The sequence below is a fragment of the Medicago sativa genome, chromosome 7 (genome assembly GCF_051527215.1).
Source record: "Medicago sativa cultivar Bolivia chromosome 7, Bolivia_mono, whole genome shotgun sequence".
Lineage (NCBI taxonomy): Eukaryota > Viridiplantae > Streptophyta > Magnoliopsida > Fabales > Fabaceae > Medicago > Medicago sativa.
In genome coordinates this window covers 86,672,467-86,744,555 of record NC_140755.1, presented here as the reverse complement: position 1 = coordinate 86,744,555, position 72,089 = coordinate 86,672,467, and the positions used below count along the sequence as shown (strand labels likewise).

The 72,089-nt window shown below is 33.0% G+C and overlaps 3 protein-coding genes, 2 long non-coding RNA genes and 1 pseudogene across 10 annotated transcripts; 2 read left to right on the top strand and 4 right to left on the bottom strand.

Annotated features, from left to right (window-relative positions):
* Nucleotides 1-2,579: 2,579 nt before the first annotated feature.
* Nucleotides 2,580-3,894, bottom strand: LOC146909692 (uncharacterized). The gene is made up of 2 exons (XM_085729372.1): nt 3,481-3,894; nt 2,580-2,609 (listed from the first exon to the last, which is right to left on the bottom strand). The coding sequence occupies exons 1-2, from the start codon at nt 3,892-3,894 to the stop codon at nt 2,580-2,582; spliced, it is 444 nt and encodes a 147-aa protein (XP_085585498.1).
* Nucleotides 3,895-5,939: 2,045 nt separating this feature from the next.
* LOC146909691 (protein STRICTOSIDINE SYNTHASE-LIKE 10-like) lies at nt 5,940-8,863 on the bottom strand. Its single transcript, XM_085725740.1, has 3 exons — nt 8,518-8,863; nt 7,173-7,436; nt 5,940-6,709 (listed from the first exon to the last, which is right to left on the bottom strand). Exons 1-3 carry the CDS (start codon nt 8,799-8,801, stop codon nt 6,148-6,150), a joined length of 1,110 nt encoding a protein of 369 aa, XP_085581866.1. The 5' UTR covers nt 8,802-8,863; the 3' UTR covers nt 5,940-6,147.
* An 18,072-nt stretch (nt 8,864-26,935) lies between these two features.
* LOC146909690 (uncharacterized) lies at nt 26,936-30,232 on the top strand. 5 transcript variants are annotated; one of them, XR_015018646.1, is made up of 5 exons: nt 26,936-27,080; nt 27,216-27,692; nt 27,793-27,937; nt 29,225-29,339; nt 29,644-30,232. It is a non-coding gene; the product is annotated as an uncharacterized LOC146909690 (long non-coding RNA). The 5 variants fall into 5 exon arrangements; XR_015018644.1 differs by having other exon boundaries at nt 27,212-27,692; XR_015018645.1 differs by having other exon boundaries at nt 27,212-27,692; nt 29,540-30,232.
* Nucleotides 30,233-34,141: 3,909 nt separating this feature from the next.
* Nucleotides 34,142-38,760, bottom strand: LOC146909689 (protein STRICTOSIDINE SYNTHASE-LIKE 10-like). Its single transcript, XM_085725738.1, has 3 exons — nt 37,853-38,760; nt 35,420-35,683; nt 34,142-34,829 (listed from the first exon to the last, which is right to left on the bottom strand). The coding sequence occupies exons 1-3, from the start codon at nt 38,137-38,139 to the stop codon at nt 34,376-34,378; spliced, it is 1,005 nt and encodes a 334-aa protein (XP_085581864.1). The 5' UTR covers nt 38,140-38,760; the 3' UTR covers nt 34,142-34,375.
* A 1,176-nt stretch (nt 38,761-39,936) lies between these two features.
* LOC146909688 (uncharacterized) lies at nt 39,937-41,402 on the top strand. The gene is made up of 4 exons (XR_015019592.1): nt 39,937-40,073; nt 40,166-40,267; nt 40,537-40,702; nt 41,039-41,402. It is a non-coding gene; the product is annotated as an uncharacterized LOC146909688 (long non-coding RNA).
* Nucleotides 41,403-43,217: 1,815 nt separating this feature from the next.
* Nucleotides 43,218-43,979, bottom strand: LOC146909687 (large ribosomal subunit protein eL14-like; annotated as a pseudogene). The gene is made up of 3 exons (XR_015020237.1): nt 43,953-43,979; nt 43,706-43,834; nt 43,218-43,625 (listed from the first exon to the last, which is right to left on the bottom strand). The product of XR_015020237.1 is annotated as a large ribosomal subunit protein eL14-like (transcript).
* Between the last annotated feature and the right edge of the window lie 28,110 nt (nt 43,980-72,089).

The window sequence follows — 72,089 nt, the reverse complement described above, 5'->3', positions numbered from 1 at the left end:
TGAATATGAGATATCTGAGTAATAGTTAATTTATTGATTTTTTTGTAAATGTCTTTGTACACTTCTTCATGTAGGTGTATACACCTTTAAACTATGATAAAGAAAGAGAACAAACGATGATGTCATAGTTTAATAATGTGATAGGAACATAAATATATAAGAAAAATGGAGTGTTAAATTGCTGTAGAGCAACAATGGAGCGTTCAAAAAGCGTTGAGAGCAGCAATGGGCTAAAGTTCATGACCACCAAGAGACTTTGACACTATATTTTCATCCAAAACCTTGAGACATTAGATATATGATTCTCCTCTCTTATATATCTAAGATTTCCTCTATTTCTAATCAATATAGAACTTAATTACTCACACTTGAATTCTAGCAATTTTTTTATCAGCAAAAGATTTTACGGAATGGAGTATAACTCGCAAGGAGTACACCCTTACAACAAAAGTAATTTGAACCCAACATCATAATAGGGAAAATTTACACACCTTCTACCAAAGTTGATCACATAATCAATACAACATATCCTTACAAATGTAAGACTTTAAGCCACAAAGAAAATCTTTTAAACCTATCGGACCTGCCTACTTAAATAAACATGGATAATTTATTTTTTGTAACTATTCTTATTAAATTATATTTGTACTTTGTGTTAAAACATTTTTATCTTTCTTTATGGAAACCATTTTCAATTTATAAACATGGATTATATTTTGAAAATATCTTTTACATGAAAAATATTAATTGTTTCCATTTTTGAATCCTTAACAAATTTCCTTAAAATACTTGTTAGCAAAACCCGTAAAATATTTAGCTACGGTTGAATTGTGCATAAGTACACTTCATACTTTAAAATCCGAACGAAGTATTTTTGGGAGACCAAAGGGTGCAAGAGGAGGGGGAGGAGAGAATTTCATAATTCTGTCCTAATGTGTAATTTTGTATCCAAAAAGCATAGTGTGGACCAATAAATATAGACAAAGAAGGAATTAATAAAAAACTATTACTTTTTCCACCCTACTGCCTTCTCGCGCGCCCTGCAAAAATTCCAAAAATACCCTTGGTTCGGATTTCGTTTTCCGAACGAGATTGTTATTGTTTCTGAAAAATAAAATCCGGACATATACGCTATGAATATATGTGTCTTTCTTTGATGTCAAGGGTCTCTGTTGACCGTTATACGACCCCCGCATAAGCTGCAATGCAATTGCAGGGGTCGTATGAGCGGTCAAAAATGACCATGACACCACAAACACTCCTAAAAGCTACCTGAAAAACTTAAATTTTTTGAAGAAAATGTAAGAAAGGAGGTGAAGAAGAATGAAGGAAAATGTTGAAGATCCAAGCCTTTTTATAGCCTAAAACAAGTCCTAGGTCATTTGGAAGTCAAAGAAAACGTGTTTTTCATTCAAAACCGTCCAAAAACGCGTTAAAACTCCACTAACCGGCCAAACCTTAGGTGAACGTCACCGACCAAAATGTTACTGAGGGTTTTCGGATTTTATAATCCGGAATGCATGAAGTATTTCCAGATTATAAAATCCGAACTGCACCAAACCCTTTATTTGGATCGTTTTCGTTGCGAATGCCTTGGAAAAAAATAGATCAAAGATACGTAACATAAATAGAAGCAACATAAGACAAATAAACAGTTAAAAAAACCATAATAACATAAATGATGAATCTTTTGGGAAGGTGTTCGAAGAGGAGCTTTTGAACTCGATCTTGCCGGCCTGCCAACTGACATGTTACGATCGGCAGGCCGACATTATCGAGTTCATAAGAACATGTTCTTTGGAGTTAGATCTGCAACATAATGAAGAAGGGCAAGGTGTTTCAAGAGGGTTTCTTTGAGTTAGATCATGTTGCCTTGCCAAATGACATATTCATCTAGCAGGCAGCAAGATCTAACTCATAGCAACCTCTTGATATTTTTGACTTATCTATGTATCAAAGAGGCATGAAGGAGTATCTATATATTTTTGACAGCATGCTGAAGATCTTCCTCATGCCGTCAAATAGAGAGTTAACTCATCCATTTGCGACAGCATGAGAAAGATCATCAGCTTAATGACAAAAATTTGCATGGTTTTCTTTGGTGTGTTTGTATGTTTTAATGGTATTGAAGGTGAAAATCGGAGAGGATGTATTTATAGAGGTCCTTGGATGTTGTGGACCACATAAACTCTTGGTGCAATGTGGTCCATACAAAAGAATCCTATGCTGAGGCATTCCGGATTTCGTTTTCCGGAATACACTTATGCCCTATGTTATTCTGGATTTCGTAATCCGAAAATCATATCTTTGGTTATTTTATCGATTAAATGAACATCTTTGACGCATAGTTTTAAAAACCGGACCGGACCGGTTGGACCGTGAACTGGTGGTGTGTCCGGTCTGGTTAACATAATGGATCAGTTATGTAATTGGACCGGTGCAAACCGGAATAGCTCGGTTAAAATCGGCCAAAACCGGTGACTCGGCCGATTTACAGAACCGCCGGTCCAATGCTTGGTTTGAAAAAAAAACAGAAATAGAAGAAAAGTCTAGAAGCAGATCGCCCCTGCATAATTCATTCAGCTCTCTCTCTCATGGGTTGAATCCAACTGTTAAAGGGATTTTAAAAGAAAAAAAGTGGAAATAGAAAAGCTGCTAGTTTTATTTCTTAAGGTTAAGATTGCAAAAGAATGAATAGCAGGAGAAGAACTAACAGAGAAAGAAAAAGAAAAACTGAATGCGGCGGCTGTAGTTTGTGATCATGTTGTTATAACTATTAGATAATTAGGGTTTTCACTTTTGGTTGATGGGCTTGTGAAATAAGCCCAATTCAAATGTTTCATGAACGAGCAATTACAAAGCATCTTTTAAAACTAAAATAAAATTATAAAGCATGGTTTTTTGAAGAAAAAATTATAAAATAACTTTTTTGGTAACACAATTATAAAATAACTTGTTATTTCTTATTGAATAATTGTTATTTCTTGATATTCTATGGCTTTAAAAAATAAATCTAGTTTGCTATATACTTTTTTTTTTGTTGAAGGATGCTATATACTTTTAATATGTAAGTTTTTTAGTTTTTAAGTGGCTGAGTCATCGGTTTTATCCGATTTAATATCTATAAAAATTTAATTGTATGACCGAGCCATCTAACCGAGTTATTCGGTTTAATCCGGCTCAGTCATGCGGTTCAACCAGTGACTCAGTGGTTCGACCATTAATTCAGTGACCCAGTACCCTTGCCGAGTCGATGACCGAGCCGAGTTTTAAAACTATGCTTTGACGTAAATTAAAACATAATGAAAGTTTAAATAATATATATATATATATATATATATATATATATATATATATATATTATTCAAAACATAATGCAACAACTTAATTCAACAACACATAACTAACACGCAATTAAAACAACATAAAACACGCGATTAATTAAAACATAACACATTATCACGGATCATCTAAACTAACTTCTTCCTCCTCTGGTCCCTCCAGTAAAGCCCTGATCTCTTCGTAGTTCTTGGGCCGGTGCAAACGTTTTAGAATTTGTTCATCATATCTAACCAACAAAGCGTCCAACTTGATCGGTCTTTTAGTGTTGTGCTGACCAAAGACAGAGAACATGGTTCTCACATCATCGCCGTTTGTGAGTTTCATCCGGCTGAAGCGAAGAGATCCGGCTGAGTCGGACAATGGACATCGACATTCGACACCGACCACCCTCCTCGTGTCTCTGCGGTTGAGTTGACGGTTGATTTGATCCAGCTCATCCTTCAGCCCGGAGAGGGTGACATCGTCGCGAATCCTAAACAGATGGGGTGGTGTTCCACCGTTGTAGTAGACTGCCGCTAGCTTGGTGTTCGGATCAAAGCCAGGGAATTCCATGTTGCAGAGGTATCTCGGCGTTGTAGTTTACTTGTAATGAAAACAGGGACCCCTATTTATAGAGGTATATGGGCGTCGTGGACCACAAAAATTGTCGGTGCAATGTGGGACACACAAAAGAATCCAATGCTGAAGCAATCCGGATTTTAAAATCTGAACCAAACATCACCATACACAAAGTCCCAAGTTCTCCTTTGATTCACGCCATGATCGTATCTTTCCGGAATACATATTCCGGAATATATATTCCGGAGTGCACCAGAAGCTTTTGGCCGGTGGTCTGCACCACAAAGAAAACGTTTTTCAAACGTTTTGGGCGGTGGTCAAGTTGAAAAACGTGTTTCTACACGTTTTTTGACCGGATTTTACCCCTTCCCCACCTTCTTTTCATCCCCCTCCCCTATAAATAGGCTACATTTCCTGAAAAAATTTCACACCTTCTTCTTTCTCCTCTTCTCCTCTACAACGATGTGTTTCCATCGTTGGCCATTCATAGAAAGAGGCCTCTTTGGAAATCCATCAGGGGTCATATGATCGGTCAATAGGGAAGGGGTCAGTCTAGGTGTGAGGTTGGTTTGCTTGGGTGTCATGTTGACCATCATGGTCTCTTGTTCCCTAGAGGCCCCTGTGCCCCCTCTGTCTCCCCACCAACACCAAAGCTACTGGTATGTCCCATCAGGAAGCATTTGTTTCTTCTTCCCCGCCATCTTCTTTCCTCCCACCCTCTTTCCTCTCCACCAGTGGTTGGAGCCACTGGTATAGCTTATGTAATAAGATAAGATTAGAAATAGTTTTAGGATGTAATAAGCTTAAAAAGCTTGAAAATTAATGTAATGTATTGTTCATATATTAATAAAATGAGTTTTTTTTATTCTTGTGTATTTTTATTTCTGTTTTTAATTTTATTCACATTTTATTCCGGATTAAAATTGCAAAAGTTCTGGTAAAACATTATTCCGGATTGTAAAATCCGGAAAAATCTGCAAAATTCTAACAATGTAATCTGGAAAACGAAATCCGGACCAGGGGTAAAATTGGAAAAAAAATAGGGCGCGCGAGGAAAGACATAGGGTGGGAAAAGTAATAGTCTTAAGAAAAATGTTCTTCTCCCAACAAGTTTTGCTCACTTTCAACCAAACTTTTAAAAATGCTCCCGCGTGAATTAACTCACGCAAGTGTTAAACTCAACTTACTTAAGTTACACTTGAATATAACTTACGTGACTTAACGTGACTTAAGTCACGTTAAAAACTCACACTGAATCCCAGCGTGAGTTAACTCATGTCAGTTTTGTTTCTCACTTTTCACATGAAAATCTTGCTCCTCTTGTAAGATGCTTATTTAATTATTGGGAAATGTTAAAGAGTGTCTCCGAGGCACTCTTTAAGCACTCTAAATGATAAATTTTTAATGAAAAGTTGTATTGAATGCATTGAAAATTGTAATAATTGACTTTTTAAAAGAATAATTACTAAATTTGGGATGCTTAAAGAGTGCCCCTGAAACACTCGTTAACAAGACCCTTAATTATTTAATATATTTAATATATTGCTGCTGATATGATTGTGTGTACCTGCGACCAGTGTAATGCAAAGTAGAAGGTATCCAGCATGCTAGAACATTCCTTGAAATATTTTGACTGGTTTTGAATGCAACCATGCTAGAACACACCATTAAGTTAACGCACCACCAATAGTTGATGGTAGAAGATTACCAAGAATTCTCCACAAGTGTATGTTTACCTATCTTTTAAGTGGAACAGGCTATAATTTCAGAATTAAGACACCTTTCATATAAAATTAGTCTTATCAATCACTCCAGCAATTAACATTCATACACAGCCTGCAATGCATGTTCGACTAAAAAAAGTCTAAATTAATTTTTTGTGAAATATTTATAGAAATAGTAATATTAGAATAATTTTACAATTTTTCCTTTTGTAACAAAAAAAAATTAGGATGACTAATTTTTCAAACAATTATTTCCTTATAACTTTTTAAGTTAAAATTAATTTCTAAATCTCAATTACATCCGTATGCCTCTCATTTAACTCTCCCATAAACATCAATAAACTTTATTAGAACTTTTTTTCGTAAGACAAGAACTAGAAACTTGTAATAAAGAAAGAAAAAAAAAAACTAGAAACTTAATTAACTCTGCTAAGTTAAAACTTAATCCAAACTAAGTTTAAAGATAATTCAAAGATGAGTGCTAGCAACACCAGTATAAACACTAATATAGTATATTGCATTCTCATAAACTATAAACACCAATATAAGGCATTAACACTGATGCCATCCAAAGTTTTCCATCTTTCTCTTCAATTTCACTGATAAACTTCAAGGTCTTCCCTTCACAATCTTCCAAGACTTCTAATATTTCCCCTTCATCACTCAGCTTTATAGCTGCAGCATGAGGCTTCATCGCCAACGACGCATGCAACCACTTGAAGTTTCCAAGCTTTGACAATGCTTTACCAGCCCACAGATTGGAAGACATCCACTTTGCAAAAGGAGTTTCTTTGGCATGTAAAGCAACCCAAAATTGCCCTTCTGAATTTCTCCTTACATTGTCCGGAAAGCCTGGAAGAACAGCAAAAGTATCGACTTGGCCAGCTTTTGGTCCACGAAGCCAGAGCCTCAGAATCCTGCACGTCGAAGTTTCAGCTACCAGAAGAAATGAACCATCTTTGTTTAAAGCAACACCGTTGGGAAAAGCAAGGCCACTTAATAAGACCTTCACTTCTTTTGTTGACTTATCATATTTCATTAACCTCCCAGTCTTGTCTCCACTAAGAAGTACAAGCATAAATTGCCTGCAAATAAAAGTAACCAACATATAGATCAAAATTTCTCAACAAATAGAACAGCAAACGATATCTACAATGGTCCAAGAGAAAAACAAAGTTTTCACATAAACAAGTGATTAAGTTTTGATTTTGACTTAAAATTTCACTCTCACCACATGGTTGATCATTCAAAAAACGGAAAAACCAGAATGATCTTAACAAAGGAATATCAACTTCAGTGAACTAACATGCAAGAATCAATTTTTAAATTCAATTCATACTCTGAGTCTGAAGTGACAGTGTAACATCATAAGGATTGTTTATTTAGGAAAAATGCTGAAGTCTACAAATCACACTTTGCACAAAAGCAACAAATGATGTCCTGAAGCGTATTTTGTCCAAAAATTTCGTGCACAATAGCAATGTTGTTTTACAGAATGTAGACACACATGACTATTGAAAGGGACGTAAATTTTAGTGGTGAGGTTACCTTCTCCGGTAGACTCTGCTTGAATCAGTGAAGTAAATCACATCTTCATCTTCACTGATGTCCATGTCATTGGTGAAATGAAAGGGCTGGCCTTCAGCTTCTGTTGCTACCTGGGTGGCCAAACCCCCTGCAGGTCCTACTACGTTGAGGCCAAGGTAGGCATCGGCAATGTACAGATCTCCACTTTTTTTATCAAACTTCAGTCCTAGCGGCCTCCCACAAACATGCTCCAATTCTGGTGCAAATGGATGCACACAGTTTGACCTTGAAAATCGTACAACTAAACTTATAAAATTAATAGAAAAAAATCCTACTATTGTTTGAGTAATGTCATGACATTCAAACAAGTTACTCAACATAAGACATAGTTGCACATTTCCTAAGGACAGTCTCATGCCCCCCAATTTGTCCAGTTCCAAGAAGAGTTTTAAAATCAAATACAGTACAACCGGAGTTGTCTGTCCAGTACCTTACTTTCTAGGAGATCAGACGGACCCCAAGTCTTTATACTGTCATCATGCCAAACTTGCCAGGTAGAGTTTCAATCAAAGCATTTGGGATTAACATAATGATCAGTTTGTCAGAGAAAGTCTCCAGTTCTTACAATTGAGAATCAGAAGGTTTGCAATGTAAATAATTTTGTGTAAGGAAAATATTATTCTCGATGCTCCCCATGTTCAAATTAGTTGAAATAAATCTTGTAGTTGCTGCAACTACAACCCAGTGTGCTTAATTCATACTTCATAAACTGCAGATTTCTTAGTTAAACACTCAAAATAAATTAATAATGCTGTAAATTACCTTTCTTCAAGGGAATAATTAGTTCACAATATTGGTCCTAATTCTTTCGTCTCCTAAAAATATGTGCTCTTAACATGTGGACGATATGTGAAACATGAAGTAAAAGGTAAAATTAAGCGCGAACCCAGATATCCACGACTTGCTATTAGAGAGTAATTCTTCGAGGTACTATAGGGGTTGACATTCCCCAATATATGCTCTTCTATTCCTAGGACCAATCCCCTGGCCACATGCTTAAGAGACTCGGTTACCTACCCTACCAAAAATCAAGTATGCAAAATTAAATATCAAAAACTATAAAACCTTTTTTTTTTTTTTTAATAGTCTAGCCACAAAACTCACATACCAAGTATTGAGAAGTGAAGAAATACGGGTTCGAACTCGAGTCACCAACTTATCAAATGTCAATATGTAGTCTTTTACCTTCTAAATAACAACTACAAACACAATTTAAGACTCACTAATAAGCTTAAGCTAAATTAAAAGTAAATAACAAAAGATAAATTGTGAAACTTGGAAAACACCAAATAGGTAATACTGTTACCTATTGGAACTGGTGACAGCAAATTGAGTCCAACCACGTTCTTCTCCTTCCCACTTCAAAATCCGACCATCTGCCACACCGGTGTAAGGACCTTCACCATGACTATCAAAAACAAGACTCTCCGGCCCGACGGCTCCGGTGACGTGGAGTAACTTAGCAGCATGGAGGTTATTCTTCGATCCAGGAATGGGAAGTGGTGAAAAAGGGTTTTGTGAGTTGAATGAGGTGAAGATGATGGCGAAGAGTGCGAGAAAAATTGCAGAAACAATTATGTTGGAGTTCATGTTTATGTTTCAAGAAGATAAGCGGAGGAAAAAATGGAAGTGGTGAAGTGAAGTCAGCGAATGAAAAGTGTCGTTTGTTTCTGTTTTCTATTTGGAAAACATGCCTGCACAAGTGTGCTCCACGCACGAGGGTCTACCTACCTAGAACAAAATTTAACTAGAGGTTGGTTTTCATGACTTTAACATTTTAAATAAATAAATAAACTTTTATATTTTTTTTTTAAGGAACTTTTATATAGTATTATTTATAAGTTTGTCATAGAACTTATAAATTAAGTTATTTATTTGTGTAAATTATTTTTTCATGAATTCAAAATCAAAAAATTCAAACATAACTTGGATCAAATTTTAAAAGTTAAATATGTTTTTTTAATCGGTGTGAATATTCAAAAAAAAAAAATTAATCTTTATAAAAAAATTCTTTGATTTTTAATTTTTTAAAATTTTTCTATCACCGTAATAGAAAAAACGATGAAGAGAAAGAGAAAGATGGAAAACTTTGGATTGCATTGATATTAACGCCTTACATCGGTGTTTATAGTGCATGAGAATGCAATGAGGGTGTTCTTTAATTAATGCTTTTTTTTTAATGGAAAGATTGTTATAATATTTAAAATATTTTTGCAAAAACTTACAAAAATATGAAGAGTACATGTGATCTAACTTAAAAGCAAGGATCAAAGTGCGCACCGAAAACTTTTGGGGTATTGAAAGCCAATGAAATTTTTTAAAGGGACTAAACGAAAAAGTTGATATTTTTTTTTGTACAAAAGAAGTTGATATATTAATAGAGACCAAAAACATATTTAACCCATATTTTAGAAACAAAATATTCTTTTTTTCTTTATAGCTAAATGAAATGTCAATAATTATTGAAAACTCTCACACATAAATGGAAGCGTTGAATTTTGATCTCAATGTCAAACGTAGTAATTTCAGCATATTTATCGGTTTAGATAGAACTTGTTGACTAAACGAAAAATTCTTTGATGCCCGTGAAAAGGTGTGTTCTTTTTTGGTTACATATAAAAAAAGTTTAAGTTTGTGAAATGTTAAAGAGTGTTTTGGGATACTGGTTAAGAAAACTAATAAAAAAATGTTGTATTATGAACCTTTTGAAAGTAAAACAATTGTTATTATCAATAAAAAGTTTATATATTTTACGTTCTTTTTTTTGACCAAAATATATTTTACGTTCTAAGGAGTTCATTGACATGACACAATAAGATTTTAGTTCCTAGCTATAAGTATATTAAATTTTGTTTTTAGTCCAAAAAAATGTGACATGCATAACTTTTATATCACACATTTTAAGTGTTAGTTCAATATCAAAAGCTTAGTCTTATAATATCAAGTTACATAGTTCAAATTTAAATCCGCCGAGAGACAATTGTAAAATAGCTACCAATATCACTTCAATTAATACAAAAACTTATATATCTCGATTATTTACGTAATTCTATCATTTAACTTCTCAACAAACAGCAGTGAAGTTTTTTTTTTTTGACAAAAACATAACGATATTCATTCATTCAAATCGATAGAGTACATCAGATACAAACATCGCTAAAAACGTAAAGGGTGAATCTGCGAACAAACTCACAGCACCCAAGTTAATAGCATAAAACGGCAAAATGCCTACAAAAAATATGATAAAACCTAAGTCACCGAAATTCACATGCTTCCGGATCTGCAACGTTGACGCCCAAATCATTTGTTGAATTTGTAATTGACTGATGCCGATCTTTCAATAGGAACTAAACGAACACCGCGACAAGACGCGAAATCAAACGCCGCATAAGACGACGAACAACACAACGCCGCAATTAGACGACGAAATCACAAAAAAACACAAAAGAAGAAACTTGATCTATGTGAAAACCACTTATTTAGATTGAAAGAAAAGAGAAAAAAGATGTAGAGGGGGTGATTCTTGGTCAAAAAATGACCTAAAACCACCCCCTCAATCAATGAACAAAGGGGAAAGAAAGTTTAGAGAGAAGTTGAAGTTTCTCTCACTAGAAAGTTTAGAGAGAAGTTTTAACAGCAACGAAGTTATAAGCACTTTTCTCGTAATCTTTTTAGGTCATTTATTTTAAAGAAAGAAGACATTGTATTAATTAACCTTATTTCTAAATATCTCAATTAAATTGAAGTTCATCTTAAACATAATATAAAACTTACGAATAAAAATTATGTTCTCTTATGGAATAGAGACATGAGCGAAAAATCCCAAGTGGTGTAGAACGATGATTGGAAATATTTTGAGAGGTTGGGAAGAGAAAATCATAATTTTGGATAAATTATATATGCGGTTCAGTTTGATTTTGGATGATTAATTTTAAAAAACTGATATGATCTGATCCAATTTAATGCAGTTTAATTTAGATAGGTTTTTGGATATCCAAATTACAAATTGTAACTTTTTTTTATTAATAATAATCCTATAAAAATATAATAAAATAATAGGTTTGATACAAAATATATCATATGATTTATAAAAAAATTAATGGTGCGAAATAAAAATTTAATGGTACGAAATAAAAATGATTGATTATCTTTGAAACATATGAAATAGAAACAAATCGATTAAATTAAATTAAAGAATGAGTGGGGGCTCCGAAAGCACATGCGGGATCATACACAGTATTAAAAGAATTAAAAAGAAAAATAATAATAGCTTTATATAATATATTATAATATATATTAAAATATATATATGCGATTCGGTTCGATTTGGTTCCGTTTTGAAAAATCAATCTAAAATCCGATCCAATTTGAATGGTTTTCATAAAATGTCATCCAAACACATCGAATATTATTCATTTTTGTGCGGTTTTCGATTTTGTTGGATTGGTTTGTAGTTTTAATTTGAATCACTTTAGATTTGAACACGCCTACATTAATTGAAGCCATAAAAAATGTGTGGTCTAAACTAAAAAAATGTTTGGGTTAAATATGTTTTTAGTCCCTACATTTTGCACCCCTTTGTAAAATAGTCCCTTCATTTCATTAAATGTTTTTAAATGTTCATCCGATCATCAAACGGAATGCTGATGTGACATTTTTTTATCCTTTTAAATGGATTGGGCCAAACGAAATGGGTAAAATAACCCGACCCGGATCCAACCCATTTCAGTTTTGTTTCCAATCCCTAAATTTATGCCATTTCTTCTTCTTCTTCTTCCTCCATTTGCTATCTCTCCAACCCAAATCTAAGCTTATCCTATTTCCTTTTCTTCCCCTTGTCATCTCGCCTCTCTCTAGAACCTAAGCTACCCTAAACCTTTTCTTGTCTTTCCTCCCAAATTAAATCAACATTAACTTGGCCAAATCTAAGCTTATGGAAAATGATTTTGATGCTGATAGATTTCTGGCAAGTGTACCAAAACGCTATCGAAGTAGTAAATAAAGATCGAATCCATAGGGACCATGCGTATTTTCAAATCGTATCTACGTTATATTTTTAGGATGAAGAAAGGGTATTTAAATATTTGATTTGTCTATTTTGCATAAAAAGATAAAATATTTGTTACGGAAAGACTTGTTTAGAAAATAAGAGAGATGAGATCAGATCCTTCGAATCCTCTAAGTTCCCCTAATTGGTATACCGCACCTATTTGTTATGAATCTTCTTCTAATTTATGATGATTAACAAAATAGCTCTAATCAATCCCTTGAATTAGAACCCTCTTCTCAAACTACAGCCCCCAATCCCTTGGGTGGTCTAATAATTCTTTAAGGTTTTACCGAACGTTAACCTATTATCACTAACAAACGATTATCTATTCCTAGACTAACCCTGTTTATTAGAACAATTCAATTAGGTCTAAGTCGAACGCCATGGTCAGTGGTCATTCGTTCTCACAAAATCAGGTTATATGTGATCAAGATATAAAAAGCATTAAGAACAATTGAATTGAATAAACTAGAATTGAATTCATACACAAAATAGAGTTTCACAGCAACATGTGTCAATTAGGGTTACAAAGATTCATCTCGGATCTAATCTCTAAGAGATTTAGCTACTCATAATCGAGTTTACACATAGCATAATCAATGATTGAAATAAAACATACATGAATTGGTAAAAGGTTGAAGAAATCGCCCTTCTAGCCGTCTCCGATGTCTCAAAATCGCACCTTGCTCTCCAAAATCGTAACTCCTGGTCTTCAGTTTGAGTGCAGTATTTATAGAAGTTTTTGGGCCTGACCCAGCAAAATCGCGCCGCGCCTTGTTAATTGGCGTGCCGCGATTTCATTCAAACAGAGATGTTGTAATTTCCTTTCCAAAATCGCAGCACGGCTTAATGAATGGCGCAACACGATTTGGCCTGGCATAACTTCAGTTTTTCAGCTTTTTGTACTCCAGAACAGTATAAATTGCATGAGAACTCTATCAAAATGTCACAATAAGTCCTAAAAATTACATAATGACAGGATGTCATCAGATGCCTTATTATTAAATGAAGAAAATCTCCAAGAAGAAAAGAGTTACCTTCCATTCAAGTCCTTACGAAGAGTAGTTCTATTATTGTTTGTGGATAAATCATAACCAAACCCTTTGGTTGTATAAGATGTAGATGAAGAAGAGGGTGTGCCAAAATGAAGGAATTTCGAATCCCTAATTTATGAAAAATTGAAAAATGATGGAAGAGAGATGATGACGATGATGTTGGATGGTGTTATTGTTATAGTGAGAACGTCGAAGAAGAAGAGGGATTGATTTACTTTTTAATTTTAATTTTTTAAGTGTGATAAATAATAAATTAATTTTTTTTATTTAAATTAGGATTTTAATATGTGGCATGACATGTCATTAATGAGGCCATGTGGCTTCCTAGTGGTGTCTATGTGGCATGTTCCGTTTGCCCGGTCAGCAAAAATAGACGTCAGGGACCAATTTTGTTAACGATGGAAAAATCTAGGAATTTTAAAAGCATTTAATGAAATGCAGGGACTATTATTCAAAGGAGGGTAAAATGTAAGGACTAAAAACATATTTAACCCAAAATGTTTTAGTCATTACTATAAGCATGTGGAAAATATGCATAAAATATGTAAGGTCCGGGGTTCAAACCCTGACCACCACAAAAAAAAAAACATATGGAAAATAAAAAATTAGTAAAATCTACATCATATAATTGCCAATAATATATTTATTCAAAAAATAATATTTGCCAATAACATATAGCATGGCATTAGTGCACACTAGTATATTTCATAAAATACTTTAATAAAAACATATAAATAAGTATTAACCTATAGGGAACAGATCATCTCCCGTTAAGTTTTTCTCCTGTTATCTCCTGTGCAATCTCAGCCTTTCATTCTTTATAAAGACAGATCAACGGCTATGAGTAAACCAATTAAATTAGATAGATTTTGTTTAACACATTTCTCTTCTTCCTACACAGTGGTGGTCCCTTTTCCTTTTCCTTTTCCTTTTCCTTCCTTCCTCTCCCATTCTCTATGTATATTTTCTGTTATTGTTCTTTTTAATCAGATTTCTGTATTGTTTAAGATGGCTTTCCATTTGTTATTATTCGAATTAACCTAATTTGAAATTTACTTGATGAAAAATGGTTTAGTTGATTGTCAACTGAATTTTAGATATTCAATAAAGGGAAGCAACAAGAAAGAAATCAATTAATCAAATTAATAAGAAAGGGGAAGCAAACTGAAGTTTAACACAGAAGAAATTATACACAAAGTATGGGAGAATGACATTCCCAACTCGACAATTCTCCACCGCCGCACTACTCCACCATTGCACTTCCCCCCACATGTTTCGTTTGGATCTGGGCAAGGGTTGCCGCTGCTTCAACCACAAATTCCCTCTCCGGTCGCGAATCACGGTTGCTAACAGTGCTGGGTGTTACTTTATTGATAGAGACGCCCATGAATGACCCATTAAAAACAAAGAAACAATGATAAAAAAGGTAGTTACTTTATGGGTCTGTGCTGAAGGTAGATGTTGATTTTGTTGAAGTTTTGTGGTAGCCAAAACGAAATGACATAGACAGAACAGGAAATAGCCAAAATGACGTCTCATCTATGTGTTTTATTTCTATCCATTGATTTGTTATTTAAATAAATGAAGGGTTGGGATCTGTTCACAGGAGGAAACTGGAGAGAAAACACACTGGAGACAATCCATTCCCCTATAAACACCAATATAAGGCGTTACTATCGATGCAATCCAAAGTTTTCCATCCTTCTCTTCCACTTCACTAATGTTCTTTTTGGTCTTCCTTTCCAAATCTTTCAAGTTTCAAGGTTTCTAATATTTCCCCTTCATCACTCAGCTTTACAGCTGATGAATACATCAACCCAAAACTGGCCATATGAATTTCTCCTTATATTGTCGGGAAAACCTGGAAGATCAACAAAAGTATTGACTTTACCAGCTTTTGGTCCATGAAGCCAAAGCCGAAGAATCCTGCAATTTGAGGTTTCAGCTACGAGAAGAAATGAACCATCTTTACTTAATGCAACACCATTTGGAAATGCAAGCCCTCTTAATAAGACCTTCACTTCTTTCGTTGACTTATCATATTTCATTAACCTCCCAGACTTGTCTCCACTAACAAATAAAAGTGTATATTGCCTGCAAATTAAAGTGACCAACATATAGATTATTCCATTACTATTTTTGTTGTTGTTGAAAAAGCCAAACTATGTCACCCAAATTGACACCGTTGAAAGAATCAAATTTGAGACATTGAGACACTGTAATGTCCCAAGCCAACACCACAATCCAACTCAAACAGTTTCATTAAATTTTTTTATATGACATGTATTTACATTGATTTCTCAAACATTATTGACGTGTAATATTCTAGAAAAAACCTTAGCTTTATAAAAGAGATACTAGTTGATACACAACTTTAATGTAGATGTCGACTAAAAACATGGTTGAATATTTATTTATTTGATCCGGGCTTAACAAGGAAATATTATTCAGTGAACTGACGTACAAGAATAAATTCTAAAATTCATTTCATACTCTAAAGTGACAGGTCAACATTATAATTACTATATGAAAATGTTAACGAGTGTCTCCGGGACACTCTATAAGACCCTTAAATGTTAATTTTTTTTATAAAAATATGTATAATCAATGCATTGAAAATCAATATATTTGACTTTTTTATAAAAAAGTTTATTCTTTTAGAATTTTTAAAGAGTATTCTAGAGACACTCGTTAATAAGACCCTTACAATATTAAGGGTATGCATGGGTCTAGGAGGGCATGGTAGGCAAGGACTTCAGAAAAAAAAAAAAGGAATATGTAAATGAAATGAATTTGAAGGGGAAGACTTTTGAAGGGTTTATTCTTTTTAATATATTTTTTTTGAAGAAGTATTCTTTTTAATATATAATAATACACAATTCCTCTAATTTGGAAACTAAAAAATTGTATTGGAGGAGAATTTTGAATGATTTTAAATGACTCAGATAACTTCTTCAAATCCAACCTATAATGTTATAATACTTAAAAAAATAAAAATATATTAATGGTAAGCATTCATTTATCTTTATCTACTAAAGCACTCTTAAAAATGGCTATGATTTCTCTCTTTCTTACTATCTTTATCTTTATCTACTAAATCGAAAAGTTTAGAGATGTAAATGTGAAATTGGAGAAATTCCAAGTCGGAACCAAGGAAGGGAAATGGAGTCATTACTCATCAATGGTGAATTGAATTTACAGATATAACACGTCAAATTAAAAAAGAGTCATGCTAACATGTGTTTTTAGGGCATATGTTAAATATTTATTACAAAACATCAACTTTTAATCTCTAGAAGAATGAATTTGCACAATTTTCTAGATAAATTTTTTATTTTAGCTTCTTTAACATATGCTCTAAGAATATAAGTTAACATTTCTCATTAAAAAAATACAAAGTGTCATTTTTTTATGTGAGGAGAGCCTTTTTTTTATTCTTTCAACAAGACTTTTTTTCTTTTTTGTTGAGGCCTTTTTTTATGGAGGCTTTTTTTCTCTCAGTATATTTTTATTTATTCTTTAGACTTAAAATCCTTGCTTGGATCAATTGGGTCTTGAGCTGACTCTAGTATCGAGGCTATCAAGACACGAGAAATACACAACATAGATGACTCAGGCATTTGATATTCTTTTATAGATGAAAGAAGCAATAAAACAAGTATATCGAAGAAGGGTTAAATATGTTTTTGGTCCCTATAAATATACCAATTTTTCGTTTTAGTCCCTCTAAAATTTTCCTTCAACTTTTAGTCCTCAAAAATTTTTCCATCTTCACTTTTGTTCCCTCTTTTAAAGTAAACTCATATGTAGAATTCATATTTTTTAATCAAATTTTGCAGAAAAATTTATAATATTATAAAGATCTCTCCCAAAAAAAATTAGAATTTTTTACTAAAACATGAATTAAATACGAATTTTTACATGTTTGGTGGTAAAAAAATCATATTTAATTTATGTTTTGTTAAAAAAATCTAATTTTTTTTGGGAGTGATTTTTACAATATTCTCCACATTTCTGCAAAATTTCATTGAAAAATACAAAAATTTACTTAAAAATAGGGACCAAAAGTAGCGATTGAAAATTTTATAAGGACTAAAAGTTGAAGGAAAATTTTAGAGGGACTAAAACAAAAAGTTGATATATTTATAGGGACCAAAAACATATTTAACCCATCGAAGAATGGTACATAACTCACATAATGAAAATTTGTTTTTATAAAGGTACTGTGTAGAGAAAACATTAAGCACGTTTTTGTTCCACTCAATGTAATTGAATGCTATTAACTACGCAAGTGGAGATTGGTCGGCACACCTCGAGGAGAAATACAATCTCAGATCCCAATTTAATACCACCAAGCTAACTCAAGTGAGTTTATTTTTCAACCATTAACTTCAATCAATGTCCTTTTTTAATTACTACAAGGGAAATGCTAATTGTGTCCTTAAAGTATAAGCTAATGAGTCAAAAATAGAAATATTTTGATAAATTGAATGCACGAAATTCGAGAGATTACTTTTACTTTTAGATTGCTCAACATGTGCCCTTATGATACAGTACAAGTTAACATTAACACGACCCTTAATACAAGGGAAATACTAAAGAATGTCATTTGGGTATATTGGTTTAGAGAACAAAAATAAATATATATTATATTGGAAAATTGTGAAATTACAACATTATTTTTTACAAAGTTAATTCTTTTGGTTTCTTATCGATGCTATTAGGACATTCATTCTTAATTTTATAATTTTTTTATTGTTATGAATGAATTATGTGAAGACAATATTACCTTATAAGTGAAGTCATATTGTTGGGTTAATTAAGTAAATGATCCTTATAAATATTCAGAATTTTGTTTTTAGTCCCTACAAAATAAAATCACACCTTTTAGTCCCTATAAAATTTTCCATCAACATTTTTAGTCTCCATAAAATTTTCCATCAGCTTTTTTAGTCCCTATAAAATTTTTCCATCAACATTTTTGGTCCCTAAAATGCTTAAGAAAAATGTCACAGGGACTAAAAAGTGTGATTTTATTTTGTAGGAACTAAAAACAAAACTATGAATATTTATAGAAACTAAAAACTTAATTAACCCTGCATAAATATTTAAGGATTAGTTTTTTTTTTTAAGCAAAACAAAAGTTAAATTAAAAAGTATGGTCGGCTGACCCCCGCTGCCCCACATTGTATCTGTTCATGCATGTTACCATGTTCGGTTGATAATTGTGTATTATTTGAGTTGTTGCGTACTTCCTCCGGTCTCAAATATAAAAAAAGATTCATTTTTTAGATTTATTGAGTAGTTAATGTATATGGTCTACATTGTAAAGCAGATACATTAATTATTCAATAAACCTAAAAAAGGAATCTTTTCTTATATTTGAGACCGGAGGGAGTATCATTTACTTAGGTTGTTCGATTTACCCCTAAGCATTTTAATATTTCTAAGTAGGTTGTGTAGGATTTTTAATATGCAACATTTTTAATATTTTCTAAGTTTAAGTGAATTTTGACTGTGTAATTTTTTAAGTTTAAATATGTAACATTTTTCTGACAAGATATATATCATATTTATATGACAAGACTATCTTTGCAAAACAATTACATATATCTTTCCTTTAAAAATTACATATATTATTTTTAAATTAATTTTTAACACTTAATTTTTATTTTTTTTTATAGAAGTCGGGAATTTTATTGATAGAAAACAGAGTACAAGAATTTGAGGACCGAACCAAAACCCATTTAAACGATTACATAAAAAAAAACCAAAATACAATAACAACTCAAATATAAAGCAAAATAACTCCAATATAAGTACAAAGTAAATCAAAGGCAAACTAGTTACAGAACCTTAACAAACCTGAAGTTATTAAATCTCTAACAAAGAAAGGGTATACAAATCCTGGCAAAGAGCACATGAGATCAAGTTGATCCATGCTTAGCTAGAGCACATGAGATGCGTAATGGCCTTCTTTATACTCCATCTGATCATATTTATGAACAAAAAGCAATTTTTTTAGGTTTAACGAATACATAATGTATTTGATATGTTATTAGACCAAATATATAGGTATTCAATGAAGCTAAAAAGTAATTTTTTTACTTATAAATGTAATAGGAGGGAATAAGTGTGATTGCAAATTGCAAATGCTATTCAAGCTTCTCGCCAAATGTAACCAATTTCTCCATCTATTTTTGATTTTACAAGGGACTAATATAATGTCATTAGTGAAAGCAAGATTAACAGCTTGCGAGTCAGATTCTATGCATAAGTTCCTACTTCCTCAAACAAATATTATGAATGTTTAAAATTTAGGTTAATTAAGTTTAGTTCCTGTAAATATCTTCAATTTTGTTTTTAGTAACTATAAAAAGAAATCAGATTTTTTAATTCCTACAAAATTTTCTGTCAGCAATTTTAGTCCCTACCGTTAGATGAGGTTAACAGAGGTGATGTGGCACTGACACATCAAATTTTTCGATGACATGACATATGATGTAATAAGCAGTACGACACGTGGAATGCTGAATAATATTTTGTTTTTACTATAAGAAAATAAAGAAATTAAATTTTAATTAAATTTTTTAGTGGTTAAATTATAAAAATGAAAACATAGCCAGATTTGGTTTTTTATTTTTTATTTCTTATCGTAACAAGGAAAGAACAACCAAAATCTAAATAGTAAAATAGGATCGAAAACTTATGGTTAGTAGGTTTGCAAAACTGAAAATTGCAATACGAAATCAACTAGTGACGAAGGCTCGAAGGTTTTGTTTGTTGTTACATTTTCAGATTCGAAGCCTTGAAGGGGGTGAAGTATTAAATGATGAATAAATAGGGGAGATGTGTTGAGATTGTTTTGGTGATGAAACCGAGAGTAAATTAAGCTGGAGAAGACGAGGATATGGATGGAATAGGAGATTGGGTTTGATGGGAAGAAGATGAAGGCGAGGGAGGAGATGCACATGAATGATATAATAGGGAGGGGTCGCTCGAGAAGAAGAGAAGAGAAAAGAAAAAGTTAAAAAGAGCCCTAATATATTCAAAGAAAAAACATTTTTCTTAATTGTGTATTCAAAATATTTTTTTTGAAAGGGTATTCAAAATATTGAAACTTCAAAAATAATTTTTTCCTACATAAAATATATAAATTATTTCTTCTTTTAAATCATTAACAAGTGCCCTTCAAACAATTGTTAGCCAAATTCATTTATTTAATATACTCTCATTGCATGGAACAACTCTTTGTGAACGTAAATGCATCATAAATTCATAATATACTCCCTCTTCGGTCATATTTATAATTACAAAAATCATAATTTTTTACGTTTATTAAATATTTAATGTATTCGGTTTATATATAAACTAGATATATTAGTCATTTAATAAATTTAAAAAATGATTTTTTTACTTATTAATGTGACTGAAGAGAATACGTCGTTGCATGTTCGTCCAAGTCGTCTTAACTCTTAATTTAACTCATCTACATTGCTAAAAAAAGTAAAACTCATGAGCTCGAAAGCCACCATATATGACTAATTCCAAATCGGCTGAATTAATGAAGAAACGGATGACAGGTCAAACATTACAAGCCTATGAGTTTATGATCAAGTCCAAGCTTACCCCCACAAGACTACTATTGCGGCATGCTTGGCCATAAGAAACAACGCTCGAAGAGGCTATTTAAATCCAAATCGGCTGAATAATTGTAGCATTAAATGATCTGATGTTTGCTTATACGTACTCAACAGCGAAAAGTGACGTTTGTTTCCTACCACTAAGACCATCTTCAATGGGAACGTCTTAACCATATAAGACTCGATACCTATTAGATACCTTTATTGGGGAGAATCTTTTTCAGGGTCTTGTAAAACCCGAGATCTTATTTAAGACCCCACTTTTAAGCGGGACCCTCACTTTTTTAATATTAAAAAATGAGCAATGCTATATCTCTAGAAAAATAACATCAAGAATTCTTCAAGAATAAAGAGCAGTCATTCACAATGCACTATTTGCCACAATTTAAGGAGGTGTGGCTGAAAAATAAGAAGTGAACAAATAAATCATGCAATTAAAACTTTCTAGCTGTGTTTTGAAAAATTCTTGATGCTATTTTTTCTAGAGAAATGACATTTTCCTTAAAAAATTGAAATGTAATGATATAAAGTTATTAATACTTGATTAGTGGATCCCATTTAAGAAATTTTTGTGAGATGCTGGGTTGAAGGGATTGAGTTCTTATTAGGTACTACTATTAAAAAATTGAGTAATGCTAATGACACTCTCTTTTCAACACTCTCTCTAACACACACATTTTTATTGGATGAAACTAATGTATGTCCCACCACTTTAAGTGGAACCCATTTCTAATGTGTAAGACTCACCTTGATTTAAACCAATAATGAAGTGAGTGTTTGAGAGAGTGTTGAAAAGAGGGTGTTGCTAGCACTACTCTAAAAAATTATACTCCCTCTGTTTCTTTTTAATTGTCACTTTTACAGAAATTTTTTGTTCCTATTTAACTGTCACTTTCAAAGTTCAATGCAACATTTATGAAATGTACACGTAGGACCAGTGGTGGATCTTGAGTTTTTTTGTTGGGGGTGCCAAATATTTATGAAATGTACATTGAACCATTTCAATAAAGCAAACAAAACTATGAGTTTGTGTAGTGGTTCAATTTCTTGAACATAACATTGAGGACAGTGGTTCAAGTCCCGACAGAATCATTTTTTTAACAAAATACAGAATCATTTTTTTGAACAAAATATTATTAATACAATTGAAATATAAAAAAGAGAGCATAGGAGGGGATCAAACCCACGCCTGTTGGGAAACTAGGCGCTTACATATCCACTGGGACAACCACAAATTATGTCAAATGATAAGCATAATATGGTATTTATAAAAAATCTGGGGGGTGCAGTGGCACCTGTGGGTCTCCATAGAGATCCGTCACTGGACCCATTTAAGAATCCAAAAATGAGTGTCTCCGTTATTGATGCTCTAAGTAGGTTCCACCATCATTAAATTTTCTTTACTTTTTGTGTGTTTATCTCTCCAAATGGATCAAATGGAGAAAGTTATAAATGAAGAGGATCCAAACCCGTTTTAATATTCACTTTTTTATTGATTTAAATCAATGTGGATCTATATTTTAGAAATGAAATCTATATAAAATAGCGAGACATATAGCTCAAGTCCCGACAGATTCATTTTTTTGAACAAAATATTATTAATACAATTGAGATATAAAAAAAGAGCATAGGAAGGGATCGAACCCACACATTGGGAAACTAGGCGCCTACATATCCACTGGGACAACCACAAATTATGTGAAATGAAAAGCATAATATGGTATTTATAGAAAATATGGGGGGGTGCAGTGTCTCTATTGTTGATGCTCTAAGTAGGTTCCACCATCATTAAATTTTCTTTACTTTTCGTGTGTTTCTATCTCTCCAAATTGATCAAAGGGAGAAAGTTATAAATGAAGAGGATCCAAACCCGTTTTAACATTCACTTTTTTATTGATTTAAATCAATGTTGATCTATATTTTAGAAATGAAATCTGTATAAAATAGTGAGACATATAATAGTTTCATCCAATAAGAGAATGATTGTTAGATAAAGTGTTCAAAAGAGAGTATTACTAACATGCAAGCATGAGTGTTGTAACACCCCGTTTTCCCAACGTAAAAATTTCATAAATAAATCAGAGTTTTTCAACTTTAAACGGAATGCTACACTTCTTAAAAATTCATAAACTGAATAAATAACAATTTATTCTTCAAAATCATTTAACATAAGTAATTCAAAACTTCGCAGCGGAAATTAGTTCAACAATAAAAATAATCTTTGGCACGCAGGCCTCAACATAAAAATCTCATAAGTCTTGTTCAACATTTATTCATAAAAATCCATAAACGTAAGGAATAGAAATAGAAGACATAATCCCATCCCGTTACGTATCAGAGCACCTAAGACACACTTGTGAGGAGTCCACTCACGACCGCAACTAATCCTGGTTACCTGCAAGTTACCCATACGAAGAGCAACATTTCCAAGCAGAGGGGTGAGATTTCTCAAACAATAATATTAAGCATATAAATCATATAAAGTACATTCAACAACTTAAACATCTTATAATTCATTAATCATATCTAATAACTTAAACTTCCTTAACTAGTGTCATTATCCTTCCTACATTAGTCATATACTTCATCAAGTAATCTCAATTATTATTCATAAAACATCTTATCTTAAATCATGAACATAAGCATCAATATCTAACACCAAATATAATCGTAAGCATCATCATATAATTCACATAAGTATCATTATCAAAACATAGCATTTATCGAAAACAACTTCATAATCAAGTTCATAATCAACTTCATAAACAAACATCATCATTAAATCATAACCATCAAATCACAATCAAACTTCATAATCAAACCTCACTTAACTCGACAATGCGACTCAACTCGACTATGTAACTCTTAACACCTCAAATCATCTTAGCATCTTGACAACTTAACAACTTGACAACTCGACAACTTCACATCTTAAATCATCTTAAAACTTCTTGATATGCAAATGCATTTGGTACCAATACAGAGCATCAAGCTCCCAACCAACTTATATGAGCGTAAATAGGCTCTTCAGAGCATCAAGCTCCCAACCAACTTATATGAGCGTAAATAGGCTCTTCAGAGCATCAAGCTCTCAACCAATCGTGTGAATGACTAAGCATTCCAGAGCATCAAGCCCCCAACCAACGTATATGAGTATGCAATGGACTCAACTTCCTACAACTTAGACAACTTCATGAACATCTATGACATCCTAACATCTTGATATCTTGACAACATAACATCTTAATAACTTGATGACTTCATAACGACTTGACGACTTAACAACTCTTATCATCTTAACGTCTTAACATCTTAACATCTTGACAACATATGGATCACATAAATAATTCATGTCATATCATAATATAACAATATCAAATGATAATAAACAACATCATAAAACATCATATTCATCAATCATAAACAACTTCATATAACATCGTAATTAAACATCAACAATAATTCACTATGTATCTTTGTAAAAACATAATAAATTATCCACAACAGATTTTCATGTCAAACCAAAGCTATTGGAAAGATATCACAAATATCAACAACTGTCATGTTTACAACAAAGATCAATTCAAAACAGAAACATATGAACAAAACGCAAAAACATGAAACAGAGAAGGCTGTCACCGTACAATTTTGCTAAGACCTCCCTATAGTATTTTCATCATAACTCAAAGACCAAACATCATTTTCACGTCAAACCAAAGCCACTGGAAAGCTAACAAAATTATCTAAAACTTTCATGTTTACGCCTAAGACCAATTCTGTACCGATCAGTACCAGTTTTTATTTTAAATTCGGAAATGTTGTGCTGAAAGTCCATAAAAATTCATTGTGACTTACGTGCAGTAATTTGATCATAACTCAAGTTCTATAAATCCTATTGACGTGAGACCAACGACATTAGAAAACTAACATCCATACCTACAACTTTCGTGTTTACACCTAAACCCAGTTCGGAACTTAAACTTGTCAAACTGAGACAATAAAAACGCGTTTTGCACATTGATAGCAAAATCGCAATTCAGCTGCGATTTCGCTTTGGGGAAATCTTTTCCACTTCGTATTCGATCCAATACTCTCCAAACTTGACCCTAATCATTACCCTATGATTACCCTATCATTAGAACACTAATTATTCATCAACTTACTGTATGCAAATTCAAAAGGTTCTCAAATCTATTAACAACCTATTACAATTATTAAACCCTAATTCTTAAACTCACCAACATCTCATCCAATCCCATGGTTCTAACATCAAAACTACATCCAATAATCATCCTATGGGTTATCTAAGGACTGTATACAATTTCTACATCAATTCAACAAGTTTTCATCATCTAATCATCTAATTTCTCTCAAAACCCTAATTCTCAAATTCTCACAAACTTTCCCCAACTTGTTAGATGCAATCTAATGATTTAACAACTTAATATTAATGCAAGATAGTCTCACCCTCACCTTAGATTAATTCCTGAATCAGCAGCAGTGTTCTTCTTTCCTAAGGTATTCTCCTCTTCTCTTGACTTTTCTCTTCTCTTCTCTTCTTTCTTGTTCTCCTCTTTTCCAAAAAAGCGATTTTAGGGTAAACTCTTTCTAACCTAAGCTTCTCTATTTATAATACTAAAATATTCTTCCCAAATCTAATTAGGCCCAACAACTTACTCTTCTTTCTATTCTAACCCCCAAATCCACTCACACTAATAATCCTCATATTCTAATAAATAATATTTCTCTACTAAATATATAATAATACACCAAATAACAAATATATATCTATAACAATTAACAAATATATTATACTAGTAAATACCAACATATAACATAACAAAATATCACTCAACAAAATATATTAACTAAATTATAAAAAGACATCTAATCTCAACAAATCATATATCCGTCATATACATCATATAAATATATAAATATATTCTAAAACTAATTAAAATAATTAAATAAAAAGGAGGGCGTTACAAGTGTGCTTCACGCACGAGAGTCCATGGAGACAAAATTAACTAGAGATTCGTTTGGATGACTTAATTTTGAGCTTATACTTTATACTAAACAGTTTAGACAGATAAATAAGATTTTATATATTATTTGTAAGTTTGTCAAAGTAGTTTTTCATTAGTGAGAACATATGAATTAACTTAAAAGTTCATTTATTTGTATAAGCAATTTTTTAATATGTTCAAAATCAATCAATCCAAACGGACATTAGATTAATATTTGAAAGGTTAAATATGTTTTTTTATTGGTGCAAATATTCAAACTTTTCGTTTTAATTTTTATAAAAAATTTCTTTGACTTTTAATTCTTTAAAATTTTCATATCGGCACTTTTGATCATTGCTTTTAAATAAGCTTGTGTATCAATTGAAATTTTAATTTTTTTCAAAGTCATTTTAGTACATTATAAAATTCTCTCTTGCAAAAGCTTGAATTTTTTTAACAAGAACTAAAATAAATAAAAACATTTAATTCAAATTTAATCCATGTTTCGTTAAAAATTTCTAATTTTTTTTTTTGGAGAGATTCTTATAATATTTTAAACATTCATGTAAAAATCTGTTAAAAAAAATATGAAGGGTACACATGACCTAACTTAAAAGCAAGGACCAAAGAAAATTCATATAATAGTGAGGAATTAATTGTTAGATAATTACATATTGTCTAACAAAAGATCTGATTTCTAAAATATAGATCTTCTATTTCCATAAATTGAGGAATTAATTGCAGCTTTGGCTGATGGCTTTGGCTGAATTAGCATTTATAATATTCTCAAATATTATAAATGTTGCACCTTAGAATATAGAACATCACACCACATGGCTGATTTACTCCGCTAAAAGATAAGAGCTGATTTAATTTAGCATCTTTAGAACCCGTTCATTTATAAATATTTGAGACAAACAAATTTAAGCTATGATTTGGCCTGCGTGCCAAATCTTAATAACCATATGATTTTGGTTTTTGAAAGGAACATATGAATCTGCTATTATTTTTCATTCTGTGTTGCTAATCATTTGGCAAGAACATATGAAGTGTGTTACATATTTTTGCAAGTGGGCATACTTATGGAATCACATTGTAGCTTACTTTATATCAAGGTACTTTGCTATGTTCTTCTCTATTGACTTCAACCAAGGCACGGGTATTTTCTCATTTCTCTATAGTTTTTTTTTTTTGAGGAATCATTTCTATAAAGGTGTTTGCTCATTATCTGTATCATTTTATGAAGGCAGAGTGACGTATGAGAACGATCAGAATCTTAAGGCGACTAAGCTTGGTTTGTGGCTTCTAGGGACAAAGGAAAATGAGGAAGAAACAACATTATCTATTAGAGTCTGCTCTACATGTGTAATGTCTTCCTTTTTCATATTATTTCAAGTTGCAAGTAATTTAAATTGAGTTTTAAGGTAGTTTTCTTTGACTGCTATAAGGAGCTTATTTCATAAGGTTATACTTAGATGTGTATATTTTTTATCCAAGCTTATTTTGGGTTTCTGTGGTGACTTTATCAAAATCACGGTGCGCCACCGTGATTTAGAAAAAATTATAGGGTGCAGCTTTTACAATAACCATTATTCTATCCTTTGTGTGCATTTAAAAAATTAACTAATGATTTGCCTAAAGTTTCTAATTTGTTTTACTGGTCTGATTACAGTCGCTCTCTCTGATAATTTTCTACAACTATCGAAGATTTGGTTGAATCAGCTGAGGTTAATTATTTTGTTCATGATTTTCGCAAGATTACTCTTCATTCTACTGTTTTATGCCAAAATTAATTTATTTTGTGTGTGTAACAATGTTGCTTCATAGATGCTTCAGTTCAGTGTTGGCAAGAACCTGTGAGTTTAAGACTGGTATAGGATGGTCTATCAGGCATACAGTAAATGTGCATCGAGAGTTATTACTATTATTGTGAAGATTTTATGTGAAAAATGACAAGGTCTGCAATTCTGAGGCAAGTTAAATAATCTCTAATTTTAACTTAAAAGTGTATTGTCGATAAGTTTATACTTTTTTTTTTTCTACAATCAATGATTTAGGATACTACTGAAGGATGTTTTCTTTTTAAGCTTGAATCTCATGGATTTGATATTTGCTCTAGAGTAAACCATGTGAATCTGTGGATGCCTATTTTATCTTTCGATGAACAGCAGCGACATCCAATTTGAGTTTTCTATATCAACTCATATTTTGTATGTTTAAAAAAGATAGATATTCACCCAAATAAATAATGGAAATCCATTTCATCTTAATTTTATATATGATAGTAATTGCTATCATGATTCTCAATCTTTTTGTATGATGGACAACCAATTAAGTTAACAATCCTTAATCAACACATGGTTGACATTTACTTGCCGTGCATCGAAAAAAATTATGGTAAGCTAGAAGTTTGATCATGTCAATGTATATGGTTGTTGAATATATGGTATGGTAGACTATTATCCATTTTTACCCTCAGTTGCAGGGGTAATAGTTGCTGAATAAATTATGGTTGTTGAACTTTGGTCTGTTAGTAAAATGAGTATGTGGTAAAATAGCTATCAATGAATGTGGTCAGAGATTACGCGCTTTCTGAATGGCAGTTTATCAGAGTTTAAAAAATATACATGAAAAGGACATTGAAAAAAGTTTAGTTTCATTAGTTTATACCAGATGTTATGAACAAAAACTCTTCAAAACAAATTCATGGAAACCCTTCAATCACATTAAGTCCTTATCTGTTGTATCATTAAATTTAATGATTGGATGAGTGAGGGTCATTCATGTTCTGATGTGAATGATGCAGAAATGGATACATGAGGATGCGCAAATCATGTATATTGTAGGTGCCATAGTGTCATGGTTAAACCAGATGTCCATAAAAATGGCTGATATACCTGAGCCTTTTTTTTTTGTCACATTTTTTTTGGAAATTAGGTTAAGGTTTTACCATCTACAAGCAAGCTCTTATATAGCAAGGTTATCAATCTGAGTGTGTTTATAAGGATGCCTGTCAATTAAATCCATTCATTATGATTTCAATTGGATGTGAGCTATAGGCTATCAGAAGGATATTTGCACAATTTGTTAAAATGACACAATGGACTTGCTTGCACGTTTTACCACATATTATGTAATTAGTGCACTCTATTCTATGTTGTCATAGTTTTTTATTTATTTAAGCAATCACGATTTCTCTTGCACAGGTTTATGTTATCAATGAGATAAGTACTCATCATTTCTCTAAATACATGTGAAGGTGTTGGCATGGTTTGATTTCCCTTGAAGGGCGGCTGCATTCCCCCATACATAAGCCACTACCATTTTGGATAATCATGATTATCACTTCCTGTGATTGTTTTGTAAAACTTCAGGTAAAGTTCCTAAATCTTTAGTCTTAAAACTTTTATGTCAACTATAGTGTTTTTATATAAAATTCATCATATATTGATTTCAACCTCTGAAGTATCATGAACTCGATTCGAGATGTGACTATTTTTAGTGGTGAAATCGAGTAGTTGTGATGTGATGAAGTGTAGTATTGATCAAGTGATGTTGATGGAGTTTTGTGCAGAAATGAAGAAATTAATAGGGAATACTTCTATGATATGGCTGAGTTCAAGCAAAGGGGTCGACTTCATCTGAAATTATTGTTATTTTTATGAAATTGCATTGCAGGTTTGTGAAGATGAACCTTTATCAATTATATTAAAGGTGCAAGCACAAATGAAGATAGTTTTTTTGGTACCTGTGTTGAAGCTAGGCTCCCATAAAGGATAAGTATACAAGACTCTCAAAGTGGGTTGGAAAAGTGGGCAAATGTTTAAGTCTTCCATATAATTAGTGTACATAATGAAATTTTCTGTTATGTTGCTTTGATAGTGGATTGTACTAAAAATGAGGGGTGAACATCATGATGTGCTCTTACTTATTGCATGTAGGTGGGCAGTGGCTCTGTTGCTGTCATGACAGTGCAGCACCTGTTTCACCTGTTTTTTTTTTCTGGTTCGGCACCTGTTTCTGCTGCTGTTTTTTGACTGATCTCTCCGCTTCAGGTGCTTGGGGGGTTCCGGTTTTTAGTGTTGCGATTTCCGCAGGTTGTGGCATAGTTATGGGTCTGAATTTCGGTGGTTATTATTGGATTTCAGTGTCATATCTTACGCTATTTCGCTTCGTTTCGTTAGTGGGGCTGTTATGAATTTGTGTGGGATTATAGTTTTGGTTGTTTGGGTGGATGTTACGCATATATGCGGCCTCTTTGTTTTTATTTTCCACCGTCTCTTAGCGTCTTGCGAGTGTTTTGGTTATCCATAATATTTTGCTGATTCAAAAAAAACTTATTGCCACTTAAGATCCTTTTCACATTGATATTTTTTTGGCTATACTTAGTGTTTGATTATATTAGTGCACATTTGAAGCTTCAATTTTTTTTAGTTTTTTTTTATACTTAGTAATATCTTTTGTAATTTTTTTGTTGATCCTTATTCCCTTAAAGTAAAGCATTTTTTCACTGATGTTAACAGTATGAATGCATGATTCAATGATATTGAAATCGCTATAAAAAAATATGATATTGAAACCATTGTCCATTTGAAAAAGCTATTGAATGAATGATTATTTATTATATTTTGCTAATATGAATGAATGATTAAATGACATAGCAAATCATTTATGTGATTGCTACTATTTTTAAGCGTCTTTCTAACAATTGCTTCAATGATCCATAAAATGAAAAATTGGGTTAAAAATAATTGTGTGTTTTGTCAAGTAATAATTATACCATCTTTTCTTCCAAAAAATTACACCACTTTTCTTTCTATTTATTTTTGTAACAAAAAAAAAAAAAATAGAAGCAACTATACATTTTACACATGTTTTACAAACATTTCATGTGTGCATCACAAAGACCTGTGCATCAATCGTGATCTTTCAAGTTTCAAAGACGACAGTTTCTTTTAGTTGTCTCATTTTTCGTGACAATTAACGAGAGCCAAGGGCAATTACTGTGACATGTTGGATTATATTTCTCAACGCCAGTATTTTCACATTGACAATTATATGTTGTTGTCTCGAGAGTTACATCCAGAGGAGGGCGATAACCAATGAAGATGGTGAAGATATTGATGTGACGTCTAATGTTGTGTACGAAAAAGTATTTCGAAATGTGTAATATTCCATAATATATGCTATGTTGTCATTAAAAACCGTTTATTTCTTTGGTGTAACATGTTTGGTTGGCAATACAATATTTATCGATATTGTAGCTTTTGTTTGGCGATAAATTTCATTTATGTAGTTTAATTATTTAAATTTCATTCCACTATATCTCGGTCTATTATATATCAAATTATTCTAACTCATAAGACCCGTGCGGCGCACGGGTCTGCGTTCTAGTTCTCATATAAAGAGGTCATTCTCACTAGATATGTCCTATATATATATATATATATATATATATATATATATATATATATATATATATATATATATATATATATATGAGAATGAGTATTTTATATGAGAATGAATCTCAAACTTTAGATTAAAATTAAATGACTGAGATTTAAATGCTCAATTAAAATATTACCCTATTCTATCAATTCTCATAAATACATTCAACCCTCTATCTTCTCCAACCCACCATCCTTAATTGGTTTCTCTGTGTGTTCCACACTTGCAATTCACATTCACGACATCGGAAGTGAAACTCATCTCATGTTATCTAATTAATGATTATCTCTCTCTTGGGTACAATTTTATTTTATTGTTTTCATGGAACAACCGACGTCGGAAACACCGGCGACGGCAAAGACGGTGGTTGTTGTGCCCTTTGCCGACACAAACAGATAAAGCTTCGATCATTGAATCGATTAAATCCAACACAAACAATCAGATTCCATCGTCGATTCGCAGTCGGAAACCAGCCGCCGCCACCTTACTACACCCATTCACGGTTGGCGACCCCATAAAAGAAAACCATTCCAAATCCAGTGTAGTTTAGACTATAATATCTAAACTATAATATAGCTTAGATTTCTGGTCTAATTTAGTTTGAGTATGTCAAAGTTTTGGTGCAGCTTTGTGTCAAAAACAATATTGTTGTAGCTTTTAGTACTTTTAATTTTCAAATATCTCATCTATATGTAAAGTTGATACCAAATTTTGATATAGCATTTATTTTTAAAGGAAAAAATCCGTCATTCTAAATACTACTCCCTCCGTTTCAAAATACATGTCCAAGTCAACCACTTCACACATGCCAATGCACAATTTTGACCGTTAATATCTTTAATTATCTAAAGTAAAAAATTATAAAAATTTAATATTTTAAAAATATTTGTCGAGACAAATGAAACAACATCTTACATGCTAATATTTGTATTTATACATTAGTTAAAAAGTATGGTCAAAGTAAGTCAAATGAATAGTGCACATTGCAAAAATTGGACATGTATTTTGAAACGGAGGAAGTATTTTATCCGTAACATTTTCTATTTTTCTTATTCATACTTATACTTAAATTTTGAATAAATTGCATTAACTTTTAAAACTTCTACTATTTTTTTTTCGTGTTAATTCTTCGATTTTAGGAGAAAGAGTCCTAAGAATTTGAAATTCGATCGAAAAGTAAGTAAGGTATGATAAAAAAATTGTTCTACATATGTACTGTAATTTTTTGAAGAGGCAAAAATTGAATTATTTTAAAGAGAACAACTAAAGCACAAAAAATGTTAAAATTGAAAAGATACAAAAGTCATAAAAGAAAAGACGCGAACATAAAATGGCGCATTCAACCCAACAAAATAATAATCAAAATCTAATAGTAACCACACCTAAGACCATCCACAACAGAGCACACTCCACATTGGGTGCTTAAGTGGGTCCTCTATGTCCACATCATCAATTTTACGGTAATCTTTAATAAGCACCAATTTTCTCCAACCCAGCACCTCAAAAGAAATTATTAAATTGACCCCACAAATAACTCTATATCATTACATTTTTAACAAAATTTATTCATTTTACTAAGATTTATTAAATGAGACCTATGAAAAATGAAGAGAGAGAGAGAGGGTGCTTCCATAGCCACCCTCCTCTATAAGCACCCATATGTTATACTCCACAATGAGGGTGTCTATTTAATGTGGTGTTAAATAGGTGAAGCACCCACCATTGTGGATGGTCTAAGTAACTACATTGATAGAAATCGTACTAGGAGACACCTTTATTTTATTTTTAACCCAAGACCTTTAAGTTTATAATCTTTTGGACGAAAAGCTTCATAAAATTTAAGTTTTTTTGACTAAACTTAAATCCATTTTATAGAGACCGAAAACATATTTAACCCAAATAATTTTACTGATTTTGACGAAACCATGCTGGAACACATGAATAATTTAATGCACCGCCAAATAATTTGACGAAACCATGCTGGAACACACGAATAATTTAATGCACCACCAAATAATTGATGGTAGAAGATTACCAAGAATTCCCCAATTGTATCTACCTTAAGTTGAACAGAATATAATGTTAGAGTAACACAACTTCATATAACATTAGTCTTTTTAATCACAGAAAGTAATTAATTAACTAACATTCAAACACAAATTATTCTTAAATATCTCAAGTAAATTGAAATTCGTCTAAAAATAATATAAAATTTACAAATTAAAATTATGTTCTCTACGGAAGTGAAAATAGAGGAGAAAATCTGCAGGTGGTTTAGAACGTTGATTGGAACTATTTTGAGAGGTTGGGAAGAGAAACAAAGGGATCACTCCTTCTCTAACTTGGTTGCTTTTTTTTTTTGGTGGCCGCTGTGATTTGAACTCCAGACAATTGCATATTTTTATGCATTGTACATACCAACTGAGCTAAGCTAACGAGGACACTTGGTTGCTAGTTTAAGTAAATATTTTTTACTCTTATTTATAATTTTTTTCTACATAATTTTGGATAAATTATACATACATTAATTGAAGCCATAAAAAAATTGTGGTCTAGAGTTCAAAATGTATAGTTATTATTATAAGCATATGGAAAATTGAAAGGAAAAAAAAAGTAAAATCTTCATCATATAATTGCCAATAAATTTTTTCATACACCACTTTAAAGTAAACAGATGAATAATATTAAAAGTTAAGATTTGTTCCGTGTATAGCACAAGTACATACTAGTATAAGGTATGCATTGCATTTTCATAGACTATTGAGCAATTCCATTTGAACACATTATTTTTCATACATAACAATTACATTCATACATCTCTTATTTTTGATACACTGATTCAACATCTCATTTTTCTATATCTCTCTTTCTATCACATTAACAACTTATCACCTATATCATTCTACTTTGTTTGTTTCTTTCTCCCTCTATTGGTATAATGGTTTTAGGTGTTCAAGAATTATAATCCTAAACTATAAACACCAATATAAGGCATTTCCACTGATGCAATCCAAAGTTTTCCATTTCTCTCTTCCACTTCACTGATGTTCTTCATGGTCTTCCCTTGCCAATCTCCCAAGATTTCTAATATTTTCCCTTCACCACTCAGCTTTATAGCTGCTGAATGTAAAGCAACCCAAAACTGCCCATTTGAATTTCTCCTTATATTGTCGGGAAAACCTGGAAGATCAGCAAAAGTATTGACTTTGCCAGCTTTTGGTCCACGAAGCCAAAGCCGAAGAATTCTGCAGTTCGAGGTTTCAGCTACTAGAAGAAATGAACCATCTTTGCTTAAAGCAACACCATTAGGAAAAGCAAGTCCTCTTAACAAGACCTTCACTTCTTTTGTTGACTTATGATATTTCATTAATCTCCCAGTTGCGTCTCCACTAAGAAGTACAAGAATATTTTGCCTGCAAACAAAAGTGGCCAACATATAAATCATTCCATCACTCATTCTTTTTATATGGCATATTATGGATTTAATTACATTGCTTTCTCAAAAATTATCTTAGTGTGATGTTATGTTTAGCTTTATAAAAGAGATACTAAATATATTTAGAGTCTGTTCAAGAGTTTAGGAGGGGAGAGAAGAGGATGACTTTAGAAAAAAGAAGAAGTAAAAGAAAAGAATGGACGACTTTGAGAGATTTACTTTTCTTGATAAAATACAAAATCCTTCTAATTTAAGGAAACTAAAAATTTGTATTTCACAAGGATTTTGAAGAGTTTTGAATTACCGAGATAAATCTTCAAATCCAATATATATTGTTAGTAGTACATGAAAAATAAAAAGTATACTATTTATAAGCATTCATTTATCCTTATCTCCCAATCATACCCTTAAAAATATATATGTTGAAGTGTACGAATAACAACTTTGCACCTTTTCATGCATATTTCGTAAAAACATAAATTGTTCGCAATCAATAGCAATGTTGTTCTACAAAATGCAAATAGAGTTAATTGTAGAAAAGGAGGTAAGGTTTAGTGTTGAGCTTACCTTCTCTGATAGACTGTGCTTGAATCAGTGAAGTAAATAACACCTTCATCTTCACTGATATCCAAGTCATTGGTGAAGTGAAAGGGATGTCCTTCAGCCTCTATTGCTAGTTGAGTGGCTAAACCCCCAGTAGGTCCCACTACATTGAGGCCAAGGTAAGCATCAGCAATATACAAATCTCCATTTTTCTTATCAAACCTTAGTCCTAGTGGCCTCCCACAAATATGCTCCAACTCTGGTGCGAACGGACGCACACAATCTGACCTTTAAAATCATATAACTAATCTCATTAAATTCATAAGAAAATGCAAATATAAGTATGAGTTAGATGGCATTCAAAAAGAATAATCAGCATATAACCTTGTTGTATATATCCTCATAAAAAAAATAGCAATTAATTGAGATTGTTTATCATTATTTGATTAGAATATTAGCTAGAACAACTAATAAGTGAAACATTATTGCAAAATTCGCAAGTTTATCAATGTCTTAAAACATACAGAAAGTTAGGTCTCCTCCATGTTTGGTTGCATTCACAAACAATGTTGAAACCATTTGAAACTAAAGGTAGAGAATATTACATGTTCACTTTTTTGTTTTCATCCCTTTTGCCTTGTAGAATAAGGGCCCGTTTAGATTGACTAATTTAAGTTTATCTTTTGTTGTAAATACTTGCAATGGAGATCTTAGAAAAACAACTTATGACATGTTTTATAAGCAGTTTTTAGGTTATTTTCACAAGCGGTACAATAGCTTATGAAAATGATTTATAGTTTACTTCTTCATCCGTCCCTTAATAACTGAATCATTTGTAAAAAAATACTGTCCCAGGAATCTTGACCCATTTCACTACTTTTCAATACAACACTAATTACTTTTTTTCAATTATAACTCTAATTAATACTACTTTCACAACTCCCAATTCAATATATTCTACTTTACATTTATGATAAAGAAGAATTGCACCAATACTTGACAAAGACACTAAAAAACATTGTTCTCTCTTTCATTTATACACTTTTCTTAATCTGTGTGAAATGGTCTACTGGCTCAGTTAAACTGGGACGGAGGGAGTATATGGAAACAATTTGACTTTATTTAATATATATTTTGTTGTGGTAATAACTTATACAAAAACACACATATGATAAATGTTTGTGTTATAAGCGCTTAATCAAGTTGTTTATCCAAACATCGGGTAAGTCTTTATACTGCTATCATGCAAAACCATGCCTCATATCTCTTTTTTTAGGTAGAAGAACGAAATGACACCAGTCATTGAAAACTCAAACACAAAAGTGGAGGAGCTGTAGGGGTTCGAGCTCCGATCACGACGTCCAACCTAGTAATTTCGGTATGTTTACCAGTGTGGGCTAAAACTTGTGGACAATTGTCCCTAACTTTTAGATTGTGTTTGGATTATGTGATTGGAAAATTTAGAGAATTTAGAATTTTAGTCAATTCAAATGACTCAATTAATTTGTCTTCTTTTCTAAATATTTTTGTTCGGACAAAGTAATTAAAAATTTCATTGTTAACCCTTTTCGACTACTTTTGCAAATTAAAAAATTGCCAAATTTGAAAATTGAAAAGCAGAGATTAATTAATTTGAAAATTTCAAGAAATTTGAGGGACTAATATGTGATTTTGAAATACTGAGAAGTCAATTTGCAATTTAAAAATTTGATGGGGCAACTTGCGCTTTTGATAAATTTATAAGGGTCAGTTTGAAAATTTTATAAATGGGAGCTAACTAACGAAATTTGAAAATTATAGAAGGAATTTTTTTCAAATTCATAACTTTTAAATATCATTTGAAATTTTCTAAATTTAACATGGACAAAATGCATCATAAATTTTCATTATTTTGAAAGTTGTTCAAATTAATCATTCAAACAATGGAATTTAACAACCATTTTAATTCCCTCAAAAAATTACATTCCTTTAAAACATTCTAGCATCTTAAACACACTCTTAAAATACGACATGTAAAACCTGAAGTAAAGAGTAAAAATAAAGGTGAACATAATAATTAATCAACGACCCATATGTATAGATATATTTAAGGGTTAATATATTTCGCAACAAAACTTTTCTATATCGAAAACCGATTTTTAAGACCCCATGCTTAAAAGACTTACTTAGCACCTACAAACCAAGTCATACCGTTTTTAGTTTTTACTTCTACTAGTTTAGCAACAAATCTAACAACACTAAATACGAAGAAGTGGTCGATGAATTGAGGTTTAAACATTCACCCCAACATATCAAATATGCATGCAGTTTAACACTTTCGAGGACAACTATAAGCTTAATTTAAGTCTCGCTAATAAGCTAAATTAAAAGTAAACAACAATAAATTGTGCTACCAAAAAAATAGTAATAAAGAAATAATTTTGAAACGTGAAAACACCAAATGGGTATTACTATTACCTATTAGAACTCGTGACAGCAAATTCAGTCCAACCACGTTCCTTCTCCTCCCACTTCAAAATCCGACCATCCGCCACGCCGGTGTACGGACCCTCACCATGTTTATCGAAAACAAGACTCTCCGGTCCGACGGCTTTGGTGACGTGGAGTATCTGAGCAGCATGGAGGCTGTCCTTTGATCCAGCAATGTGAACAGGTGAAAAGAGGTTTTGTGGGTTGAATGAGGCGAAGATGCATGAGAAGAGTGCTAGAAAGGTTACTACATAGAGGATGTCCTTCGAGTTCATGTTTATGATAAACTAAGGAAACGTGGAACCTTTGAAGACAGCAAATTAAATGAAAGAGAAAGTGTCGTTTGAAGGTAACAATTATCTTGGAGTTATATTTAACATGCATGCGTCCACCATGGTGCTCCACCAGGGTCCTACCGAGAAAAACAATATTTTAAAGGAAAATGGAGCTAACCAAGGACCTTACCTTACTATATTTACTACTCCGAATGAACAACTCTGTGTGAACGTAAATGCACGAGGTTACATGTTACTGCATGTTTGTCCAATCCGTATTAATTGAAGTCATTGACATATGAGTTCGAAAGCCACTGGCAGAGGCTGTGATTAAGTCCAAATTGGATGAACTAATGCAGGTTATGACTAAGTCCAAATCGGTTGAATTAATGGAGGAAGATATTGGATGAGAGATCAGACATTAAAAGCTACTGAGTTTACAGCAATAGGTCACTTAACAGAAAACCAATTCAAATTAATTACCAAGCTGACCCCACAAGGCTGCTCACGTATCAACTGATGGAAGGAGTTCATCCAACCAACTCAGCCTCAATGAAAGATCAGAATGAAGTCAACAAATAGTAGCTTGGAGCAGCCATTTCCTTGGAGGTCATGTTTAAGATATGCTGTGTTCAGCGGCGAAGCTAGCAAAAAATTTACGCAGGGGCCAACTATAAAGGAACAATAAAATATTTTTAAAGCAGATATGTTAAATCTAAGGATAAAAATGTTTTTAGTCCCATAGATTATACTTTTTTAGGTTTAGTCCTTATAGAAAATTTATTCAATTTTTGTCTTGATTTTTTAAAATTTTACAAAAAATATGTGTTTTAGTCTTGTATTTAATCTCTAACAAAAAATTAAGGACTAAAATCAAACAAAATCTTAAAAACTTAACTTAATATCATAATAATTTTTACTTATATGAAATGTAAATTAAATCAATAGCAAAGGATAAAATTGACAATAGCTATATAAAAAAGTTGGGTAAAATGCATTTCAAGAAGCCAATTTTATCCATAGTTGGCCGTTTACTAAATAGATTAATAATATTTTTTTCGATGTAAACAAATAGATTATTTGCAAAAAAAATTCAATGTCCATTTAATTTTCTTATGACTATTGTCTTAATAATTTTTACTGTTGAAAAAGTTTTTTCTATAATTGTTATTGAGACCGGAAGTATCAAACGAATATAAATAAATCTATCAATCATGTAATAATATTTTTACTTTCTTACTTATGTTAATTTTCGGCAACTGAATTTGTTTGGGGTAGTTCAATGTTTATTATTTGGGGTAGCCGGGTATAAATTTATACCAACCAATTGAAGAATAATATATTTTCTGGGGTAGCCAAGGCTACCCCTTGGCTAGGAAAGGCTACGCCCCTGGCTGTGTTTGTTGTAGCTATGGAATTGAAAAAAACACCGTTTGCACAGAAGCTACATTTTGTAGCTTTGTAATTTTCACGGCAAAACAGCAGCGGGACACGATATTTCTACTTTTGCCGCATATCCAAACAATCACATAAGGGGAGGAGATCCTCTCCAGTGGATGTACACTGGACCTGGTCCAGTGAAAACTTCACATGAGAGAATCCATGCCCTCACATAAGATGAGATAAAGTGTCGTTTGACTTTGAAGGCAACAAATACCTTGAAGAGTTGAAGTTATTAATGTTTAACATGCATGCATCCTGGAGCATTGCTAAACACAAGGAAAAAGATTCATAGACCACTCTTTTCTATACACCCCTTTGTACCACTGCTGATGTGGCAGGGGTAGTTTGGTAATTTCATGCGTTAGGGATAGTTTTGTAGTTTTCACAATCTCTTCCTCTTGTCTGTTCACATATCTTTGTTCTCAATCCCACTCTTTCACTCTCTCTGCTTCAACCTTGAATCTCAGAAACCCTAGAGAGAGAGAAAAATGGTGAGTACTCTGAGCACAATTTCTCATCATATCCCTGTTCATGTTCCAAGTTTTCTCCTTCAATTAACATTCATTTGCTAATTTTTTTGCAGCCTTTCAAGAGATTCGTTGAGATTGGAAGGGTTGCTCTGATCAACTACGGAGAAAACTATGGTAGAATCGTTGTCATCGTTGATGTCATTGACCAAACTAGAGTATGTAATTTTATTTTTCCATTTCTTTTGTTTTTTTTTACTCTGCTTTTTTACTAGATCCATCTTGTATCCAATTTTTAGGTTTTGTTTCTTAGTAACTTGAAGCAAAAAAGTTTGAATTTTTTTATCTGGTTGTTGATTTAATTTTTTCATGATATGCATTGTCAGAAAAATTTATGGTAGAATTTGATTGAGGAATTTAGCCAAATAAAAGTTTGTATGATTGTTTCTTTGATATAAAAGACTAATAATGGTATATAAGCTGGCAGGCCTACACATGACTCTCTTTTTGTGATCCGACGAGAGATACGACTAGGTTTATGCATACAAATCAGGTGCTATTAGCTGGTGTTGGTTGGACATGAAGATATTGAACAGAAACTATCTAATGTTTCCAGGGCATCTAAAGATCCTTGAGTTTCTAAGCAAATAATGGTATATAATCTGTCATCTCTTTCCATTCTTTATGTTAGTCTGTCAGAAACTTGTTGCTATGTACATAACTAAATGGCCTTGAAAACAATTATGCTAAAGCAATAATTTGTTTTAGTTCTATAAATGGTATGATTTGTTCATGTTTCTTCAATTTTATGGATAACAACACATATTTTGGACTGGGCAGTTTCCATGTGAAGATACCAATTTGAAACCCTTTGTATGAGATTGTAGTTCATAGTGTAAACCTTTTTATGTCTATGGATTTGAGTAATCAAATCACATTGTCGTAGTATCTACAATATGCTCTGATGAAGATCTACAATATTGTCGTAGCTTGGGAATTCTACAATATAATACCAAGCAAAGGTTCGGGTATCCACATGATGAAGATCATCAAATGTATCAGATGATGAAGATCACCAAGCATCAACCGTGTTCACTCGAATAAAAGACAAGTCAAGAAATCGTGTCAAGAGCGGGGTTCTTGGAACACCGTGGGTGAAGAGTGATACGAGGAAGAATAAAAATAGTGTAGTGGCGTAATCAAAATTTAATGTAAATTTTTTTATGCTCTTTTAAGCTTGTAATGTACTATTCCTTCTTTTACTAACTTGAACAATACTATAGTATGGTACTCACTAAGCTTGTAATGTACTATTCCTTCTAATCGCACTATGTATGGTTTTATGGTTCTTAAGATAGATATTGCCAGAGTATGAATATGAATATGTTTTGTATGACCACATTTTTACAAATATGTGACCACTATTTTTCCATAAATTAGAACTTGTCCGTCTTTAGGCGTGATAAACTTGCCGATTGTAAAACAGGTTATTTATGGTTGGAAATGCTTTTAATGTAGTGATCAAGTGAGATTATGCGTTCGATTCGCCTAAAACGAAATTAATTAGGTCTGGGAAATATAAACTAGCCAAATATATGGTTTGTATGACCACATTTTTACACATGCGCGACCACTATTTTTTCATAAATTAGAACTTGTCCGTCCTTAGGCGTGATAAACTTGCCGATTGTAAAACAGGTTATTTATGGTTGAAAATGCTTTTAGTGCAGTGATCAAATGAGATCATGCGTTCGATTCGCCTAAAACGATATTATTTACACCTGGTAAATATAAACTAGCCAAATATATGGTATGTGTGACCACATTTTTACATATGCGTGACCACTATTTTTTCAGAAATTAGAACTTGACTGTCTTTAGGTGTGATAAACTCATAAATTATAAAATAAGTTATTTATTGTTGGAATTGCTTTTAGTGCAGTGATCAAATTAGATTGTGTGTTTGATTTGCCTAAAACAAGATTATTTATACCTGGTAAAGATAAACTAGCCAAATATATGGTATGTGTGACCACATTTTTTAATATGCGTGACCACTATTTTTTCAGAAATTAGAACTTGTCCGTCTTTAGGCGTGATAAACTCGTAAATTGTAAAATAAGTTATTTATTGTTGGAATTGCTTTTAGTGTAGTGATCAAATTAGATTATGTGTTTGATTCGCATAAAACAAGATTATTTATACATGGGAAATATAAACTAGCCAAATATATGTTTTGTGTGACCACATATTTTAAGGTGCGTGACCACTATTTTTTCATAAATTAGAACTTGTCCGTCTTTAGGCGTGATAAACTTGCAGATTGTAAAAGAAGTTATTTATCGTTTGAAAGGCTTTTAATGCAGTGATCAAATGAGATCATGCGTTCTATTCGCCTAAAACGAAATTATTTACATCTGGGAAATATAAACTAGCCAAATATATGATATGTATGACCACATTTTTACAAATACGTGACCACTATTTTTTCAGAAATTAGAACTTGTCCGTCTTTAGGCGTAATAAACTTGCAGATTGTAAAAGAAGTTATTTATCGTTTGAAAGGCTTTTAATGCAGTGATCAAATGAAATTATGCGTTCGATTCGCCTAAAACGAAATTATTTACATCTGGGAAATATAAACTAGCCAAATATATGACCACATTTTTACATATGCGTGACCACTATTTTTTCATAAATTAGAATGTCTCACTGACAATTGGCTTGAATTGATTTTTTTTTTTTTGCTCATGTAAGTTACAGATAACCAAATAAACGAACAATATAACCATAATTTTAGAATGTCTTTCATTAGTTTTCTATTGTGAGGCATGCAAACTTAGAGACGACTAGTTTTAATCACATGAAATAAAAAAAAAACATGGTTACGCCTTTGTAAAATTGTGGTTACACACTTCAAATATTTGGTTATACATAATTTTCCTGTGAAAACAATATTATTTTAAGGCGAATTAGTACATCACATAATAAAATAAAATAAAATTCAAAAAATTGAACGTAGTTGCTTGAAGTTGATTCTTCTGAGCTTGACTCGGATTTTTTATTGACTTCTATCAATGATTTCGTTTCAAAAACATGCCTTAACTGTAATACAAATGATTGCGTCATTCATGTATGTCCTGTATACAAATTTATAAGAAAGCAACATAGAGAGAAATATTTGCATTATATTGAATCAGTGTCTATATCAATTAAATAAAAGTTTAAAAGTAATGATGCTTGAAGAAATAACAAATTCCAGGTTTCCAGCACATATCATACAAACAAAATTAATCTCTTAATCTTATGAACCACTCCAAGAATCCGAGAGTGCAGTGCAAAATTTCATAAAACTTGTTTAAATCAGCGATGAATAATTTCATATGTTACATCTATCTACACCAAGCCCCCAAGCATAAACCTGTTTGGGCCACCACAAAGCAAATATATCAATTAATCAAACCTTGATCTTTGCCAACATGATCTTGAACCTATCAAAATCATTGAGGGCTGCCCTTCTCTTCTTCACAATCAGTTTTCTGCCCCATGAGCTCTTCTCCCACTTGTTCTTAACATCTGTTTAAGAATAAAACAAATCATTAACAAAAGAATACAACAAAAAAATTATGCAGTTTTTCACAAAAGTTGGTACCAACCAGCAGCTTCCATGGCTTTGATGAGATCCTTTTTCTTCGGAACTCTCTTAATATCAATCTTGATGTCAGTGAGTGAGAGCCTCTTGAAATTTATAGGGACCTCTCCATATCGGGAGCATCAATAAGAGCCTGTCAACATATAGTACACAAATTCAGCGATGGATCAAGAAATATTTGCTTGTAGGGGCAAACTTAATTTGCAATAATAAATAGTGCAATATTGGCTCAAACCTGGATGCAATGAAACCACAATATTCGTTTGAGCACTATTCATGGGAAATATTGAACATGATAAACGTGTGTTTGTTTACTAACTAATTTAAAGGGAATAAGAAACATGGTATTATATCCATTACATTCATATATTTGCAAAAGAATGAACTTGACACTAATTTAGGAACAACAAAAATGTGGGTGCAAGCCCCCGAAATGCTTCCGTCCCTACACCAATTATGCTATGCAGTTTCAACATCAAAGTTACAAAAAGCATGTCCAACTAATCAACACTGCAGACAACTCAATCTTTCTAATGAAAATACATGTTGTAGTTGGATAACGACTCAATTAGCAGAGCTTATAGCATAAGCTCTTGTCAAGATAGAGCCTTAGGAATAACCTAAGAAATAAGATTGTTTTAGTATAACAAATAAGTTGTTTTCATAAGTTATCTTGAAGAACTTATGAAGAAAATAAGCTGAAAACAACTTATGATTCCCAAGTATTTATGCTAGGAGATGAGGCCTTAATATAACAAGATATCAATACCGAGATTAACAAATTTGCTCAAAACACCATTTGATGCAAAACACAGACACACAAACTCCTTGAAGTAGAACAAATCAAAACCAGAAGCTATAGAAAACCTAAAATTAACATTAAAAAACTACCAGATTCTTTTTCCTGGCAATAAAAATCATGACAGCATTTTATCAACACCCAGATGAAAAAAATCAATTCTTTTTTGCTTCAAGTTTCAAAGATACCAAACCTAAATGATGCAGACAACTCAATATTTGTAATCAAAATGCAGGGCCTATATGGATAAACAACTTAATTTGCAGCTTATAGTATAAACAATTATCAAGACAAGCTATTATATGTATAAGCTATTTCTATAACAGGTGATAAATTAATGTTTAATTGTTTTCGTATAAACAATATGCTGTTTTCATAAGTTATCTTGGAGAGCTTATGAAAATAAGCTGAAAACAGTCTATGAATACCAAGTGTTTATGCCGGGGAATAAGGCCTTAATATCCCAATATATCAATACCTAGATTACCAAATTAGTTCAAAACACCAATAAAAGCAAAACATGAACATAAAAATCTTAAATAGAACAAATCAAAACTGATAGCTATAGAAAACCTAAAGTCGCGAACAAAAAACTACCACAGTTTTTTTTTTTCTGGTAAGGAAAACCATGAAAATATTTATCAACACCCAGATGAAAAAATTCATTTTTTTTTTGGTTCAAGTTTGTAAGAAACCAAACCTAAAAGATGCAGACAACTCAATCTTTATAATAAAAAAACACGGCCAATTTGGATAAATGACTTAATTTGCAGCTTATAACATGAAGACTTATCAACACAAACAATTATGTATAAGCTATTTCTATGACAAAAAATAAGGCAAAGTTAAGCTGTTTTCATATAAACAATAAGCTGTCATCACAAGTTATATTGGAGAGCTTATTAAAATAAGCTGAAAACAGCTTACGAATACCAAGCGTTTATGCAAGGAGATAAGGCCTTAATATACCTAAAACACCAAATCAGTTCAAAACTTAACTTAATGCAAAGAATGGACACAAAAATCCTTGAAATAGAACAAAACAAAACCAGCAGCTATAAAGAAAATGAAAACGCCTTGAAGCTAGAAAGAAAATTATAAAACTCTCCTGAACTGCAATGAAATGTTGAATAAACACTTCTGATACAAGAATCTGATTCCATTTGACATAAAGAAACATCTGCTGAAAGATTGGACTGATGCCTATTTAATAATACACTCCACCTATAGTAGGTTCCTAGCAGTCGCAACAATAGCATAACAGTTCCAAAAAACTACTGTCATCTCCCAATTTTCATAGCTCTTATCTAATAACTTATTTATGGCACTCCCTCGGATTCCATCAGCCTAACTACCTAACAAAGCTTTTGATTAAAAGATGTATATATCAACATTCTACATGTCTATATGGCAAGTTATCTTAATTGTTTCATTCAAATATATTATTACCCTTTCTTTTGTATTACTCAGACCAAACAGTTCAAAACCATTATAAATCAATATTACAATTGAGAAGCAAAATAGATTTGAATCAACACTACAGTTTGTGATTTACTTTTTCATTTTCCCCTTTTGTTTTGATTAGGGCTATAGGAAAATTGAAATTGAAAACCAAATTAGAAACCAACTTCATCAACAAACAATAGGAAATCCAAGCAGTATCATTACCAAACAAAAACATTTTACACTTACTCAGTTAGGGTTTGTGAGAGAGTTGGAGAGAAATGAAGAAGAATCATAGATCGATGCAGAAAGAGGATGGCGAGGTGGTGGTCGTGAGGACGAACAGATCTGACGTTTTGAGGGAAAAGAGGATGGCCACCGATGAAGAGATGGTGAAGAGGGCGAAGATGGTGGTGGTGGTGGGAGGTCGGTGGATTAGCGGTCAGGACGATGGCTGAGAGAACGGCGGTTCTGAGGAGGATGTTAGGTGACGGTGGTGACAGATTTGAAGACAGCGGCGATGGTGATAAGTTTTGGATGTGGTGGTGATGATGACAGCGCATCCAGCCGCGACAGAGAGATGGAGGATGAGAGCCAATGTTGGATTAGAGGGATGAAGGAAAAAGGAAAAGAGAAGAAATTAGTGAGTGTGGGGCCCGCATTGCCACATGTCATTTTTTTATGTGGGTGTAGGAGTGGTATTGCCACGTTAGGGTGTATGTGTATCAGGACTCTAAACACAATGAATGAATTATCCCAAGAGTATTCCGAATTTAAAACTAGCCAATAAAAATTGCATACGGCTGGAATTCACAGAAAAGTCAAAGTGAAAGGTGGAAGTCAAAGAAAAAGTTGCTAGGTGGAATAAAGGTCGCGATGGATTCGTGAGAATGTCATTCGCTTTATATAGCATTTTTCATATATTAAAAACGGAAAATTCGTTAATCACCGTGTAAATGAAATTTCTCACGAGCTTGTAGGTTGTGCAGACTGATAATGAATGACAATTGTGTTTGGATGTGCGGTTTTGCTAAAAATGTGAAGACTATTATTTATATGGTGGAATTTTGTTTATACAAATGGACCCGAATGTGGTCGTTCATAGTATCAACAATGGCGAAATTTGAAGTTTTATGGGAAGCGGCATCATGCAGTTGATATACGTTTTCTTGATTATTTGGATTTTCGGTTGGCATCTACTGAGGTATCTCATGTGTTTAGCTGTTCTTGAGGTGTCTCCTTTCCTCATCTAGTAGCTTGTAGTTTTTTATTTTCGACCCCTTTGTACTCCAAACAAAATATTTATAAGCCAAAATTAACCTTTTTTTTATTTTATTTTAAGAATATGAAATTTACTTTATTTGACAAATACTTTTCTTTGGAAAAAAGGACAATTATATCAATTCATTAAATCATAAATATAATACTTAAATTTACTTAAAATCATTTAATAGTACATAAAAATAAACCTATTTTTAACTATTTAAATTCACTTAAAAATATTTAAAAGTAAAAAATGATGTACCATTAAATGATTTTAAGTAAATTTAAATGTTTATAAAAAATTAATTATATGTACCATTAAATGATTTGATGCTTGATTGTACCCAACAAAACTTTATGATATGAAAGTGTTCACCAAAACAAATAGAAGGATACTTTTTTTTTAAAGAAAAAATGGAAGGATGCATAGAACATGAGATATTCGGCGGTAGTATATTTTTCCTAAGATAGAACAAAATTAATGTGCATATTTCTAAAAATTATTTGGTAAGAAAATAGTAGTAGTACTCTAAAAAAAAAAACTTACAGTAGTTTATGTTTCCTAAAATAAAACAAAATTAATGGTGAAATGAACAAATATAGAACTTTGAATTAAAAATTGAATCAACGAGATTTTGGTGTCATCGGATCTTGTAAAAAAAAATCAAAGTGATGTTACCCGACCCTAGCTCTAATTTATAACTCACATCTAATAGGTCGGGTCTCATGCTTTGGCCTCACAGAAGATTTTTGCACAGCCTATTTTCTAATTCTCATGACGTATGTGGAGTCCGGATCTTCTAGCAGACCAGATGAGAGGTCCCGGTGGTTCTAACTGAGGTGGTTGCGCGAGGACGATGGCCGGGTAAAGGTTTTAGCACCATCTCATGTTTCCAAATCAATGCCATCACTATAATTAATCATCAATAATTCAGGGTTAAAAACAACGCTGGCAGAGACTATGAGTCATGACTAAGTCCAATTTGGCTGAATTATTGGAGGACGAAATGGATGAAAGATCAAACATTAAAAGCTATGAGGTTGCAACTTGCATCAGTGACTGATTAAGTCTCTTAACAGAAAACCAATTCCAATTAATTACCAAGCTGACCCCACAAGGCTGCTCACGTATCAATCAATGGAAGGATTGCAGCCAACTAGCTCAGCATCAGTCAGTGAAAGATCAGACTGATTAGGTCAAGTTTAAGATAAGCTGAGGAAAATTTGAACGTTTGAAGTCAGCAAACGAAAGAGAAAGTGTCGTTGGACTTTGAAGGCTATGAACACCTTGAAGTTAATGGTTAACATGCATATGCATCCACAAGGTTGCTCCACGAGGGTCCTACCGTGAAAATTCAAAAACTCAACTTGATAAGGGATGATAATTTTTTTTTTTTTTAAGAAGCTAAATGCAAAATATGCTAAAAACCAAATCAGTTAAGCACAAGATGTGCCTAACGAGAAACTGTGTATAACGCCAAAGTAAGAAACACGGTAAAGACAGAAATCACAATTACAAAACAGTGTAACATATACAAAGAGACAACATAGACTAGCAATAATGAAAATTAAAAGCGAAATACTATCGAGAAGTTGATCCTTAGAAGACATGTTGTTGTTGAAAATTCTCGAGTTCCTCTCCTTCCAAATGACCTAAAGACATGTCAGCCACACCACCTGAAAACAAGAGCAAATATCCTTCGTGAAAGCATGCGCGCCAAAAAGTTGTTGTGCGTGACAACCAATATCTGATGGAACAATGGTAGTTATACCCAACCAGCGATGAATAAGATGCCAAATGTTACCAAAGAAGTCGCACTCCAAAAATAGATGATTGATCGTTTCCACTTTCTCGCACCCGCCTGAACACAAAATCGAATTTGATGGAATTACTCCTCTTCGAATTAAGTTGTCCTTTGTGGAAATTCTCTTATTAATTGTTCTCCAGACAAAGAGTGACTCCTTGAGAGCCACATCTTTGCTCCAAATTAAGTCTGAATTGTTATCAATAAGAAGATGATCTGTAGCCGTGAGAATATGATAAACACTTTTTACCGAGTATCCTTCAACATGGTCATGTTTCAAAATCTATTTGTCATTTACGTTATCTTTCACAAAAAAAATGTTATCAAGAAGTCTAACGCAATCTATCAATTGTTCCTCCTCCCATGCAAATAGTCTTCTTCTCCACCTCCAAGCCACCCTGTCAACCTCCCAACCATCCCTCCTCATCACCGCCACAGAAAACATCGGGATCCACACTTAGCTCAAACAAGCACCTAAACCGATCTCGCAACACCCTTCCCTCTAATCAAGCATCACTCCAAAAAGATGTATTTTCACCATTAAATATAAGGGATGATAATTGTGTGTTGAATGTAGGGGTGGCAAAACGGGCCGAACCCTCCGGGCCGGCCTGTTTAGTCCGCTATTTTTGGTGGGTTGAGTCGAGATTTTGAACATACTTCATATAGTTGGCTCGTCCCGCTTAACTCATCGAAAAAACGAGGCGCGCACAAGGTGGGGTGGGCCGGTCCGCTTAACTTGTTTTTCTTTCTTTATTTAGACTTATTTTATCATTTTTGATTTATTTCGATTGTTGGATTTATTTTAGGATTTATTTTATGTTGCGAATTTGTTTTATTTAGACTTATTTTGATATTAAGTATGATGTTTAGTTCAACAATTTGTTAATTATCTTTTTTTTGCCACAAATTTATTTGATGCCTATTCTTTATATGAGTCTTGTTAACGAGTATCCCCGAGGCACTCTTTAAGCTTACTAAATTAAGTAATTATTATTTTTTTTAAATGTCAAACTTTTCAATTTCCAATGCACTGATTATACAAACTTTCATAAAAGTTTATTATTTAAGGTCTTTAACTAGTGCTCCGGAGGCACTAGTTAACATTTCCCTTTTTTTATGATAAAAGCAACATAGTTTTTTTTGTAACAATTATGTTGTAAAAAAATGCATTAAATTTTTTTGTTTTTTTCCTCTAAAAAAATAAGTTTATTGTTTGGCGGGCCGGCTCGTCAACTTGTTTGTCCGCCACTAAATGGAGCAGTGATGAGATGTTGAACTCGGTCATTTAATTTAACTCGGCTCGTCTCGTCCCGTTTTAAGCGGGTTTATACGGGGCGGACCTAAACATGACGGATCGGCCCGCTTTGTCATCCCTAGTCAAATGTACGATTTTGCTAAAATTATGAAGTAGACTATCGTTTATATGGCAGAATTTTGTTTGTACAAGTAAGTTCGAAGGTGGTTGTTCGTGGTATCCATCAACAGGCTTGCTATATGTCCCGAAACAAACCTTCCCGAATTTGTCCCGAAACACTAGCACCGTTGGATGTAAAAAAACTGCCTTCACACAATACATGGGATAGGTGAGTAAAAAAAGCTGCCTTCACACAATACATGTCGGGCTGTATCGGGACACCGCTTTTCGAGATAAATCGCTTTTTCCATCAATCAATAGCGAAATTGAAAGTTCTAGGGGATGAAGCATCTTGCTCAAGATTAAACTTTTTTTTTTTTTACAAAAGATTAAACATTTTCTTTATTATCTAAATTTTCAATATGTCTCAAATTTTAGTTGGTTTTCGAGGTATTCCTCTTCTAATAGCTTGTATATTTTTTTTCTCTTTGTTTCGGCCCCTTTGTATTAAAACACAATATTTATTAGGCAAAATTAATTTTTTTTAAAGATTATGTAATTGCTATATTTGATAAATATTTAAATTAAATTAAAAATAGTCAAAAATAAAAATTTGTGTACCATTAAATGATTTTAAGTAAATTTAAATACCTGTCAAATTTTTTAAAAAAATATTGGTACCATTAAATGATTTGATGTTTACTTATAACCAACAAAACCTTATGATTTGAAGTTAAACAATAAAAATAGAAGGAGACTAACATGGATGTCCGGTGATAGTTGAATTGTTTTAAACCATTAAAATTGAAATAAAATTGTGATTAAACTATTTAAATAATTAAATTAGAATGAAAGGTGGTTCACACTTCATAGTTCAACCGTTTATTTATTTTTTATCTTCTAACTGGTTCAACAATTTTTTTGAGTGGATGATGCCCCAATCAAAGTCAAAGAAGAACTTATGGCTCAAGGAATTCTTCAAAAAAAACTTATGGCTCAAGGAAAGCTTATAAAAATATTTGCATTTAACTCCGTCCAAGAGAACCAACTCAACAATTAAGTTATCCAGTTTACTTTTTTAATTATTCTTTGAGATTATTTTTTTTAATGAAAGATAGAATTTTATTTATGCTTAACAATATACGATTGGAACTGGGTGTGGAATCTCCCTTGGAATTCTTCTATCCAATACCTCACATTTTCTAAACGGGCTAGTTGGGCAAACAAGTGGGTTGTTGTATTCTTTTTTCTCCTAGTAAGGATTTTACCGTTCCAACTTCAATTTTTGCTCTTTAACACTTCAAAATTATCTAAAAAACCCCGCGATAGTTAAATGTCGCTCACTATCAACGGCAGTTAATTGCTGCTGCATTATGCTCTTATTCTAGAACAACAACTACATGGATCATTGTTTGCTAAACTACAAGAAAACAAATTTCTCCCTCCCCCAAGCCAATTTCTTCAACTTCAAACAAATCATGTTCAACTTCAACCTCAACTACAAGTAAGTGATGAGTCATAATTTAGTCTAATTTAATGCATTATTTTGTTTAGTTTTATTAAAGATTTGATTTGATTTTATTGCAAATTTATTTCCTTTTTGAGTCTTTTACTTCAAATTGCTTTTTATTTTATTTTAGGAACGAATATATGGTGGAAGGTGTCTTGAAGCAAAAGAAAGAGGACTGGAGCAAATACAGTGCGAAAATACGAAGATACGGAGACAAAATTATATCTCCCCAAGTCAGAAGCTTGGCACGGCCCGTGCCAACATGTGGCACGCCCGTGCCACCCTCCAGAAGCCTCTTTTGCTGCTTTTCTTCGGGTCCAAGTTACTCTGTTGAAGTTTTACTGAATAGCCCTTGTAGTTGCTTAGAATTTAAGTCAATTGTAAAGCTATAAATAGAGTAGCACTCCATCATAAACATTCACCTTTTCTGAGAATATTTTCAGTACAATTATTTTAATAAAGTTCTTTTCTTTCTTTTATTTCTTTCTCGCAATTTATTTTATTATCTTCTTTCTTCTTCCCCCATGTCTACGATGAACATGAGTGAGTAGACTTCTCTTGTCTTGGGATTGTTGGATAAGTCTAATGACTTAATCCGGGTCAAACCAAACCTTATACCTTAATCTTATGTAACCTTAATTTCTAATCTAGATTCACCGTTTTAACATGAATTAACCATTATCAAACTGTAGAAACGAAAGTGGAGGGTTTGATAATTGTTAATTCATTATTCCAAATATCAATTCATAAAACGAAAGTGGAGTTTTGATATTCGAACAAGTGAATCTAGACAAGGATTGCGAGACATGAAAATAGTCTAGCAAACCTTGAGACATATAAAGTTTCGAGCTTCAAGGATTCCAAAGGCAATCACCCATGAAAATAGGTGTGGTTGTTGGAGGAACACACTCACTGAGACCGAAAGGAGATGTGATAGGCTAAAGAGAAACTTGTCTTTAGAAATTAAGATCAACGTAAGGTTATAAGTTTAAGGCTTGTTTGTGAAAAGATTTGTTATTACGACAAACCAACTGTCCCAAGGCTCTTTTATATTATTGTTATTTACCTTCAGCCAACTAAACCTCCTTTTTATAAACTTTCTTCTCCTCTAATCATTCTTTTAAAGTTAATTAGATTGAACAACTCCCTAGCGGAACAATACTCTATTTTACTACTATTACTTCGATAGACCGTGCACTTGCGGTTTGGCCTATCAGTAAGTGTTCGTGATCCTTTCCTATTAGTCTTTTTATTTTAAATGTTAATTTTTTTTTTCTGTTTAAAGTTGTTATATGTTAATTTTTTTGGGTTTATGAAATTGTTTTTTTTTTTAGTTAATGATCAAATGCTTAGAAATTGGTCTGTGAATGTTGATTGGAGTAAATTCGAGTACAATGTCAATGTGGTGCTTTAGAAATTGAAATAATATAAGGGATCAATGTTTTATATTTTTTACCCCAAGTGTTTGATGAAATGTGTGAATGAATTTTTCACAGATTTTTGTTGCGTAAATGTGTCTGATAACCTAGTTATGTCTGTTGATGAATATCAGAGTATCCGTCTTCAACTTTTAAAAGAACTAGCTAGTGATAGTGAATGTTATCTCTAATTGATTTGGACTGAGAATCGTTTCAACCAGGTTAAACATGCTCTTAATCCTGATGGAATTAGCGTTGCATCAGAGGATAAATAGATGATCATGCCAAATATATGTTTTCTCATTGCAAGAAAATATAAGAATATGATAGTTCTTCTATCCATCATCAAAGGACAATCATAAACCTTTTTCCCCTTACGCGGTGCACATCACAAAGAAACTGAATCATGTGTTTAGCTTATGTAAATGACAACCATTTTATGATGGTAAACTTTTTTCTATGTTTTTAAATAGTTAACATTTAATGTTATCGTTATTATGTGTAGCCGTCATAAATTATATTACATGTATATCTAATGGACGGGTGTCTGATTCCTCCAACTTCTGTACTATGGGAACCTCACATTCGAGATGATGCAAAGTCCTAAGGTTCTAGTTATAATGATCTTACTCGAGCAGTGAGCAATGAGATAATAAGAGATGATGATGTGGTCATTGTTGAAAACCTTGAGCCTGAAGAGAAGATTGTTGCTGATAAGAAGGCTGAAGATGGAGTCAAGATTCAAGTTGATAATCTTGGACTTCATATTGTAGCATAAATCTTGGGGCGGATTAATTGAAATTTATATCATTAGGAACTAAACACATATCATATATATAATGGTTTATTGGTATAATTATATATAATGAAAGTTTGTTAAATCTACAAAGACACAAAACCATTTTATGCAGTTTGCTGAACTTTTGAGTGTTTCGGATTATATAGTCTAAAAATCTGCAAAATGGGTTTGAATTATATGATCCGAACGGAGGTATTTTGAGAATTTTGGAGGACATGTGGGAAGCGTTGAGGGTGGGAAAAGCAATTCTCCTTTGGTTATTGAAAAAGTCTAACATAAATGATCATTAAGCCATTTGATCGAAAATCCTTTGTTAGCTATCAGGGGCTTATGCGCAAATATTAGTCATATTAAACACACCTCTTTTGAATTTTACACTTCCCCCTCAAATCATCAATGTTCCAACTTTGTCCCACATGCTCCCGCATATTTTTGTTTTTTTTTTAAAGTAAAGAATTGATATTCAAATTTTTTCAAATATAACGAATTTGGGATTAAAATTTTTCAAAAAATGAAAAATTTAAGACATTAGTGGCCAGTTTGAAATAGTTTTTGTTTTCAGTTTTTGAAATATACAAGTCCTCTTTTCACAATAGTTATCCTTTTACATGTTTTAGTTTTTTAGTCCCAAAACTAAAAAATTCAAAACAGTTTCCAAAACTGTAATTTTAAAAATAGTTTAGCAAATAAGTTTTAAATTTTCAAGTTTTTAAAAACTAAAAAAAAGTTTTTGGAAAGTGTTTCAAAATAGTTATCTCGCTTGGTTGATGTAAGAGATTAAAGAAGTAAAAGTTCAGAGTTTTTTTTTTTTTTGATATAAAAAGTTCAGAATTTAAATCAAAGAATAAAAATAATACCATAACAATTAAGAATATTTGACATTTTAAAAAAACCAAGAATAGAGTTACACCAACATAGGAGGTGAACCGGTGTGCATGCTCAGCTCTACTCACTAATCACATGTTGGTATTTTTGCTCTCATATGTGATATGGTTTCTTTTTTTTTAATATTTGTTGTTGACAAAAACAGTGTTTTCTTTGTCGAAAACAATGTTTTCTTTAAATTGAAAAAGAGTTCATGGTGATTATATATTTGATATGCCTTTAATCCTACTATGATATGCCTTTAATCCTATTATTGTCGAGTGCAGCACAAATCCAATTCCAATGCCAAAGGAAAAGAAATTTGAGGACCGATATAGTGCCCCTATGTCAGTAGAGAGGGACAATCAAAAACCCATAATATGGCCCTTCAGACCTACATAAGGACAGGGTTTGTTTTGGTGGGTGTCTATTATGGTCTAGGAGGATTACCTTTTTGAGTATTGCTTAATATTTAAACAAATTAATCACATGGATCCAAAGATATGCTCAAATCCCTAAAATAAATGGAAAAAGCTGAAGCAGGCCAGACACGGTATATATGAACCAAAAGTTGAGGAGAATGTGTTGTAAACTTCCTCATACTAAGCAAAAAGGAATGGTTGTGTTCTGTATTAAAGTTTCTTTTTAATAATCTACACCCTCCGGTCACTAATATAAGCAAAAATTCATTTTTTAGGTTCATTCAATAAATGATGTATGTAGCCTATAATAAAGACTACATACATCATTAATTGAATGAATTTAGAAAGTAAATTTTTGCTTATATTAGTGACCGGAGGGTGTAGGTTGTAATGAAGTCAATCATGTGCTGCTGAAAGGGTAATTAAGTAGCTTAAATTTTAATATTTATATTCAATAAGTATTCAATATCTCCAATCCAGTATCTTAACAAATAATTAAATGGTTAAAAAATGAAGAGAGAAATAGTGCTTTTATAGTCACTAATGGTCTCTTTTATGTTAAACGCCTAAACTATGGAAACTATACAAATTATATAAGGACCAAAAGGTGAGGACAGAAACCCAGATTGCACTGCTACCATGTAGAACCAACATCGACGCAATCTCATCAATCACAAACCTAATCTCCAACTTTTGAGCATAAACCCAAACGACGAAGAGTTGAGCAACCACAAGCAAGAACAAACCAACTAACGCTGTCGTGCAGGAGGCGGATGTGGTTTAATATACCCATATGAGTTTCAATAACATTTTGTAGAAACTCCTAGTCGTCAAAGCTTCATGGAGGCCGCCGAAAGCAGAAAGGTCGTGGATCCGAGTTAAAATCCGCCAACAAATAAAACACAAACACAACCTTTGAGTGGGTTACCGAACGTCTTGAAACCATATTATACCCAATGAATCGCGGCCAGAGCTTGAATAGACAAACCTGAACACGAAAAACAAAAAAAGTGGTTGTAATTAGGATAATTTTAGGTTTTAACATATAGATGCGAATAAGTTCGTTATGTAATAATATTTTAAGAGTTCATCTTTCTTCCCCTCAATTAGGGAAGAAGTAAAAGAAAAGAACGCAAAATGAGCTTACTTTTCATGGTTTGTCGCACCTAGCGTTTAACCCGTCTAAAACAATGTAGGGTTAGGCAAGCTAATTTGAATGATCGTGTTGAAACTCCAATCCCATCTCTCAACAGGTTAGCCCATAAAAAAATATTTTTGTCATTCACATCTCATAAAATAATAATAATACCAATTTAATCAACCCTTATGAATGTCAATAAAAATATTACATAACAACATGAACATAAATCCGCACAAGCTATTAAATAATTAAACCAATGGTCTTGTTAACGAGTGCCCCCGAAACACTCTTTAAGCATGCTAAATTAAGCAATTATTTTTTTAAAATACCAAAATTTTCAAGTTCCAATGCACTAATTACACAAACTTTTATAAAAAGTTACTATTTATGGTCCTTAACCAGTGCCCCGGGGGCACTCGTTAACATTTCCCTTAAACCAATTGTGATATTGTTTATGCCTCAATAGACGATAAAAATTAATATAATGAAAATAAATAATTGTCTTACAGTCCTCGTGAGCTTAGCTCATTTGGTATGGACAATGCATAATATATGCAAGGTCCGGGGTTCAAACCCCGGCCACTACCAAAAAAAAATAATTGTCTTACAATATTCCTACATAATCCCAAAATAATACCTAAATTTCTCCAAAAATTTCTCAAAAAAAAAAAATCTATCAACAAAATAAACTCAAAATATAACCAAAAAAAGGTAAACTAACCCAGCAGGCAACAAGCCAACCTGATTTTTCAATAGGTTAAATGGGGCGGTCAAACCTCGGCATAAACGCATTGTGAAATGCAGAGCTATACACCTTGCACCTACTCGCTCCACTACCTTTGACATCAACAAACTATCAGATAAATGTCGTGTCGTTCCTAACGTTAAGGGATGGATTCAAATTAGATAGAGGACAACACCTATGTCAAATTCAATTTTTCTTAAAAACAAACTTTACCAAATATGTTGCAATCTCCAAAGCAAAGATAACAACTAAAAAAGAGTGCATCTCCATAAATAATGCGTCTTTAAGGTATCATCATCTCATTTTCTCCATATTAACTCATTTTCTACCAGGTAGTTCACTGCCTAACGTAGTAACGTTGGCAATATAAGTGAATCCGCTGTCGCACGCACACACAAAAATGTATATCAATTACTTATTTAAAAACATACATCATTTAATTATTATTTTCTCTTACTACATTTTTTCAAATATGTATCTATACCCAAAACAAATGCCTAAATACTCATGAACAACCAAGTCTTTTGTCACGCTTATCTTTTTATCGGATCAAGAAGATTATTATAGATGCCAAAATATATATTTTTACATATTATTAACTAAATTAGTTAATAATTATGAATTTAATTATTTATGTTTATAATGTAGACCAGATGTCCTCGAGTCCTCGTGAGCTTAGCTCAGTTGGTAAGAACAATGCATAAAATATGCAAGGTCAGGGGTTCGAACCTCGGCCACAAAAAAAAAATGTAGACCAGATGGTGTATGATCTCTAATAAGTTCTTTTGTCTCACGAGAGAAACTTTACCTCATATATATCTAAGTTTTCTTTTTCTTTCACGCATCGAGGAGTGATTTTAGGTTATTTTTTGACCTAGAATCACCCATCTTTTATTTCCATATATTTCATTCTAAATAAGTGATTTCTACATATATCAAGTTTTTTCTTTTGTGTTTTTCGTGAATTCATCGTTCGAGTGCGGCGTTGTGTTGTTCGTCTTCTTGTACGGCATTGTTTGATTTCGCGTCTTGTTGCATTGTTGATTATTGAAAGATCGACTTCAATCAGTTACATATTCAATCAATGATTTGGGCGTCAATGTTGCAGAATCATGTGTATTCATGTGATTTAGATTTTATCACATATTTGTAGGTATTTTATTGTTGTATACTATTGACTTGATGTTGTTAGTAGATTTACGTTTTTAGTGAAGTTGATTATGTTATTGCATCTCATATATTCTATCAATTTGAATAAATATCATTTTGCTTTTGTTAAAAAAAAGTTCTTGTTTCACCTTCCACCATTTACCTCTTTACCACCGGATTCTGGCTACTACAATTGATTGATACACAGGGTGTGTGAATGTTGTATTAATCCAACATGCCAACCTAATGATAAAATAAAACAAGATTGGAGGAGGGAATAGCTCTATTTTTTATTCCTACTTTCTGTTATAGAGATCTCAAAGTACAAAGCGTATCTTAAAAACTAAAACTAATAACTTACCCGGCTGGTCCATTCAATGTATCCAACTTTCAACAAATTTAATTAATCCATTGAAATCATTAATTTAATGATATTGTGATCAGTTAGACCTGCTCATATAGGATTCTATTGTTGAGCATAAGTATTTATTTTATTTGTTAAATCATTCAGATCATTGTTTTTTTTTTGTTACAGCTCTTCAGATCAAGTTTAATATTCTTTTCTATTGCTCGTTTAAGATAAACCTCTTATTTGCCGCATGAAAACAATCATATGTTTATTCTTAAACGCACGATTTGAAAATTATATTTTGTACGTTAATGTGTTGTATAATGTATATGTTTCGACTCCATACATTGCATATCGTCTCATCAAAATAAAGAATTAATAATAAAGTCGTGACAGTTATATGTATACCACAAACACGACTTAGGTATATTGATGTTAACTAGTATGGATACCCGTGCTACCCGTGCTAAGCACGGGCTAGAATTCAACCATACTTAAGTGAAAAAAATGTTGTATGCATCAAGTGTAAGTTACATTTCAACATCGAATAAAAGAGTGGAGGTTGGACAACATATAAGTTGGAAGACTTATATACTTAATACCTTAAATATTAAGTGAAAATGTAATATCATTCTCACTTGGATGATTGCTCCAGCTCCAATGGATCGATCCACACCACCGTGAGTTCCCCCATAAATTCCAACATTCGTAACAAAACTCGGTTCGACTTTGTAGCAGAAGCGCAAGTGGGAGAGTTGTTATTGTGTTAAATGTGAGTAAATGTTCAACATTGAATTCAAGAGTAGATATTGAGCAACATAATATATCTAATGTTTTAAGATTTAGGGTGAAGATGTGGTGTCAATATCACTTGTGTGGTTTCTTTTAGTCTAAAGTGATGATTAAACTAAATGTATGATCCCCGGTAGTAAGAAAATTATGAACTATTTTGTTTTTTTTTTTAGTTTTTAGATGTCATGTATTTCTTTCAAATAATTCTTAATTCATTCTTTCAAACATTAATTTTAAATGAAACATGAATTAAATTTGTATGAATAAAAGCTCTCACCAATTTGAGATTTTGAATGAGTCGCTTATACACATTACTCATTTATCTTTTGATAATAATACTTAATAAGAATGTAATTTCTTCAACAAATGAGTTCCACAAATAACTATATTTTTATATTCCAACAATACTTATTTATTTTAAAATAATTTATTTAATTAGATCTGTATAAAAGTGAAGAGAGTCGTTTCATAAACATTATTTTCTATTAGGCCCACCACTGTTTATTATGGTGTTAACCCTATGGCTTTAAAGGTAAAGGGGTCCTAGTAATCTTAAGTTAAGTCAGGAGGTTAGTAAAGTTTGACCATTAACTGTTTCACCTAGAATCAAACTCATGTTCTCCATAATAATTCGTCGTTGATGAAGCTAATTAACCACATGAACAAAATTTCTTGTTTTATTTATTTAATTTTTTGATTTAATATCGTGGTGATTTTGTTTGAATCTACAACAAATACTAATCAACATTTATTTATCCTCTAAAAAAATTAACATTTATTTATTCAATATTGGTATTAGCATTTTCTTTCTATTTTCATAAACTCCTAAAACATACAACACTCATGACATTCATATTTAAAAATGGTTTTTATAATATATCGTTTCCATTTTTTTTTTTGGAGAGAATATCGTTTCCATTTATATAAATTAGAGCAATTAGAAAAATATACTCATAAGATATTTTGTATTTTTTTCTCTCAAATTAAAGCAATTAGAAAAATATACTCATGAGATATTTTGTATTTTTTCTCTCAAGTACTCCAGCGGTTAAATTCATACAATGAGGGGCATAAGTTTGAACATCGACACATGCATATCAATATCAATGGAGCTTCCAACCGAGTTGCAATTATAGGACTGTAAAATTTATTAGAGCATTAATATGAATTATGAAATTAGAATTATTTGAAATATTTTTACTAAAAAAGCATTGATTGTAATGTGATTGAACTCAAGTGGTTAGTGAGTTCCAAATTAATCAGGAAACCCGAGTTTGATTTTTCAGTGAACAATCTTTCGATCAAACTCCGGTATACAAAGAGTCCTTTACAACAAAAATATTTTTTTCATAAAGAAAAAAATTCCTATTTTGAGAGGTAAAAATTAATTACTTCACAAATGTTTATAATTTAAATTTAATTTCAATTGAACACCGGTATTAATCATATTTATGTGGTTAAAGGTCACTGCATGAAATATAATAACAATATAAATATAAATTCCATATTAATAAAAAATGGGAATACAATCTTGGTTTAATTTCAAAGTAACTTTTTAAAAATTAGCAACAATTTGTCAAAAAAAAAATTAGCAACAAATTTGCTTAATTTTTTTTTTGTAGCAATTCTCATGGTCCAAGACAAAAAATTGTAAATTATAATTAGTGATGATGGTGCTATGAATAAGAAACTTCTATAATAAGCTGAAAAAATTTAATGTATATAGTATAATATTTAAGGCTTTAGTAAAAAAAATTAAGACATTTTTTTACAAAAGTTTAAGGCATTGTTGTATATACTTAGAAATATTTTATCACAAATTAATTTTAGCATATGTGGTCATATCAATGAACAAAGTTCATTTGATTAAATGTCATAATATTTTCGAATGAAATTCAAGATGATAAAAACAACAATTGGGACAAAGACTATCACTGAAATGAATAGAAAAGACCGTGTTGGCTCTTTTTTTGGATTCAATTTATGTCCCTAATTTTTTATCAGGTTAGATTTACGTCCCCTACTTTTTTTTTCTCCATAAATTTTATTTTTATCTTAAAAAAACTTGTTAGTGTAGATCCTTAAAATGTCAATTATTTTCTATTTTTAATTTGTAAAATGTCTTTTTTTTAGGGAATTAGCAAAATGTCTTGAATACTATTTAAAATGAAAGACATAAGATTTTATTGATTATCATAGTTTAAAAGTTATATATTTAATTAAGAAAAAAGATATCCTATAAAACAAATGTTTTTTTAATGTTAAATGTTAGTAATTAGTTGTTAGATTTTTTTTCTTTCCCGAAACAAAATTAATTGTTTTCTTCTTCATCCAATTTTGTACCAAAAACCTATAACATCATGGAAAAACACATTCAAACCAAACCAATAAATACATTGAATTAGACAATTGATATAACTTTAAATTCTTGCATGGTTTTGCATCTTTTGTAGAAAAATAAAAGAAAAAAAATGCCATGTCAACATGCTATGTTATGGTTGAAAGTTGAGTGGAAAAACATACATTTTGCTTGTTATAAGAATTATATTTGTTGGAAAAAAAATTATATTTAGCTTATTGTTGAAAAATATATGTATGATTGAAACCTTTCATGATTTTGTTAAATCTAATTGGTCAAAAATTAAGACAAAGGGTGGATGAATCCATTTGATTGGTTGAGAAATCAAACAATGATAATAATTTGATGGTTGTCAATGAAACATGTTTTTTTTTTAGGGGGCAAAGTGCCATTGAAAGATATTAATAAGAAATCAAAAATTCATTTAGTTTTGTCATTATAAGACTTTTACAACTTTCCACTTATAAATAAGGTAATTAATAAAAATATTAATGCAGTTTTAAAGCATATGTGATTATTAATTTTAATAATAGAATGAATGATGGATACAAAAATATGACGTTGAATAAAACATAATATTTTTTCACTTAAAAAACATAATAATTTAATAATCTTTAATTAGGATATTAATTTTAAAAATAGTATAAACTCATTTAAATATTTAATTAGGATGAAGGAAATAAAATATAAATGATTGTATGGTTTACTATGGTTTCGGCTGGCGGTGGGTTTGACAGCAGTGAACCATTGTGATTTTGGCCAGCGCTACACATTGGAGCTTAAAAAAATTCACCGTGAAACTCACCATGATTCCTAACATGCAGTTACTTTTGAAATGACTTTTTTTAGTGTACAGGTGCTGGTTCGATAGTTGCCGAAAATTTGAACGATATTTTATGACTTTGGTTGATAAAAAATTTATGGCAAGAATTCTTTTTGGGTAAAGTCTTTGGTTGATAACATAAAAATTGAAGGCACAAAACTATGTTGGATTTTTGTAATGTTAGAATGATGATACCAAAATTCATGATACATATAATCCATGATACATAAAATTTATGAGGAAGAAAATTACATGATGTATTGTTGTATTTCTATATAGTGGCAATAGATTTATTGTTTACCTCAGTGTTGTCTAATATAGTTATTTATGTGTAAACTGTTTCAGTGGCTTTCAAGTTGTCAAAGAGAAAACCTGATGGCTGTTGGAACAAAATGTGTTTAACAATGAACCTCAAAGAGTTTTGATGATAACAAGGTATTAAAAATTGTAAATTGGACTAGCTAATATTTGTTCAAGTGTACAGGACCACATTTAAAAAGTTACATCATTAATTGGTTCTGAATGAGCAAATAAAGAGCAAAAGAAAATGAATCTTATACGATTCTGAAGGCAATACGCTCCTGAAAGTGGAAAGCGCTCCTGAAGTCAAGCTGCTCCTGAAGATAGTAAAAGCGCTCCTGAAGAAATAGTGCTCCTGAAGAATAGTGCTCCTGAAGACAAGAGGTCCAGAAGCCACATTATCAGAAGCTGCATCATCAGAAGCTGCATCATCAGAAGCTGAAGAAGCTACACCATCAGAAGCTGCAGAAGCTGCATCATCAGAAGCTGCCTCATCAGAAGTCATTTCACCAGAAGCTGAAGATCAACTGGATTTGCAAAAGATTCAAAGATTGAAGAATCTACATTGCAAAAGCTGTCTATTGGATTCGAAAACATAGCAGAAAATTAGTGGAACATTGCAACGGTCATTTCAAAGGTGTTTGAAGGCATGTGCTTGCAATTTGGACGAAAGCGTTGACATTGTACTATTGTACGAACTGTACAACCACCTCTCCACTACTCTGTTTTGTGTCCACGCTACAAGACAAGAAAACAGTTCCAAAATACGGCTTCGCCTGCATAAATGTTCCTTTGGATAAGGAATGGATTTCAAATTGGTTCTTCATAGGACAACAACCAAATCAGGCAAAAGATCATTGGTGAAAGATCAAGCTTCAAACAACGACTCTTTGGTGTGCTGGCAATTTCACAACGTCTCTTTCACACCTCTATATAAAGGAGTGAAGACCTAGAGATTTGGTAATGCTGAACGACAGACTCTCAATATTTTTACAAGTGCCAAACCTCTGCTGAAATTGTTCTGCATTCACTTAGAATTTCTGTGTCTCAAAGTCATATCTTAGAAATTCTTAAGTCCATTGAGTCTGTATCTGATTTGTATTGTGAACACCTCTGATTGTATATCAAGTGTTCAACCTTAAACAATTTTTTGTGTAATTTTGTTTAGTTAGGAAGTCTCTTGTAGTTGTGCTTGAGCAGGAAGTCTCTTGATTGTGTTCTTGAGCTAAGGAAGTCTCTAGCTTGTGTGCTTGAGCAAAGGAAGTCTCTTGCTTGTGTGCTTGAGCAAAGGAAGTCTCTTGCTTGTGTGCTTGAGCATTTGTAATCAGATATTACTCATAGTGAAATCTCCTTGGAAGTGCAAGGGGGACTGGACTACTTCCGGATTGTGGAAGGAACCAGTATAATTGCTTTGTGTCGTTCTTCTTCTCTCTCTCTGTTTTATTCCGCTGCATTTAGATTCTGATTATCACTTCAGAAGCTGTCTAACTTAGCTTCTGACCAGTGTGTTTAGTTTTTAGGAGTGTTATACCCTAATTTTGGACCTAAAAATACTAATCAATCTTTCTTTTCTTGCATTTCCAGTTATTTGAACTATCTCTGATCAATTGCATCTTTCTCTGCACTTCATTTCAATTCCATTTGCAAAATTTACATGTAAGGGCATTTTAGTCATTTCCTATGTCAAATTTCTCTCAATCTTTCAAAATTTTGTTTTGAGTCCTTTCAAATAGGTTGAATAAGTCTTTGTTTCATTCTATGTCAAAATCCATTCCAAAATCTGCATTTGAAGTCATTTTAGGTCAGTTTTGCCCCTAGGGGCATTTTAGCCTTTTCAAGTGCCAAGTCACTGTTTAAACCCTAAAAATTGTCTCTGAGTCCTTTAATTTTGCTTGTATGAGTCTTTGATTCATTTTCTTGTTAAAAATTCATTTTAAATTTGCATCTGAGTCATTTTTAGCCCTAGGAGCATTTTGGTCATTTCACACGAAATTTCGGCAGAGAGGTACTTTAAAGTACCTCATTTAGGCCATTGGTTCGTTTTAGTCCGTTTTGTCAAATTTTAGACGTTTCACTTTACGTTTAGTCAAATTACTTTTTTTATTTTCAATTTTTATTTTAGTTTTTTTTTCCTAAGTCCTAAAGTCCCTAAAATTGCACTTTGGTCCTTCATGTCATTTTCTCTTATTTTTTTTTAAGACTTCTTTTTATCTTAGGTCAAATTTCCTTTAAGTCCTCTTGGTCAAAATTGCATTTTAGTCCCAAAGTTCCAAATATTGCAATGTGGTCCTTTTTGTGTCCAGGTCATTTCTTTTTAAGTTTTTAGTTTTTGCAGGTCAGTCCTTTATTTCTCAAAATTGCAAACAGGACCCCAAGTCCAAAAAATAGCCCAAGGCCGAATTATTCCAAGTCCAGGTGGCGCTTTCACATTGGTCCAATTATCACACTTGTCACCTATATAAAGGCCACATCACCAGTCACAGAAAAATCATCAATCATTACGTGACAAATCATCATAAACACACTTCATCATTCTCTCTCCAATCTAAAAGATCAAAACTGTAACCGTTTCCAGAAACCATCAAGAACACCATAGAACCCTAGAAAATTTCCAGAACTCAATTCATCAATTCATCATAGATTCGAACCAATTCCATCACAAATCAATCTAATTCTACAATCAAAGCAGAAGCATCGATGCAAAATTCATAGAAGGTTCTCAGAGAATTGTCATCACTGAACCTTCACCTTCGCAATTCAAGCAAGAACTCATCGGAGACGAATTCGTTGCGATCACGAAGGGTTTTGTGAAAGAGAAGAAGAAGATTCACCGATTTATTTTCGGTTGCAAAGGTATCGAAAGCTTACCAGGACAATCAAGAACGAACGCAGGATCTTTTTGTTCGAATCTCCAAACAAATCCAGGTAAATACACAAAAAACCCTCTCGTTTGCATTCATGTTCGTCATCGAAGGCTTAAAATGGAAAATAAACGGTGAATTGATATAAAGATTCGAAAGGATTTGAAAAAGATTGAAAGCCGAACCCTAAAAAGCAAAATCATGAAGATCCACCGTTTATTTTTCAAATCAAAGCTTGAATCCATCATTAGCATGAAAAATAGGTCAAGATAGGGTTTGATTCTAAGAAGATCAGAGAACTTTTTCAAAACCCTAAGAACGTAAGCTTCAGGCTTAGATCTGCTCGAATCTAAGACTCTATTCCAAAAACCAGTACCAGAATCATGAAGAGGACTTCTAGACGAACACAACGACGTATTTAGTTTTCAAAAAAGAGGTTCAGGTACGGCGGCGCCGTCGGCGGCCACCGTACCTCCGTCGTAGTGTTCGTCGGAGAAGACGACGGAACTCTAGAGAGAAGTGAGAGCTTCTCACTCTAGTTTTGAGAGAAGAGAGAGAAGGAGAGGTGAGAAGTGACCTTGGACCGGTCTTCTGGCTTTTTAAAGGAGCGTGAACCAGACCGGTTCACCTGAACCAGTCTGGTTCACTCCTGAACCTTGTGCTAGCCACCGTTGGATTTAGGGTTGATCCGTCTGGATCAATCCAACGGTCCCTGAACTCCCTGAGGATCCAGGATCCATTCACCCCTTGGGCTTGGGTTTGGGCTTAATTTCCTGCGTGCTTTCTTGTGTTTTTTTGCTATGTGCACCACTGAATCTTGCTGCTTACACCACTGCCTTGCCTAAAATCCTTTAAAAAATTCCTAAACCATTTTTTTTATGTGTTCTTGATATTTTCTTTAACATTTTTGTGGTATTTTTTTGTGCTAAAGTCTGTGGAAAATCTTTGAAGCATTTTTTTTCTCTTATTTTTTTTGTTAGAATTAATATTTTCTTACACTTTTTAGTCCAAAAAAACCCTTTAAAAAATTCCTAAAAATTCATGTAGACTTCTTGATATTTTTGTAGTATTTTGTGATAACTTTCACATGTTAAAATTGGTTAAAAAAATTAGGTGTCAATTTTCTTGATATTTTTGTCACATTTTGTGCTAAAAATAAGTGGATTTTTGCTTGATTTTGATCCAAATGGCTTGATGAATGTTGGTGTTTTAGTTACTTGAATCCCTAGGAGTCTAGCTACTGTTTGTGTTTAGTTTTGTTGCACAATTGTGAAGTTTGGTAGGTTACTTAGAGTACAAGTTACTTGTATAGTTAAATAATGAAAATATGCTTAAAATTGGTTCTAAAAATGTCAAGCAAATCATATAGCCTTAATTCCCATTCCAAACTTGTTTCTAAACCTTTAAAATGTAATTGGAATGTGAGAATTATAGGTCACTTGGTTCTTGCATCTTATGAACAAATTTTAGCCATGCTTGCACTTATTTTCTATCTTTTATCTTCTAGTATTTCTCTTACTTCATTTCTTTGATATTGCCTTATACCACTAACCTTCTCATTTCATATTTCATATTCATCATAAGCATCACCATTTCATCCCATTTTCATCTCTATTCTTCTTGCAACTTAATTTGTACCAAAGTTAGAATGTAAACACTTAGGAAATTTTGTAATATTCTTTCATGCTTTATTTTTCTTGGCAAAGAGGCCATAGAATGTATCTAGGGTATGATGTAAAGGACAACGGACTCTAATAATGTACACCGACACAAGCACCGACACATGCACACACACCACTTTAGGTATATAGCTAGAATATGCATGTTTAGATGTATGTCTAGGATTGTATGTTTAGATGAATGTTTAGGCTTTATACTTAGAAAAATCAATTTCCAAAAAAATGTGAACAAACACCACTCAAATCATTTTCAAAACAAACCTTGGGATCAAAATCCCATTGAATTTTCCTTTTTCATTTTCTTAATCAAATTTCAATGAAAATAATCATGTTTAGACCATATTTCGCAAATGACTAATTCAACCTCACAATTTCTTAATTCTCATGCCTTTAAGGCCTCTCAATCTCCATTCTTCAAAATCCATTTTCAAACTTAAAATCAACCAACAAAAACAAAAAACATTTTTTGAGAGAGAACTACGGTGGATTTGATCCCTTAATCGGGTACGTAGGCAAGGAACAAAATTCCTCCAATTCAACTAAAATAAAAATTCAAAAACATTCTTCTCCCTCCAATTCTTCACTTAGTAACTTTTAGGTGTAAATATCATTTTCAAAATAGCATTTAAAAATAAAGCGCGCGCGTAGAAATTAAAGACGGTTCCTATAGGTTACTATAGTCGTTATGGGTGCCTAACACCTTCCCGTAGCGAAAACAACTCCCGGACCTCGATTCTCAAGGGTTTTGCTTACTTTTTCCCTTCCCAAGAAAAAATAAGATATCACCGGTTTAAAAGGTTCAAACGTAATCAATGTTTGACACCCGAAAACCAAGATAAAACAGCTGGCGACTTCACTGGGGAGATTCGAGAGTTACGCCTAGTCTTTATTTCCACGCTTGCGCTTGTATTTTTACTTGCTTCTTTTACTTGCTTTCCTACGTGAATAAATGTTTAATTTCTTGCAAACGTGTGGGGTGAGAATATCAAAAGTCCTGCACCCGGGCTGAGTGAACTTAGGATTTAGGAGGGATATAATCGACAATTCATTCCGGGGGTTGCCTCGTGTTTTGGATTATGCGATCAATCCCACATAGCTGAGGCATTTTGGGGGTGATGTTGTCGGCGCGGGTTGTCGCGTTTAGGCACTTTGCTTCTAATTGTTCTATGACGCTATGGACCGTAGATAACCAAACCCATCCATGGCCATTTTCTAGGACGTAGTGCGGAGGCTAAACCGAGTGTCGTCTCGAGTTTTAGTCGTCACGCGATACTACACTCAAGTTAGACCTTCCACGTATAATCATGGCGCGAGTGTTGTCTCGTGGCACCATGAGATACGTCGGAGAGGTTGCAACTTGGGAACCTTTTTTAGAACCCGGTTACTATTATCCTAAAACCCTAGTTTCACCGGACGCCGTGTCCACCCATGGCTCCTCGACTTTGAACTTCAAACCCACCATGTTTTCTCCGAACTTGAACATAATCATGCACCCATGCATACATGCATACATGCATAAACTTTTTGTCATGCATTGTTATCGAAGGGCTTAGACAAGTTGAATTTGTAAACATTGTAGGGATAAAGATGACTAAGTCCTACAAGTTCAAGGAAGTGGATTTGGCTAGTTTGAGAGATTTGGCACTCAAGATTGAGGATCCGACTGGTTTCCGACACCGTTACGGGGCTTTACTTCCTATTCTCCATATTAGTGTGGATGAGAAGCTTGTGCACACTCTAGTGCAATTCTATGATCCAGAGTATCGGTGCTTCACTTTTCCAGACTTTCAGTTGGTGCCTACTCTAGAGGCTTATTCTTCCTTGACGGGTTTACCTATTGCTAAGGGGATACCTTTCTCAGGACCTGAAAACCCTCTTCCTCCATTGGTTATCGCTAAGGATCTCTATCTCAAGACCACCGATGTCTCCAAGAATCTTGTTACTAAAGCACATATCCGAGGGTTCACTTCAGAGTATCTTCTTGGGAAAGCCAACCTCAATACCACTTGTCAGGACACTCTTGAGGCTATTCTTGCACTTCTCATCTATGGGCTTATTCTCTTTCCGAATCTTGATGGTTTCGTGGACATGAATGCTATTATGATCTTCCACTCCAAGAATCCGGTTCCTACTTTACTAGCTGACACGTACCATGCTATTCACAATCGTTCCAGCAAAGGTCGTGGATACATTCTTTGTTGTGTGCCTCTCCTCTATAGGTGGTTTATTTCGCACCTTCCGCAGTCTTTCCACGACAATCCGAGGAATTGGTCTATTTCACAGAGGATTATGGCTCTCACTCCTAATGAGGTGGTTTGGCTCACTCCCGCTTCTAGGGTCAAGGAAATTATCTTTGGTGGTGGAAAGTTTCTTAATGTACCTCTTCTTGGTACCCGGGGTGGAATCAACTATAATCCGGAGCTTGCTTTGCGACAATTTGGTTTCCCGATGAAAGATAAACCCATCAATCTTGCTACAGCTCCCTACTTCTTTCACTACTCCAATGCCCCCACCGGAATTAGAGAAGATTTCATGCATGCTTGGACTAAGCTTCGGAAGAAAGAGGTGAAGCATATGGGTGTAAGGTCCAGTATTGCTCATGAGGCCTATACACAGTGGGTGATAAGCCGAGCTGAGGAGATTGGTATGCCTTACCCTTCTATGAGATATGTGTCTGCAACTGTTCCTACCATGCCTTTGCCTCTACTCCCACCTACCCAGGAGATGTATCAGGAGCATCTAGCTATGGAGAGTCGGGAGAAGCATCAGTGGAGATCTAGATACTATGAGGCTGAGAACTTGATCATGACTTTGGATGGAAAGGGTGAGCAGCAGACTCATGAGGTCTTGACACTGAAGAAAGAGTTAGCTAAGGCTAAGAGAGAGATTGAGGAGAAAGATAGACTGCTTATGAGGGACTCCAAGAGAGTTAGGGGTGCCCGTGATTTCTATGCACGATACTGCAGCTATGAGTCCGACTCTGAGGACGATGATTCCACTTCCTATGCTTGAGGATTGCCATTTTCTGTTGTTATTTCTATTTGTTCATGTTGAAATTGTCTTGTAAAACCATATGTTGATTGTGTGTTTCCCGTTTATGTTAATTGTTGTTTAGTAATGTTTACAAGTTTATAATTTGTCTAAAACCCTTCGATAATGTAAAAAGAGTCTTTTTTTACATGCATTTACACATTTCATGCATCATATGCATTCATTGACCACAAAAAACTTCTCTCGTGCTCATTGCCTCCTGGTTTTGTCCGCCGCAGTCTGAAAAGTGGCTCGTGTTCGCAAAGTCTACCAACCAGATAGAATTCATCAGACAAGATTTCACAAGAGAAGGATGATGGCTAATTTTGAAGAAGAGAATGCTCAACTCCGTGCCGAATTGGCTGCTATGAAGGAAGACTTGGCTAAGGCTCATGACGCTATGTCCGCTATGATGGCTGCACAGGAACAACCAGCCACTTCTATTCCAGTTACTGCTGAGGTGATTCCCTCTATCCCACTGTCTACTGTGGCTACTGATGCTCGTTTTGTTATGCCCAACGGCCGTCCTTATGGCCTCCCACCATTCTATTCTCCTAATACTGCTGCTGGTGTCTCTGGTTTTGCTGGTCAAGGACAGATCCCTGTGTCCACTGCTATGCCTCAAGTGACTACCGTCGTTACCGACCCTATTGTACACACTGTGCAACAGGTAATTGATGTTGATACTCCGCGTGGACAAGATCCCGCGATGGAAGCTATGAAGAAACAGTTGAGGGAGTTGGCTGGAGAACTCCGTGAAGTCAAGGCTAGCCGAGGAAACAATGGTGCTCCTACTAAAGCTCGTGATCTATGCTTGGTATCCCGATTTGAGGTTCCTAAGAAATTCAAAGAGCCAGAATATGACAAGTACAATGGGACTTCTTGCCCACACAACCATGTCATCCGGTATGTCCGAAAGATGGCTAACTATGCCGACAATGATGCACTGATGATCCACTGCTTTCAGAGTAGCTTGACAGATGATGCAGCAGATTGGTACACTAGTCTGAGCAAAGATAACATCCATACCTTTGAGGAACTTGCTGCTGCTTTCGAAGGTCAATATGAATTCAATACCCGTCTGAGGCCAAACAGGGATTCTCTCAAAGCCCTATCTCAAAAATCAGATGAAACCTTCCGAGAATATGCTCAGAGGTGGAGAGGGGCAGCTGCCCGTGTTTCTCCTCGACTTGATGAGGAAGAGTTAACACAAACATTCCTGAAGACTCTGAAGAAGGAATATAAGGAGAGAATGATAGTCTCTGCCCCAAACAACTTCTCTGATATGGTTACAATGGGCACTCGACTAGAGGAGGCTGTCCGAGATGGCATTATTGTCCTTGAGAAGGGTGAATCTTCAAACAGTGCACCCAAGAAGTACGGTAACGGTCATCACAAGAGGAAAGAATCTGACGTAGGGATGGTGTCTGGTAACCCGTCTGCAGCAGCCATGCAACTACCTCTGCCTTATCACTACATG

Bases quoted from the DNA above. Each gene is read 5' to 3' on its own strand.
- LOC146909691 (XM_085725740.1), bottom strand. From the start codon at position 8,801: ATGAACTCCAACATAATTGTTTCTGCAATTTTTCTCGCACTCTTCGCC. The intron at 7,437-8,517 runs GTAACAGTATTA...ACGATTTTCAAG, and splicing joins GCTGTCACCAGTTCCAATAG to GTCAAACTGTGTGCATCCAT. The intron at 6,710-7,172 runs GTAACCTCACCA...TTTTATTTGCAG, and splicing joins AGCAGAGTCTACCGGAGAAG to GCAATTTATGCTTGTACTTC.
- LOC146909692 (XM_085729372.1), bottom strand. From the start codon at position 3,894: ATGGAATTCCCTGGCTTTGATCCGAACACCAAGCTAGCGGCAGTCTAC. The intron at 2,610-3,480 runs GTTAGTTTAGAT...TCCCTTTAACAG, and splicing joins AGGGACCAGAGGAGGAAGAA to TTGGATTCAACCCATGAGAG.
- LOC146909689 (XM_085725738.1), bottom strand. From the start codon at position 38,139: ATGAACTCGAAGGACATCCTCTATGTAGTAACCTTTCTAGCACTCTTC. The intron at 35,684-37,852 runs GTAATAGTAATA...ATGATTTTAAAG, and splicing joins GCTGTCACGAGTTCTAATAG to GTCAGATTGTGTGCGTCCGT. The intron at 34,830-35,419 runs GTAAGCTCAACA...TTTTGTTTGCAG, and splicing joins AGCACAGTCTATCAGAGAAG to GCAAAATATTCTTGTACTTC.